This window comes from Nelumbo lutea, chromosome 1 (assembly GCF_056320005.1).
Source record: "Nelumbo lutea isolate HS-2025 chromosome 1, American lotus-T2T, whole genome shotgun sequence".
Classification (NCBI taxonomy): Eukaryota; Viridiplantae; Streptophyta; class Magnoliopsida; order Proteales; family Nelumbonaceae; genus Nelumbo; species Nelumbo lutea.
The window spans coordinates 201,194,226-201,266,314 of NC_142684.1; the positions used below are offsets into that span (position 1 = coordinate 201,194,226).

General features: G+C 38.7%; 4 protein-coding genes across 9 annotated transcripts; 2 read left to right on the forward strand and 2 right to left on the reverse strand.

Moving 5' to 3' along the window:
- Positions 1-5,563: 5,563 nt before the first annotated feature.
- Positions 5,564-19,898, forward strand: EYE (conserved oligomeric Golgi complex component-related / COG complex component-like protein). The gene is made up of 10 exons (XM_088962259.1): positions 5,564-6,134; positions 6,912-7,001; positions 7,121-7,240; positions 7,355-7,456; positions 7,584-7,864; positions 14,174-14,319; positions 14,750-14,948; positions 17,915-18,596; positions 18,944-19,276; positions 19,397-19,898. Exons 1-10 carry the CDS (start codon positions 5,850-5,852, stop codon positions 19,676-19,678), a joined length of 2,520 nt encoding a protein of 839 aa, XP_088818385.1. The 5' UTR covers positions 5,564-5,849; the 3' UTR covers positions 19,679-19,898.
- Positions 19,899-22,358: 2,460 nt separating this feature from the next.
- LOC148880377 (Sec14p-like phosphatidylinositol transfer family protein) lies at positions 22,359-59,901 on the reverse strand. 6 transcript variants are annotated; one of them, XM_088962261.1, is made up of 12 exons: positions 59,746-59,901; positions 59,129-59,564; positions 58,833-58,932; positions 54,147-54,413; positions 40,272-40,349; positions 25,338-25,439; positions 25,178-25,227; positions 24,986-25,094; positions 24,741-24,821; positions 24,355-24,492; positions 24,155-24,257; positions 23,503-23,703 (listed from the first exon to the last, which is right to left on the reverse strand). In XM_088962261.1, the coding sequence occupies exons 2-11, from the start codon at positions 59,506-59,508 to the stop codon at positions 24,171-24,173; spliced, it is 1,392 nt and encodes a 463-aa protein (XP_088818387.1). In that variant the 5' UTR covers positions 59,509-59,564; positions 59,746-59,901; the 3' UTR covers positions 23,503-23,703; positions 24,155-24,170. The 6 variants fall into 6 exon arrangements, with proteins under 6 accessions (XP_088818391.1, XP_088818390.1, XP_088818387.1 ...); XM_088962262.1 differs by having other exon boundaries at positions 59,129-59,604; positions 59,746-59,875; XM_088962265.1 differs by lacking the exon at positions 40,272-40,349 and having other exon boundaries at positions 22,359-23,703; positions 59,129-59,604; positions 59,746-59,875.
- Positions 22,636-23,542, forward strand: PEX11B (peroxin 11B). The gene has a single exon (XM_088962266.1). It carries the CDS (start codon positions 22,636-22,638, stop codon positions 23,332-23,334), a length of 699 nt encoding a protein of 232 aa, XP_088818392.1. The 3' UTR covers positions 23,335-23,542.
- Positions 59,902-65,912: 6,011 nt separating the features above from the next.
- LOC148880379 (polyubiquitin 11) lies at positions 65,913-66,788 on the reverse strand. The gene has a single exon (XM_088962268.1). The coding sequence runs from the start codon at positions 66,669-66,671 to the stop codon at positions 65,955-65,957; it is 717 nt and encodes a 238-aa protein (XP_088818394.1). The 5' UTR covers positions 66,672-66,788; the 3' UTR covers positions 65,913-65,954.
- Positions 66,789-72,089: the final 5,301 nt, after the last annotated feature.

Consider the following 72,089-nt stretch of genomic DNA (forward strand, 5'->3'; position numbering starts at 1 on the left):
AGACTAGAAAAAGACAGTGACAAGACTCGAACTAGTAGAGAACTGGAGCTCATCTCGGTAGACTAGCTTAGCTTGCAGACCCCCTAGACAGATCCCTTCCAGAAAACTCCAAGGAACAACAATGTACGTGTGGGGACCTCGACAGGGGACCCCATACTTATAACTCACCAAGAATGGAATCAACAACGCAAATGCAGGCTATAGCTAGCAAGGACACACAGGTTAGGAGTCCAATAATGCAGATGTGCAAAACAGTCAAGCTACAGTTGGCAAGGTGCCCGCAAACTCAAAATTTCAGGCGTGTGCAAATTTAAATGTTCAAATTCGCACGTACAACACACACTCATTTGAATTTAAATTTGCGCACCCACCAAAAATGCTCCCCGGCGTGCGCACCATTTTTTCCCCCTTTTTTTCAAGATTCAAAATTTTTGAATGCACAGCTCAAGTAGCGCGAGGCAAACTCAAGTGAGTTGGGCCACCCATGAGGCAATTGGACCAAACACCTAGAAGGACCTACTCTCTTCATCGAACTGACACCAGTTCAAGAGTGGAGGGAAATTGATGAAGGCTAATTTGGTCCTTCCAAACAAGTGACGACACATGGCCATTATCGACATCACAACGCCAAGTCAGCAGACCAACTCAATAGGTTAGCTTGGAGCACATCGCACAGGCCGATCTCGACCTCAATAAGGGCGGGCTAGTAGGGCCCCTAAAGGTTATTTTTACCTTAAATTTTAGCTTATTTTGTTTGATTGTAGTACAAATGAAGTAAATTAAGACCTGAAGCAAAATAAAGACAAAACCTAAAACAAAATTAAACAAGAATTATCATTTTTTTATTTGTACTTCCATGCATTTGTACTAGTGCAAATAAAATTGCACTGCAATCAAATACAGCCTAAGGTTTAGTTTGGAAGGAGTACAAATTAATACAAATATGTAAAGTGCAAAACCTTATATTTTGTATGTATTTGCATTGTACATATTTGTATTTATACTCTTTCTAAACTAAACCTAAAAATTTAAAAACCAGCAGGGAAGAATTAATGCAGATCAGCTTTGAATAGAGCTAAGAGCTTAGACTCGGTTTGGAAAGATAACAAATGCAAATGCAAATATGTACAGTATAAATACATACAAAATAATACAAATTATAAGGTTTTGCACTCTACATATTTGCATTTGTACTCCTTCCAAACCCAGCCTTAATAATTCAAATAACTGTGGAATTTGGGAGGAAAGGAGCAAAGACCTGAAAAATCTGTACTAGCAAGGTTTAAAATAACAATATGCAAGATACCAAAAATTGCACATGAGCATGTTGTTTTTAAAATCATTGAGGTAAGGGTGGAGAAATTAGAAGATGAATAGGAATAAATGGATATAGAGAGGTTCCCAAGGTGGCTAACTGTGTACAGAAGTTGATAAAGATTAGGGGCAGTTTGATAATGGTTGAAGCTGAATTGAAAGACTTATTGTTTAGTTGATAAAATAATTAAATAGTAAAGTTTCTCACATAATCTATCAACTTTAGCTTCAACCAATAAAGAGCCAAAAACCTCCTTAGAAACTTATTTATTGAGAAGACAAAGACAATTGGTTGTGGTGAAAAAGCCTAGTTGGGTAGCGCTTTTTAAGTTTAAAATTAAAAATTAAAAAGGAATAAGAAAAAAATCTAATAGAGGAGACCGGATCTGCTCCTCACACAGGGCACCTCCCACCGAATTTACACGCACACCCTACTATGCATTGAGAACATCTCTCATACTTATAAGTTATTGTTCATAGAAGATGTTCTCAATGCACAGCGGATGTGCTTGTGAGACGCCCCTATGTGAGGAGCAGATCCCGTTCCCTAATAAAGGATTTATGTCTTTTATTATTATTATTATATAGAGGATATACGTCTAAACCTAGTGATGTTAGGTGCAATGTGATTACTGCTTAGGGGTGATCATTCTTAGCATGCCCCCGCCCCTGATAAATGCCTGCACTAAGGCTGAAAATTTACAGGTCGGGCCTGGGCCCAATACTTCAAGCCCATATTATAAAATTTAATTAGTGACATAGCCCTAAAGATAGTGATGCTCATGGTACCAAACCGTAGGCCTTTTTTACCAACTGGTGGTATCGGTTTTTGAAAAATTGGTAACTAAAATCGAACTAAAGTAGATCGGTTTGATTAATCGTCGATTTGATTCATCAGTTTTTAGGTTTTTGATTTTCACAATATTATATATAATAAATATCAAATGTTATATTATATTATAAAAAGACTAGAAATACATATAACATACTATATTATAAATAATAAATAATATATTATATATATTATAAATATATGTATTTTTAATATATAATATATATTCATTTATAATATATAGATAGTATAAAATATATACATATATAATATACATATTAACTATCGATTTTTTACATTGGTTAACCAAAACCCAATTAATACTTTTTGTTTTTCCAAAATATCGAATTGATCAATTCAGTTAACGTAAATTTTCAGTTCGATTTCATCAATTCGATTAAGTTTTTTCGTTTTTTCTTGTTCACCCCTACCTAAAAGCCAGAGACTCGAGGTCAATGCTTATCAATTTATCATAAGTGTTAAATACTTAACCTAAAAAAAAAAAAGCAGAGCAAAAAAGAAGGAAGAAGGGTAAATTACAAGGACCCTTTGTATTTATGGGGTTAGTGATAAAGACCCCCTACACTTTAATTACTCTCTCTATTTTCTTTTGTTAAACAGTTTTGTATGCCCTTAGCTTCAATCCGTTTGATGTACTTTTGATATCTAGTGTAAATAAATAAAGTGCATGTTTGATTCATGTTGTTTGGTATAATTCTGTGTAAGACCCTAAAAATGGATACTTTTCGAGACACGTGTTAGTTTTAAATGTTCACAACCATTGGATAAGTCTGGGGAGATTTATCCTGCCAAGGCTGATACTGGTGTGTTGCCAAGTGTTGGGATGACCTGTCTCGGCCACCAAGGTAAGACCCAAGGCACATGTAGTATGGAATTACTCGAATCCTTGAACCGGACTAGATTTCCAATATTGCCCTGGACCTTGGAGACAGATGGGCAAAACTGGAAAGTTATACCTGACCCCGAGACTCGATTATGATATTTCATTAGGTGTCGGATTGGACTATCTTTGATATGCCAATCAATGAGATCTTTAGCGGGGGTCAAAACCTGGGCATATGGGGCAGTCTGAGAATTCATCTGAGTGGGTGATTATAGTGACAGGATCATCCCCTTTGTCGGACAAAGGTAATGATCGGGAATGCACTCTCTCTGATGAAAACCAAACTGCCGGCAATTGATTTCAATCGTTGGAATTTTGTATTTGCAAATATATATATATATACAGTTTCAAAATGTTTGCAAATGGTTTTAATTCCCGGGATCCACGTGAGTGGAGAGTGCAGCACTGTTCCTTGCAGCCGAGGGAGAGGTCCTCTTTTGTCGGGCAGTGTTTGATCATTATGGGCTGAGAGGTTAAGTGTAAGGCCATTTAGGATAATACCTAATGGGATAATCTTGCACCTGCCCACAGTCCCTAGGTTTTTATAAGATGTCTTGGCCCAAGGACCACTTAATGTAAGTGTTGGGCCCATAGGGTCCATGTGATGGGCTCAGGGGTTCATTAGGCTTCTTAGTGAATTCGGCTAGGCCTTGTAATAAAAGTTGGACCGAACCCATGTGGCTGGTGTGTAGATCAATGCTTGGGTGCCATGCCATACAAAGAAGCCCAACTAGGCAACAAATTGGAAACTAGTTAAGCACTGAACACTTAATGGGCCAAAAGCCCATTTCGAACTGGGCTGATATGATCACCCATTTATGAGGCGGATCTAAGATTAATGTTAGCAAAAGGATTGGGCCTTTAACCTTATCCACTTTGGGAGACCAAATTCAAATTAGATTTGAATCTGGTAACCTCTTGATAAGATCAGGAGTAAGGTAACTTAATCTGCAGATAGGATTAAGATCATCCCCTATCTAAATACTGATTTGGATTGGGATAACTCATAATTAGGAGGTTTCTTAATCAAGAAGAAAAGATGAGAAACCCTAAGAGAAAATAATCATATTTTGAACCTGAGGTTTTATGCAAGAAATCATCATACGAATTGAAATAGGATCTCATACACACTCCAGAGAGAAGAGAAGCACTTCAACCATCTTCACTTCAGGAGTTCTTCTCCAGCCGCTGCCATTCTCTCTTTCAAGATTGGATCTTTGAAGTAGAAAGAAATCAAGAAATTGGTTCTTGACATCAATTTTGCAGAAAAGACTGAAAAGATTTGGTGCTCAGAGTTTCCAGTGGATTCTTGCGAAGGATTCAGTGTGTAGGACGCACTCTGCTGGTTCCGTTCCACATACAGCTGTGTCATCTTCAGTAAGAGCGGATCTTGGTGTCCTCTTTGGGCGTGAGCACCAATTTTGGGAGATACTGCTTCTCTGGATCAGGTATAATTCCCTCCTTGTCTTTTGGTTTAGATCTGGTTCAATTATGGTTCAAGTAGGATCCTTGAATATTGTATTCTAAATTTAGGGAATATGATTCCTAGTTGGAAGAAGGTAGAAAAATTTTTGAAATTCGCCCATCCATTCCGCAACCTTTTTAGCGTCCATTCGATGGATCCTACCATTCTTTCATCTTTTTCTTACTCTTTTTTTTTCTCTTAAAACCTACCTGACCTAAAAATACCTTCATTGATTCTTGTCAAAAAATACTTCGACCATCTCGCCAATGGTTTCTCCATATGAAGGCAAGCAAAATGCAAAGCACATTGCCCTCTTCTTCAATGTTTCACAGTTAAAGTGTGTTTTTACTTGAGGGATGTTTGGAAGCATGGGCGTTTTTCTGAAAAAATGGTGCCATGTCAGATCCACTTTGGTGATTCCACAAATAACCGCCTACATGACTGTTTGGTTCAAGCTGAAAAACGAACATGCATCGTGAATCACATCCCAACCATTGCATGATCGGTGAACCATTGCCCCCGATGGTTGAATGATGTGGCACTTACATGTATGTGCATATACATGAAAAACGGTGATGAAAATCACCTTACCAATATTAGTGTTACTCACTGCCTATGTGGCAGAAACACTACCATGAACGTGTTTTTTTGTAAAAAACGGATCTGGCAAGCGTGGACATTTTTTTTTTATAATCGGTCCCAAAAAATGCTCATGTTTCCAAACACCTTAATGTTCCAACTTCCAAAACCGTGATTTTTACCATAGCCATTTTAATTAACTTCAATGGAAAAGACAATAGACAGAACAAACTGTAAAAAAAGTAAGATGGTTTCATGAATTAAAACAGGTAAAATAAATTAAAAAAAGATAATTTAGATATTTAAAAAATTTTAAATAATAGGATGAGAATCCTTTTTTAAGTTAACGAACGGAATGTTAACGAAGGGGTATTTGTCTAACTGTCAAAATTCATGGGGCCTTTGTCACTGATTCTATAGTATAAAAAATGTGTCTTCATAATTTACACAAAGAAATAAAAACAAGGTATCACGATTAATGAATAAATCTCACGATTACTCCCAAAAAATATACGGGGCGAAGTGTCACAGTCCTAAAGAACAGGGGGTTCTATGTAATTTAATTTTTTCTTCAGATATGTTCACACTTTTTTTTTTTTTTTTTTTTGGGTAGTAAGATTTGTTCACACTTCGTACTTCACACCGGTCACCGGGCAACTTCAGAGCTCCAGAGCCCTCTCCAAATTCCAACATGGAAGTCTTGAAACCAGGCGCGAACCAGAGATAGTTCGTGAAATCATATTGATCTAGGAAAGATGATGGTTGATTTGGGAGCGTTTTCTGACGAGAAATTCGATGCGAAGAAATGGATCAATGCGGTCTGCCAATCTCGGCACCCTCAAGACCCAGTGGAGAAGCACTTGGCGGATCTGGAAATGAAGTTGCAGATGATATCCGAAGAGATTGCTGCGTCTCTGGAGGAGCAGAGCAGTGCCTCTCTCCTTCGAGTCCCTCGTGCTAGCCGTGATGTCATTCGCCTCCGCGACGACGCCATCTCTCTCCGGAATTCTGTCACCGGCATCTTACTCAAGCTGAAAAAGGTACCCAGATCCATCCTCCATTCTACTAAATTCTTTATCCGAGTAGAATTTTAGTTCGTTTAAAATAGCAGATCCAAGGTGGAAATTTGGTGGCATTTCTCTTTGGTTACAGAGATATAATATGCTTGTCAAAATGCAGCCACTGATGGCGGGAATTCCAGGGTCTGTAGGCAAGTACATGTTAATGATCGGGGAGTAAATTATACAAGGATTCCAAACTTGATATGTCCAATTTTTGATGTATTTATTCACATGAACGTGGTATAATGCTGATTTGTGTTTTTAATATGAATGTCTTGCATCAGATAATAAATTCATAACGTGGTTATGAGAATCAGAAAATTGTAATTCAGAGATACATGATTATATTAATTGACATCCCTAAATTGCCTATGGTATGGTGACCCCAAACTATTGTATCAAAAATAAGTAAACAAGCAAAAAGCATATGAAGTGAGTGTTTACCAAATGTTATGCCTTGGTACCACATGCACTCTCTGGGGTCTGGCAAGTTCCCTGAGGACATAATAACCTGGTGATTGCCTTTGTTAGATGTGTTGTCACTTGTTCTTGTTTCTCGAGCTAGCAACCAGGTGGGCATCTTCGCTAGAATTTTCTGCAAACAAGTTTCATGTGGCATGGATGTGCCATGTGGATGGCTGATAGAATGTAGAAGAGAACTTCTGAATCATATTGGTACTTTGGTACCTTTGGTGCTACGTTTTCGAAGGAGCAAAAAACTATAAATATTTATAGAATTTGTCCTTTCAACTGCAGGCAGAGGGTTCATCAGCTGAATCTGTAGCTGCCCTTGCTAAAGTTGACACGGTCAAGCAGAGGATGGAAGCTGCATATAAGACATTGCAGGTAATAATAGTCTTGAATGTTGATTACTCATATTTATGTGCTTTACCAGTTGAGTGGAGGAAGTTTGTGTTTGTGTTATGCTATTTCAATATTCTAAAGCTATTTTCCATTGAAAAAAGGATGCTGCAGGATTGACACAATTGAGTGCAAGTGTTGAGGATGTTTTTGCCAGTGGTGATCTACCGCGGGCTGCAGAAACCTTAGCGAACATGAGACATTGTTTGTCTGCCGTTGGTGAGGTAATCTATTCTCTTCATTAGTTAATTTACGCACTAAATTTACTTTCCTAAGCATGGTCTTCTGGAACTTAATGTGTTTTTTGTAAGATTTATATTTTCCTTCCACATGTTCAGGTTGCAGAGTTTTCCAATGTTAGAAAGCAGCTTGAAGTCTTAGAGGATAGGTTAGAGGCAATGGTTCAACCTCGTCTTTCTGATGCTTTATCCAACCGCAAGGTTTACTTTGATCTCATATCTTGTACACTTACTGGCTGCTTTCTTTTCAAAGAGTTTTCTAACTTCATCTTGGCCTTGTAGTCTGCATGTCTAGATTTGCTAATTTATTCTCTATTTTCTATTATAGGTTGATGCTGTTCAAGATTTACGGAATATCCTGATTCGAATTGGAAGGTTCAAGTCTCTAGAGCTGCAGTACACAAAAGTCCACCTAAAGCCAATCAGGCAACTTTGGGAAGAATTTGAGTCCAGGCAGCGAACTGCTAAGCTTGCAAGTGAGTGGCATGATGGTGAACCACTATCAAATGTTACTGAGTCTCAATCAGCTTTGTCTGTACTTTCATTTTCCAGTTGGTTGCCAAGTTTCTATGACGAAGTGCTACTCTATCTTGAACAGGAATGGAAGTGGTATGGTTATATCCTCCCCTCTTCTCTCATTTGAATCTTCTGTCAATACTGTCAAGCAAGAATGCAGCAATTATATATGAAATAAGTATATATATGCTTTGGGAACACTTGTTACACAAACAATGTCTTTTATACCAGGGCTGTGTTTTTTGCTATTGTTAATGTGTAAATATTTGTCCAAGACAATAGACATAAATAATTTGATTTTTCCCTTTACTAGTCAAGTTGCAAATTGGCCACAAAGCTAAAGACAGCCCTTTTTTTTGGTACATTGCTTCCTTCAAGGCATTGAGGTGTACCCTCTTCTTGCATAGCAAGATGCTGGTCAAGGTTGATTTCAAAGGGCTTTACTTTGAAGACACGAGGAGAGATCTACCTAGATTCTTCAATCCTCTCTCAATGCCTATCAGGATAACCACTATTCCACTCATCCTTGATGGTGACTAGAGACTTTGATGGCTGCTTTGGGCTTAATTTTGCAGCTGCAGGCATTTAATGGTTTTTCCCCCAATCCTCTCCCAGTGCCTATTAGGAGAACCACTCTTCCACTCATCCACGATGGTGACTAGAGACTTCGATGGCTGCTTCAGGCTTAATTTTTGAGCTGTAGGCATTTATGGTTTTTTATATGGTTCTTCAGTGGCCTCTTAGGTGATGCTGATTCCACTGAAGCTGAGGTTAGATCCCTCCATATTGGGATCAGAATGACATAATAGTTACATGTGCCTCAATGGTTACTATTAACCGGAGCCAAACACTAGGTAGACCCATGTCACCTTATTCACTTCTTGAGTGAAATTATAGTACCTCATGCTGCCTGCTCTGGTGGATTTCTAGGGAGCAAAATTCTAAGGTTGATGGATTATCCAAGTCAAGGATTGAGAGAGCCTTTTTGTATATTGACAGGTTATTGCCTGATTAATTCTTGTTTTGAGGGGAGGGCTAATTGTCTAGATTGTTTGTAATTGTGTATGTTATGGTTCAGATCTGTACTTTTTCAGTTGTAAATAGCAAAGAAAAGAGTAGAGAAGAAAGAGAGAGAGAAGAGAAGAGAAAGGCTGGTTTGAACTAGAGAAGAATTCTATCTCTCTAGTTGGCTAGATGTTATTTATAGGTTTCTAATTAAAAGAAGAAAGACATTTATGCCCCTACTTAAGTATGGGACACAACACTTAAAACCAAAACAAACAGACGTTACACTTCAGTCTTAACATAAAACAAAATGACCACTACCCTGCTACAACTGACTCTAATACTCCCCCTCAAGCTGGTGAGTATATGTCATATAGTCCAAGCTTGTTACATATGTAATCCACTTTTCCCTAACTCAAACCTTTGGTGAACAAGTTTGCCCATTGACTTCCTACGTTTACATTTGCGTTACTTAATCACTCCACTGAGTACCTTCTCTCTCATAAAGTGACAATCAACTTCTATATGTTTTGTTCTTTCATGGAAAACTAAGTCGGAAGAAATGTGGATTGTAGCTTGGTTGTCACAATAGAGCTTCATAGGAGTATAAATCGAATACCCCATCTTTTGTAAGAGGTTCTTCAACCATACTAATTCAAATGTAGTGTATGCCATGGCTCTATATTCAGCTTAAACATTGTTTCTTGCTCTTCCATGTTACCAAATTGCCCCCAAGAAAGGTACAATACCCTGTAGCGGACCTCTTGTCAGATATTGAACCAGTCCAATCAACATTTGTGTATCCCTCTATCTCAAGACTTCCTCCACTCTTATATAACAAGCCATGACTTGGAAGTTGAAGATTCTGCATAAATTGACTCACCACACTAACTGCAAATGATATATCTAGCCGAGTGATGGTTAGGTAATTCAACTTACCTACAACCTCCTGAAACTTCCAAGATCTTCAAACTCTTCACTTGCATCACTACTTAACTTGACATTTGGTTCCATGGGTGTTTCAGTTCGTTTGGCACCTAACAATCTTGTCTCCTCTAACAAATCAAGAACATACTTCCTTTGGCACAGATTAATACCATGCTTAGACCTTACTATCTCTATCCCCAAAAATATTTTAATTTATCAAGATCCTTTTTCTGGAAGTGATCATGTAGAAAGATCTTTAGTGTATCAATCCCCAATCTGTCATTGCTAGTAATAACAATGTCATCTACATATACCATCAACAACATCTCCCTAGCATCTAAATCATAACTAACTATTGAGTGGTCAACCTGGCATTGTTTCATGCCAAATTCTTTCACCGCTTTATTGAATCTACCAAACCATACACGGGGAGACTGTTTAAGTCAATAAATGACCCCGCCTTGAGTTTGCACACCTTACCATCCTCCCCTTGAGCAACAAACCCTGGTGGTTGCTTCATATAGACCTCCTCAAGAAGGTCATCATGTAAAAAGGCATTCTTGATGTCAAGCTGAAACAAAGGCCAATATACATAGCAGTTAGGGATACCAAAACACCAATTGGGCCAATCTAGCAATAGGGGAGAAGATCTCAGTCAACACCATACAATTGTGAGTAGCCTTTTACAACCAACCAAGCTTTCAACCGCTCTACACTACTATTTGGTAAATACTTGATAGTGTATACTCACTTACAACCTACAACATGCTTGCCAGTAGGGAGAGTGGTGAGATCCCACGTATGATTATGAGTCAGAGCTGAGAGTTCTTCTTTCATTACATGGCACCACCTTGGAGTGGCAAGAGCTTCCTAGACATCCTTAGGAACAAAAACAGAAGACAATATAGAAACAAACTGGCGATGGGATGCAAAAAGGTGAGATACGAAAACATAATTTGAAATGGGATGAAGGGTGCAATTGTGTTTACCTTTCCGCAAGGCAATAAGAAGATCAAGGTCAGAGATAGGGGGTGGGGCTGATGCTGGTGCAGGAATAATTGCTAGATCTCTGTCAACGATGAAGAGGTTGGAGGAGGAGCCAGTACATGTTAATGTTTATACACTTGTCGGGTGGGTGGTCGTTCAAGAGGAAGCCGTACTGGAGGCAAAGACTTGGCCACAACTAGAACAAGAGGAATGGGATCCTCAACGGGAACTAGTAGTGGAGGTGGAGAAAGAGAAGAGACATTCGACTTAGAGAAAAATGGAATAGACTCGAAGAATGTAACATCGGGACACACAAAAGAACGTCGAGAACTAGGGCTATAACACATACCCTTTTCTAGTCCTAGAATAACCAAGAAAGATACACTTAGTGGATCATGCATCTAACTTGTCCATTCCAGGCCCAAGATTATGGACAAAACACACACCTAAAGACCTTGGGAGTAAGAGGAAAATGAGACATGGTAGGAAACAAAACAAAGAAGGGAGAATGACCTTCAAGGATAGACATGGGGGTCCAATTAATAAGGAACCAAGATGTAAGAACAACATCACTCCAAAAACGTCTGGGTACATTCATATGGTGCAAAAGGGACCGAATAGTCTCCAAAAGATGACAGTTCTTTCTCTCAGTCACCCCATTTATTTTGCTGAGGGTGTAGGTACATGAGGTTTGATGGATAATGCCATGTTGTTCCAAATATTCCTAAAACAGTATAAAAGTCTTCTTGGCCATTATCAGAATGAATAATCTTAATATCTATGCTAAATTGATTGCAAATTTCATAAAACTTTTGGAAAATATAAAACAATGCACTCCTTTCTTTCATAAGATAAAATCATGTCATCCTTTAATATTCATCAACAAAAATTACAAAGTACTTGTAACTAGTATATGACACTATTTTATTTGGACCCCAAATGCCCGAATGGACTAAAGAAAAAGGACTCAACATACGACTATCAACCTTAGGACTAAAGGAAACACGATGATGTTTCTCAAACTGACACGACTCACAGTCCAAAGTAGAAAGACGATTCAAGGACGGAACAAGTAACTTAAGTGCTTTAAGAGACAAATGGCAAAGTTTATAGTGCCATTGAAGAGGAGAAAGAGATGATTAAGGGCTGTTGATGAACCACCACCATCAAGATAATACAGTTCATTAGCTTCATGCCCTCCACCAATTTTCATCCCCATCTTGAGATCCTGAAAAACACAAGAAGGGTAAAATGTGATAGAGCAATTAAGAGACTTGATCAATTTACTAACAGACATAAGGGTAAATGGAAATTTGGGAACATACAAAACCAAGGACAGGGACAACGAATCTATGTCAACATTACCACTAGTCCACTACCACATATGGAAGATGTGGATGGCTGAGAAAGGGAGGAAAATACACATGGAGTCCCAGTCATATGATTGAAAGCTCTAGATCCAATAATCCAATGAGAGGGTTTGGATGCCAAACAAGCCATACCTGAATGTGAGAGGGTAGCCATATTCTTGAGAAGTAGCCTTGATGAACTTCTCATACTCATCATGTGGGACACTCATCATCTCTTTCTTGGAGACATTGGTAGATGTAGGTCTCTAATCAGTTTGCTGAATTTCCTGTCTTGAACTATTACTACCACTAGCCACTACATGATTTGCCCAAGTTGAAGGTGGGTTATGTACTTCATAACAAAAGTTGATAGCGTGTCCTTCCATACCACAATGTGTATACCTCATCGGACCATTACTACGTCCTCTGTCACGAGTTCCCCCTGAATTTCGACCTCCAATACGCTCACCACCATGACCTGATTGAACTCCCCGAGCTCCTCCTCTACCTCCATGACCTCCCCCTTTTGTCACTACAAAGGTAGACCTATCAGAGATGGTAGAGTTCTTTGTAGGTCGAATAGAAACCCTCCAAAGATGGGCAAACACCTCTTCAAGAGAGATGAGGGAAGACTCACCTAGTATCCGTGCTCTCACCGATTCATATTCAGACTTAAACCCTACTAAAAATCTGGTTACATCAAGTTGCTCTCTCTGTTGTTGCTGAATTTTGATATCAGAGGTAGGGGGATGATACACATTCAACTCATTTCGAAGGTTCCTCATACTAGTATGATATTCTTCCTAACTTTGATTACCTTGTTGTAGATTAAAATACTCGTGATAAAACTGGTATACTCTGGTATGATTATCTTGTCTAGAGTAAAGCTTCTTTGCATGGTCCCAAACCTCATTGTTTATATCTAAGAACATAAAGTTAACACTAATCTTGGGTTCCATGCTATTCCATAGCCATGTCATAATCTGTGCATCTTCTTGTTTACAATCACTATACCCTTGAGAATCAATGGGGTTTTTTCTTTTTTCACATGTTTCAATACTGTCTCCCATAGCTGCCATTTAAAAAAAAAAACTTCCCACTCACTAGTATATCACACCACTTCTCTTGCTGGTCACCACACTGTACCACTAATGGCTGATTATTGCTGAAAACATATGCTGTCACAGTTTTCAGCAATAACAGTCACTGCTGTCCTACACTTTCAGCACCACATAACCACTCGAACACACCACTAGGTGTGCAATTCATCAATACCAGTTTCACACTACAACACCCATGCAACCATCTATCTGAACCACACAAATCCGTCCTGCACCAATCTGTCCACTATACTACCTGAAAGAGCCCTCTGCAATCCATTGATTAGAGGGTTTTCTACCAACCACCTGAAACAAGCACTGCACCACCAACTGGAGGCATAAAAACTCCATAGGAAAAAAGAATGATCACTTCTGCAAATCTCCAAGTGATCTATGAGATATCTGCAGAGAATTAGGGTAAGGGGCAATGCAAAAATTCTGGGCAGATCCGAACTTGTTACATTTGCTCTATACCATGTTATGATGGTTCAGATCTGTACTTTTTTCAGTTGTAATTAACAGAGAAAAGAGTAGAGAAGAAAGAGAGGGAAGAGAAGAAGAAGTAGAAGAGAAAGGCTGGTTCGAACTAGAGAAGAATTCTATCTCTCTAGTCAGCCAGATGTTATTTATAGGTTTCTAATTAAAAGAACAAAGACATTTATGCCCCTACTTAAGTATGGGACACAACACTTACACCAAAACATAACAGACATTACACCCCACTCTTAACATAAAAAACCCCTCTACAGCCGACTCTAACAGTGTATATCCCCTTGTTTGCTCTCCTTTTCCTTACATTTAAAGCAAATGATATTTTTCCTTTTTTTCTTTTCCTTTCTTCATTGTTTTGAGAAAAGAAGTCCTATGGCTGCATGGTGTTTTATGAGTACCTGTGCATCTTTATTGATTAAAGAAAAAAGTAATATATGTACAAAGTGTTTACAAGTAGAAAGCCTTGTCATCTATTGACATGATTAAATATTTGTGCATTCAAGTTATGAAACTCAATATAACACGTTACACATTTTCTGCAGGTGTATGGTTGCTTTTCCTGATGACTATAAAGTTCTTGTTCCAAAGATACTGATTGAAACAATGGTGGCACTTAATGCAAGCTTTGTTTCTCGTATCAACCTTGCAACTGGAGATGTTGTTTCTGAAACAAGAACACTAGCTAAAGGTTAGTCATCCATTTGGATTTTTCCTCTTGATTGTCCAAGTATGTTTTTAGATATGAAGGTTATTTTGCATTTTCTTATTAGATTGTATATGGAATGGAGTGGGAGCAGAAATATACAACAGAAAATGATTAACGACATTCTTATTGATTGTATTTGTCCAAGTATGATCGTATCAACCTTGCATTTTGCATTTTCCAAACAGCAGATGTTTTAGCTGCATTTTTCACTGTTTAGTGGATTTTGGAACCTAAAGGACATTCATTTTGACTATCCTTGTTTCCCCTTCTATCTCTTGAATCCAACCACAGCCTTAGATAATACTAGAGCACATTTTGTGATTTTATGTATTTGATGCCAGTGTTCTAAAATTGTGGAAGGCAAGGTTAATTTTGTCTTTATCTCTGATTTCCTTCATCTGGAAAATGTCAGGTGTCCTGGATATCTTATCTGGAGATATGCCTAAAGGTACTAAGATACAGACTAAGCATCTTGAGGCACTGATAGAACTGCACAATATGACTGGTACTTTTGCGAGGAATATCCATCACTTGTTTTCAGAATCTGATCTCCAGGTTTTACTGGACACAGTGAAGGCCATCTATTCTCCTTATGAATTATATAAACAAAGGTGAACGCATAAACTGAACAATGCTGTGGTTTGTAGATTTCTAACTTGTATAGTCAAAGCACGGTCTATGTGTCAACTAGGCAACCACTTGGGCATTTTGGAGGCCTATCACCATACAACCATCTAGGTGGTTATTATTAGATGTAGACCTCTTAGTGGGGGAAATAAGAAATTGTTCTCCTTTTATATGTTGACATGACCATGGTTTTGGGTAATTATGAGTGTATAAAGAGCTAAAAATTAGGGCTCTTAATCCCTATTAGTTTATGCGCACTTCATGTCAAACCATGAAAGTTATTTTAAAAGCTTTTCATTTCTTTCTAAAATAAGGTATAAGTTGTCACTAGATCATTTATTTATGGTTTATAATGAGCATGCGATTACATAATGTTTATATATACATCATAATATGTGTTTGTGTTTATTGATTTATTTTTATTGCCTAGGTGTTGGCTTGTTTCTCCAGGCCATTACACTTAGGCTCCACTTGACTGCCTTAACTATATTATTTGTGACAATATCGTGGTTCAACTGCTTATGGACACTTCTGGTTAATGATTTTTAGTGAGTTTCATATGCTTTTGCTTTTCCTGCTCTGTATAGAGGTCTAAGTTATGCCTGTTACTCTTTAGTTTGTCTTTCAGTGTACAGTTTTTTTTCTAAGATCATTCTCAAAATGTGTAGGCATGCAAGTTAAAAACACATTTTATTATTTTTAACCTGATATTTTTAATGTCACTCCTAAAGAAAGTAGGAAAAGATTTTTCAATTCATTTTAATGTCCAGAAATTGTGATATGGTACACCAGCAGTTGGATTAAGAGGTTTTCATACGTGCAGATTGGAATTTAGGCATCATTACATGCATATGCTCAAATGTTGGGGGAGGGGGCCAAATAACCACACTTTGGCGAAGAACTTCCCCCTCTACAATCTCCTTTTTTTGTGAAACTCCATCCATGGATACAGAGCTAGAGGACTAAATCTGAATGATTTGTATCAGGATTTGCAAACCATTATTCATTCTTCTCCGTGACAGCTACAAATGGGTTGTATATATCCCTAGCATCAAACCATGACGTAAAGCTGAAATTTGATGGAAGTTGATCTAGAAAATTTGGAATAGCAGGTTTTGGTGACATCTTCACATGGTGGGGTAAAAGCACTTTGAGCCAGTGGCTATTGTTGCCTCTAATGAAGAGGAAGAGTTTGCATGGCTGTTGGGTCTCCCTATTGCCGAATGGAACTTAGATCAGCAGTGGCATCCTTGACTCACACTTTTTGGTGTAAGGGAAAGGGTGTTTGGTTTTTTTCTATTTATTGAAATTTCAGTTACAGTTACTAAATTTGTAGACTGCAATTTCAACTATGTAATTGACCAGAAATAACTTCCAATTGCTTTAGAACGAAGAATAAACCCATAGGTAATCCATAGGAACATTTTTTTTTATCAGTAACTGAAAACTTTTATTAATTAAGAGAAATATAAGTACAAGAAAGGGGGAGATAAAATGTCTTAGCTCCCCACCAATAGATTACAATCCATAGGAAGAATAAATAAGGTCCAAATTCTAAAACAACTGTAAATACCAACTAGTAATCCCACTAGAACTAAATAAATGAGAAGCAAGTCTCTAAAATAAGCCCCTTGTATAGAAACTTTCAATTCTTGTCAAAGACTTGCACTCTATTAGTAAAATGTCCATAGTTCCCCAAAGCACTTTGGATTCAAAGATCTTGGTTTCATTGGATAGATAACTGAAAAACCTACTTGTATCTGATCATACAAGATCAAGTCCAGAACATACGTTTTGACCCCTTAAACTTGGATTGCAAGAAAGGTGACATGATTGCAAGCAATCTCAACTTTTCAAAATTCTAAAAACTTTCTAATATAACTTTTTTAAACTGATATAACTCTTTAAGATGATTAACTCTATTCCTACAAGACCAAAATCTAGAGAATAGTTCTCAAAAGTTCAAATTGGCCAAAATTAGAATTACCCAAAACTATGAAACTGCTAATGCAGAAATATGGAGAAATTTGATTTCTTTTTCTATGGTTTCTTTCTCATTTTCTTTGTCTACTACATCATACACCGTCAGTTTTTTTCTGGAAGAGTATCTTGTGGTCACCCTACATAGATGTTAATTATCCCACGTCTTTGTTGTTTCAAAGGCAAAGGCTATAAAGATTCCTAACATGAATAAGCAATACTAGATAGAGAACTGAAAAAAAAGAACACGTTTACCTTCCTTTTCCAAGGGATTTCGATTATTATGTTCCATTTTAAAAGGGTCCATCACTTGGTGCATTGTGAAATCCGCTGACAAGTGTTGAAAAAACAGGTTTAAGTCTGAGGGCAGCCACTTCGTGTAAAATGTGTCAAAACTTAGGTCTATATCCTCTCCCAAGACTCCAGACAAGGACTAACATTGGGTAATGGCCCTTGGCCTTACACAGTCCAGTTTTAAAAGATGGATATCTGTATGAATATGAAAGCTTTTTTTTCTAGTAAAATGTAAACAAGGAAAAATTTATTTTGGCCTGCAAAAAGCAAGTGAAGTTTTCGTTTACATATGGATAGGGCAACACATATTTCTCTTTTGCTAAGTCTTGAGGAAAATCTGAATGCAATATTCTTTTGTTTTAAACAACTTCTCGTTTTTTTCTTTGATTTTCCCCCAAAAAGACATGATAAAATCATTTCTTTGGGAAGTGACATTAAACTTCACGTTCTATCTGCATGGTGTTCATAATAACAACTAAGGTACCTGCTTCTCTATAAATGCTTTCTGGTACTGTGAGGAAATTTTATTTTATCTTTTCCTTTTATGTTTATTTTATGTAGTGATTTTTTATTTTTTGCTAATTCAGCTTCTTGTTCTTCAATTTGAGTTTATATTCTCATGACATATTTTGATATTTTCCATTAGATGACTGACTACATGAACTTTATCTCCTAGATATGGACAGATGGAACGTGCCATCCTCTCTGCTGCAGTAATAGGTATAGATCTTAGAGGAGCAGTTGCTCGTGGTGTGGGTGCCCAGGGTATTGAACTCAGTGAAACAGTTCGGAGAATGGAGGAATCCATTCCGGTTGTCATTGTATTTCTTGAAGCAGCAGTAGAGAGATGCATCAACTTTACTGGAGGTTCTGAAGTGGATGAGCTTATTCTTGCACTTGATGATATTATGTTGCAGTATATTTCTACTCTGCAAGATACACTAAAATCCTTAAGAGCTGTGTGCGGAGTGGATATCCTTGGTGAAGGTTCTGGTGCAAAGAAGGATAGCTTGGATAGAAAAGAATCAATTCACAATGCACGCAAAATTGATACAGTCTCAGATGAGGAAGAGTGGGCTATTGTCCAAGGGGCATTACAAATACTTACAGTTGCAGATTGCCTAACTAGCAGATCCTCAGTTTTTGAAGCTTCGCTGAGAGCTACTCTTGCCAGGATCAGCACAAGTTTGTCACGTTCTAGATTTTGTTCAAGAGTAGACCAAAACCAATCTTCTGCAAATAATGATGGTGCAAATGGGGAATTATCCTTGGCTGGAAGGGCTGCTTTGGATGTAGCAGCTGTGCGCCTCATTGAAGCTCCTGAAAAATCTAGGAAACTCTTTAACCTTTTAGATCAGGTATGCTGGACCCTTTTATTGGATTTCTTATGCTATGAGCAATGTTTTGAAAGGGATGTGAGACTTGGGCCTTGAGCCTCACCTGAAAATGAGGCTCACCCGAAAAGCCAACTATTCAGCTTAATCTAACTGAAGCATATATAAAACAGAAATATGATGATCTAATTTTACCTTCTACTTCTTAATTTTATGTCTCTCTACTTTGAGGCATCTTTCTTATTTTCCTGTACAATTATTATCCAAGTCCTATTTTTCTTTGTCATGATAACCTTTTTTTGACATTCTGTTTTTACCTTTTCCTCCATTTCTTTTCATTACTTGAACACTATTTTTATGCCATCATGCAGTCAAAGGATCCTCGGTTTCATGCACTTCCACTTGCATCTCAGAGAGTAGCAGCCTTTGCAGAGACTGTTAATGAACTTGTCTATGATGTCCTCATATCCAAGGTACGGCAACGTTTGAGTGATGTGTCTCGGTTGCCAATCTGGTCTTCAGTGGAGGAGCCTAGTGCTTTCCCTCTCCCCAGCTTCAGTGCCTATCCTCAGACCTATGTGACTAGCGTTGGTGAATATCTTCTTACCCTACCTCAACAACTAGAGCCACTTGCAGAGGGCATCTCTAGCAGTGATGCAAATGCTGATGAAGCACAGTTCTTTGCAACTGAATGGATGTTCAAGGTACTTGACCTTCGATACCATTTTAACTTATGAAGAAGATCTTCATAAGAATTTCAATGCTTGTTTTTTTTGTTAAAGGTTACTACCACTCACCAATTTATGATTGATATTGTTTAAAAGGTTGCCGAAGGTGCTGTAGCAATTTACACAGAACAGTTGCGAGGAATTCAGTATATAACTGATCGAGGAGCACAGCAGCTTTCTGCTGATATCGAGTATTTGAGTAATGTGCTGTCAGCTTTGTCCATGCCAGTTCCTCAAGTCCTGTCTACGTTCCACACCTTCCTCTCAACTTCAAGAGACAAGATCCAGGATCTCTTGAAAACAGATGCTGTTAGTCAGCTTGATCTTCCAACTGCCCACCTTGTGTGTAAGATGCGGCGTGTGACTCTAGACCAATGATTCTTTTCTTCTCTTTAACAGTAAAACAAAGTTTTGCTTAAGGCCACTTGGATATGATTAATTTTCTTTCATAGGACAGTTCATGATATTTAGTATCTGCTGTCAGTTTGTGTAATGTATTCTTGCTTTACTTGTAGAATCAATGTTGTGAAGTGCTCAACACCTCTTCACTTTGAAGTAAATAGTAAAAATACAACTTTAATGCCGCTTTTCACCAACAGAATACAGTCGCCATTACTCCAGTGACGCCAGTGTCAAATTTTCAGTGAAGATCAAATCCAATAGTATGCCATCATTATATAGGCCAACAAAAACTGGCTAAAATCTAGCTTGATGGCAAATTATTTTGTGACAAGAATATATTTTTCTATTCTGTGCATAGTTTTAGGTATATATGTTTAGATACTTAGATACACATTGGTTTCCACCCGAATCCGGTTGTATCAACACTATTAGTTATGCTGGTCGATGTTCATATATCAACTAGAAATTTGAAAAAAAAAAGAAAACAATGAAACAAATTAATTGATAAAATAAAAGCCGATTTTAAATGATGATTTGAGTGTAAATTCTGATTTATTCTAGTGTCAAATTTCATCCTATTTTATCATAGATGAGGTAACGTAAAAACTGAAACAAAATAAGATAAAATCAAGTTTTAACTTTATGACCTACACCAAAGGCAAAGCAAGTATAGGTTCAGTTGCACTATACCTCAACCATACCTGATCGGCCGACCCAACTCTCAAGTCAATACGTGACCTTAATAACCGTAAAAACTCAAGTAACCTGATTTTCAAAATCGGGTGGAGGTAGTCCGCTAAATACATGAAGAACATTTCAAATTTTAAATGATTTTATGGTCACGTTAAAAACTCATGGTTTTTAAAACTGACCCGGTGACCAAACCGGTCAGGGGTCTGGTTACTGGGTCGAACGGTCCGACCATTCGAACTGATGCTTGGCCCATTCTGACAGAAAAATAAAAATAAAAAATAAAAAATTTTCAAAAAATAAAAAATGGTCAAAACCGTTTGAACGGTTTGAACGATTAATCGCCCGGTTTTTATTGTTTGGTCACCCTCAGAAATCTTTATACGTTCATACAAAATTACATAAAACATTCGATAATATTTAAAGATATAATAAAGTTAGGTATGCAACTTGGGTCGGCTCTTGTTGGGAATTTATTAACTTTTCAATGAACCTTAAACTTAATCCGAGCCTGACAGATTGGGTTGCCTAAGGCCTCTACCCTAACCCAACACAAAATTGGGTTAGTTCATATGAATTTGGCCCACACCAAGATGTACGGTTGGTATGTATTAGGATTATTGATACATATGATGATGCAAGGCAGATTGAGATGACTTTTGGACTAAGTTCTCTATTGATTTCAAGAGAATGAAAACAAGAAGCTTTCTAAAATAGGAATATAGGGGATGTAGCTTAGATGATAGAGCGCTCTTAGCATGCGAGAGGTACGGGATTGATTCCCCGCATCTCCATTTATTATAATTTTCTTTTTCGTAAATTATCCCCACATCATATAAGAAAAATCTATGATGCGAAAAAGATATGGTATGGGCCAGCGTTATTAGGAATGGTTAAGAAACATTTAGCCAAGCCCCTTTGAAGCAAAAGCCTCAGTAGTTGACATAGTCTGAAGCATAGTAAGAAGAGGAATAAAATAAACGAAGGATTTTATTTCAAAAAAATAAAAAATAAAAAAGCTTAGCCATCCGTAGGTTTTGGTAGTGGCTTCTCCATCTTCATGGCATGGCATGTGTCTGTTGGCTAGCTATGGAGCTATGCAGGCACCATAAATAAAATACATGGCGCCTTCCGAGTAGTTATTGTATCATGTATCGTGGTGAAGTCGGAAAAGGACTTCATCTGAGCAAGGCGATGACATCCTAATGCCATAGATTTAGTTCAAACTTCAGAGCTCCCAGAAAAGATTTATGGATGAAAATCAAAACCCATGCAGTAACTGTGAGCACTTTCTCAAGTTAGATAGCCACCTTCTCTGGCTCTGTTGCTCATGGTAGTCCCAAACTGCGAATCCCTTCAAATGAGATATGAGGATCGTTGCGACATGACTCATACTCTCAAGTCCAGACGTTCTCGGGTCGCGAGTCGCAACGCAAAACCTCTAGATGAAGGAAATTAGTGGAATGTGAGAATGCTAACCAATAACTATAGTGACATGTGGCTACGGGTGGGTAAGCTTGCTTTTCTTCATTGTCCAGCAGCATTTTATGGGTTATTTGATTTTTGGGGTTCCGCATTTGTCCAAGGAGACTGATGGTGATGGCCTAATCGCAGCCTTAATAACAGGAACTCTTATCATGAGACATATGGCGCAGATTCAAGGAACCATTTGGCTTCAGCAAACTAGTAGCTCTAACATCACATATTCACATTCCAGGATCGTTCATTCACCAAGTGTGTTTCCTTCTGGGTATTTGACGTGTAGGACCATGGGATCAACATGATATTTGAGGCCAATCGTATGTCATCTGAATGAGTACTAGTGGTCTATCAACTGTATGGTCCAGATTTGATGTCACACTGTTTTAAGAACATTGTAGACTAACGCCACCTATTTGTTTGATGCAATACCACCATATATTTTTATTCCATCCAAGAGTAAAGACAAAAAAACAGGATTATTGGATGATTTGAATTGCATGGTGGTCATTTATCCAGAAGAATTCTGTACAAACATTAGTTGCAAACAACGTTTATCTTTCTATTACAGAAAAACAAAACCCATCTGCAGTAAACCGAGCAAAGAAAATCCGACCAAAAGTTTTATAGCTTGGCGTGTTATCCAAAACCAGTTTTTGTGGTACTCCTTAGATTTAATGGACAACCCTTCTCCATTCATATCAAAATCAATAAGCTCTCCATCGTCACCAGCATCAACTACCAAGCTTTGCTTTGCTTGAGCCATGAATGACACAGTGGACAAGCTGGTTATCTTCCTAGCCAAAAGGGATGGCATAGACAAACTGGTCAAGACCTTCCAGTATGTCTCCAAGCTTGTTCATTGGCACGTCGAAACCACCCATCCTGATATTGCTCAAAGAGCCAAGCAATGGGAGGTGGCTTCTGGTCTCAGTCGTAAAGCTTTTCGATCAGGTAGGTTCCTCACTGGTTTCAATGCCCTCCGCCGAAACCCAGGCTCAACTTTGACTTTCCGCTTCCTTGCTGTTCTTGCTAATGCTGGAGAAATGGTCTACTTCTTCTTTGACCATTTTTTGTGGTTGTCAAGGATTGGAGTAATAGATGCTGGGCTAGCTAGAAGGATGAGCTTCATCTCTGCCTTTGGTGAAGCCTTCGGCTACGTTTTCTTTATCATATCAGACTTCATTATCATGAAAGAGGGACTAGAAGCACAGAGAAGGATCTCTCTGCAACTTAAAGCGGGCGACACTTCGAAAGAAAAATCCATGGAGATGGAGCAAAAAGTGAGGCAAATCAAAGCTGATAGGGTGATGAGATTGATGGCGGTGGCTGCCAATGTTGCCGACCTAATTATAGCGTTGGCTGACATCGAGCCCAACCCTTTCTGCAACCATGCAGTCATACTCGGAATTAGTGGATTGGTCTCTGCATGGGCTGGTTGGTATAGAAATTGGCCCTCATAAGCATTAGGTTTATAGAAAGTGGGTAGAGGTTGATGAAGTGAATATAGTAATATCATCTCTTGGATGTCACTGTGAAAAACAGTATCCTAGTGATGCCATGATTGTTCGTGGCTGCAAGCCTGCAACTTGTAAGCAACTATCTGTAATCGGAAAACTCGCGAGTGTTGATAGGAAAATTGATGGGTATTACATACTCCTTTTAGTTCAATTTATTTTACATAATTGCATTATGGTTCTAATTGGATTCCATAATAGGCAGATTTAATTATATTAATGCACATTTTCAGACATCTTTGTTCCATTTTCTCCTCCCCAAGAGAAAGCACAAAAAACCAGTAATAGCAACCACTCTCCCTTTTATTTTAAGGACTGCATCATCAAAAGCGCATATGTAAGGTACTGTTCATATCATAGAAGAAGAAAAGCCTGAACAGAAGGGTAAGCATTAGTAGAACTGAGATTCAGCAAGGGGGTTACTAATGAAACAAATACCGCTAACGTGCACCTAAAAGGAACACTCTGAAAGCACATTCTGAATTCTTGGTGACGAAAACAGCCCCAGGTTCTTCGTGATGGGATCTCCTGAAAGCAAAAGTTCTACACACTCTGGAAACACAGGCATCCAGCCTCACATTGGGAATTTAACATACATGTAGGGAGATATTCCCAATGTTCGGCTGGATGCTGTGTTTGCAGAGTTTTCGCTTTCAGGATTGGTGCAGAGTTTTTTTTTTTTTTTTTTTTTAATCTCTACAGACCTTTTCTGAATGAAATTATTGATAAACGACCAAATATTAGATGACAAGGTTTTTAGACGCACCACTAAGCTAATAGCTTCAGAGAGTCATTGATCTGACCAAATTCATCAGCTCTTCTACTTGTCTTACAAGTTCTTCCTGTTTCTCTGTAAGTCCAACCAAGACCTGTGGAAGTAGACAGGGGGTTTTATTAAAAAAGGGAACAACAATAAAGAAAGAATGATCACCCACAGGCCTAGACCATAAAGATTTTTGTCATCACCATCTTGACGTCCTTCACTGCAACATCAATTGCCAGAATTTTCTGGATAATATTGTCCAAGTATCCTCTCTCAGTGTGTTGCTCTGAACCTTCTTTCTGTGTGTCCGTCTTGTGGGTAGCACTGATTTCAACATCATCCTGCATTATATTTGTTTTAGCCTTTAATTGAATCCTAACCAGGGCATGAGAGAATAGCTCCTAATATCCAAAGCATTCCTCCAAAGGAAGCATATGAACATATAGTGATGATAGCTAATCCAGATTCCAGACAAAATACTTACCAGTTTGATCTAAATTATCTGTTTATTTATTTCATTTTCATTCTTGTGCCCAAATTATGATAAAAAGGTAAACCTGAAATCCTTGGAAGTGTTAAGAATTCTTACTGTAGCAGGCAGTGGAGTTTCTTCCAGAGCCATACTTGTATTTGTTTTATTTTCATTCTTTAGTTCTGCATCACAAACTGCCTGAAAGAAATAAAACTGACATTCAATTAGATATATAAAGATTATTTAGTAGGTATGAAATTGTGTCATCAGAAAAATTGTTTGAAAAACAGTCAACTCTTTGTGCTGCTTTGGGGAGAGGGGAGGGGGGGGAGTAGAGAATTCGTTGTCACCCAGCTGTTCACCTGCAATGCTTCAGTAATTTCAGTATTGTTCCCTGGTCCTTTATCACTTGACATGCAACCTCCATATTCTGAACATGTGCAATTTCCACCCAGAAAAGTTGGCAAATTACTGTTGAAAGTAATGATAAGAGAACATTGTCATATCATATGGTAAATATAAATGCACATGTACATATCTAATGGATAATGCACCTTGGGTCAACAACTTCAAGAAGGCTACTTTGATAGTTGCTTCCTAATACCTGTAAACAAGATATAAGAATTAGAGAAGTTGAACTGTTCTAATTGGAAATGCAAAATGAACTTCTACACAACCTACACACAAAGAAAGAAGACAGGAAAGAGTCCTTACTTGAATCTTTGCTACTGTATGTGAATCCATGAAAGCCTTGAGTGCTTTCCACAGTGCCCTAAACCCAGATCCAGCATTGACAATAAAAAGTTGATGCAGAGTCTGTAAGAATATCAAGATCAATATACAATGACAAAAAATATCTAAAGACATTTGCAAAGTCATGAACAGGAAAAAACATGATCTGCAGGAAGTTCCTCTATAGAGCATAAAAAAAGGAAAAAAAAAAAACTATTAAGCATAGCCTATACTTTTCACAAGCATTTGGAGCAACATACACTTGATCAGTCCAACCTAAATTGTAAAGATGGTTTATCCAAGTTCTACTGTAGACTGTAACTTGTAAGATCAGTTATAAAAAATCTCTTCCATCGTATCCATCACACACAAGTGTTTAGCAACAGTTAATTTCTACCATCAGGCACTGTAAGCCTGTTCATTCAAAGTTGATTAAGCCAGACGTTGATTCTTTAGCTTCAACATTGAAGGCAAGAAGAAACTTGAAAGATGTAGAGAAACTGACTGTGGGGCCACTCTGTCCGTAGGGTAGAATGTACCTAGTCTATTTGTTATGTTTTTTCTGTTATTCTAGTTGTTATTTACTTTTCAGTTTTATATTGTTAAGTGTTATGATGTAAACACCAAGGGCAGATGTGTCCTTTCATGTAACTAGCATAACATATAAATATTAAGTTGAAGTGGCGGCGGCAGATCAATTAGAATCTGTCCTTCCTTTCAAACCTGTGTTCTACTGCTCTCTCGCTAATCTTTCTCCTCTTTCTTCTTCACTTTCTCTTCTGTTCGAACCTGAAATTCCAAGACTGAGCAGTCTTGATCATCTTCATGGTATCAGAGCCAAGTTAGAGTTTCTTATGTGAGTCTAATACTGGCCGACCACATGAGAATCTCCTAGGACTAGAAGCTGAAAAGGTGGAGTTCGCAGACTGATTCTTGGAGATCGCCAGAAGTGCTAGCAGCTGTTGGAAGTTTTGTTATGGTTGCAGAGTATTGGTGGTCAGGAAGGATCAGAGAAGACTAGGGTTTGGGTAACCCTAGAAGGCAGCGAACAATTCTTTTCTTGTAAGTCATTTACTTTTCTAAGAAAAGATAGGTTGGACCTATCTGGAGAGGAAGGCTGAACCATTCTAGGTTTTCATCTCTTCGATTCACTAGGGTTTTATAGCAAACCCTACTGTTCTGCTGTGATTAAAACCCTACTGGTTTACACCGAACTGTCTCAACCTTGTTTCTTTCTGCACTAGAGTTTGAAAGTGATCTTGCGGCAAGTCCTAGTGCTGGACTGAACCTTGTGATCTACCTAGAGCTGTCATCAAGTTTATTGTTGGCATTGATCGGATTCTAGGGTTTCATACTAACCCTACTGCAAGTCTATCTATACAGTACTGATTAGATTGTGCAACTGAATTGATCACTTTAAGGATTGATTAAAACCCTAATTCTGCAAAGGCAAATCAGACCTCCTTTAAGCTGTTTTTCAGAGTATTTTGGGGTTTTTGAACTCTCTTAAAGGGGTTAGAGCTCTACGGGCAGCCATTGTTGTGTTTGTTAGTTGGTTTCATATAAGAGTTATCCCAGTTGTGCACATACACTATGAATACAAATCAGGCCTATACTGTTTTTAGTTGTGATTGGTAGTCCAAGTGCTGTTTTAAGACTTGACCGAGATGGAGTTTAAAAATCAGGCAGAAGGCAGCTTTGGGAGCATCAGTTATGGTAGTGTTTCTGAGATGGGTGGTCAGATTACAACCGTAAATTCAGGTACTCTAGCTTCAGCCTACCATGCCTCAACTCCAGGTACTACTGAACCTTGTTGGGTAATAGATTTAGGTGCATCCGACCACATGACTAGCTTGCCTTCACTGTTTACCTCTTACCATTTGTCATCTGGTAGGGATAGAGTATCTATTGCTGATGGCTCCTTGGTTCCTATTTCTGGGAAGGGGGACATTAAGTTATCAGATACGATCTCCTTGTCTTCTGTCTTACATGTTCCTAAGCTTGATACTAACCTCCTTTCAGTCAGTAGTATTACCAAACACATGAATTGCTCAGTAACTTTCTTCCCTGATCGGTGTGTTTTTCAGGACCTGGAGACGAAAAAGGTGATTGGGACCGGCCATGAGACGAATGGGATCTATCTGCTCGGGGAGAGTTCTCGTCGGGAAGAGTCAGTGGGTAAGAGGTCACTTGTTTCCCAAAGTGTGAGTTTGGTTATGCTTTGGCATAACCGATTGGGTCATTTGTCTTTTCGATCCTTAAAGAGTTTGTTTCCTACTTTGTTTGAGTCTGTTGAGTTGTCCCAGTAGTAATGTGAAAGTTGTGAGTTTGCTAAACATTGTAGAAACTCTTATTCATTGAGTAATAAAAGGAGTAATCGTCCTTTTGATCTTGTGCATACGGATGTTTGGGGGTCATATCACATTCCTTCTATGGGTGGGTACAGATATTTTTTGTTATTTGTTGATGACCATACCCGGTTTTCTTGGGTTTATCTTATGCGTTCACGAGATGAGGTTCCCGCCCTGACCCAAAACTTTCACCAAATGATCCTAACCCAGTTTGATGCCAAGATTAAAGTTCTTAGATTTGATAATGCAAATGAGTATTTTGCTAAGTCATTGGCATCTTACCTTCTTACTCATGGGGTTATCCATCAGAGCTCTTGCCCTCATACACCTTAGCAGAATGGGGTTGCAGAAAGGAAGAATAGGCACATCTTGGAGGTGGCTAGAAGTCTTATGTTTACCTCCAATGTCCCTATTCACTTCTGGGGTGATGCTATCCTCACGGCGATCTATCTTATTAATCGGATTCCTTCCCGGGTTCTTGATTTGCGATCTCCTTTTTCCCTTCTATACCCACATGAAGAGTTGTTTTCTATTCCCCTTAAGACATTCGGTTGTACCTGCTTTGTTCATTGATGCCAAGATTAAAGTTCTTAGATTTGATAATGCAAATGAGTATTTTGCTAAGTCATTGGCATCTTACCTTCTTACTCATGGGGTTATCCATCAGAGCTCTTGCCCTCATACACCTTAGCAGAATGGGGTTGCAGAAAGGAAGAATAGGCACATCTTGGAGGTGGCTAGAAGTCTTATGTTTACCTCCAATGTCCCTATTCACTTCTGGGGTGATGCTATCCTCACGGCGATCTATCTTATTAATCGGATTCCTTCCCGGGTTCTTGATTTGCGATCTCCTTTTTCCCTTCTATACCCACATGAAGAGTTGTTTTCTATTCCCCTTAAGACATTCGGTTGTACCTGCTTTGTTCAGCTTCTCGGACCCCATCACTCCAAGTTTGAACCCAAGGCCTCCAAATGCATTTTCCTTGGTTATGCACGAACTCAAAAGGGGTATTGCTGCTATGATCCTATCTCAGGGAGGAAGTTCGTCTCCATGGATGTCACTTTCTTTGAGGAGACACCCTATAATCCTCGGGTTTCTCCTCAGAGGGAGAGCAGTGAGAGTAGGGGTTTAAGTCCTTGTCTTCAGGGGGAGAGCAGTGAGAGTAGGGGTTTAGGTCCATGTCTTCAGGGGGAGAGCAGTGAGCGTGGAGTAGTTCCTTTACCTATTCCATTGGGTGATGGGAGCTGCAATGGTGAGGGTGGCCAGAGGGATCAGGAGTTGAGAGGGAGCTGCAATGGTGAGAGTGGTCAAAGGGATCAGGAGTTGAGAGTCTATCACAGGCGGTGCAGGCAGGTTGATCCCGATCATTAGCAGTCCAGGCCAGCTCCAATCTCATCTGCGGCTCCAAGTCCAGGCATTACAGTCCCAGGACCCACAAAGACTTCTTCTATTGTTGCCATTTCACCTCCTACAGATGACCTTGATCTTCCGATTGCAGTCCGTAAAGGGAAACGACATTGTACCACATCTACAGCCCACTGTATTTCCCATTTTTTATCCTATGATCGCCTATCTCCTACCTATAGGTCCTACCTTAGTTCCATTTCCAATGTCCCTATTCCAAGAACAGTGCAAGAGGCCCTATCAGTCCCGGAGTGGAGAGGTGCAATGCAAGTCGAAATGGATGCTCTGTTGAAAAATAATACCTGGGAGCTAGTTGACTTCCCCAAAGGAAAGAAACCAGTTGGATGCAGATGGATATTTACTGTAAAGCACAATGCGGATGGTTCCATTGAGAGGTACAAAGCTCGGCTAGTTGCAAAAAGGTTCACTTAGACTTATGGCATAGATTACTTGGAGACGTTTGCCCCGGTAGCCAAGATGACCACCATTCTGGTTCTATTATCTCTTGCAGCAAGCCACACTTGGCCTTTGTACCAAATGGATGTTAAAAATGCCTTCCTGAATGGGGACTTGCAGGAAGAGGTTTACATGCAGTTGCCTCTTGGATACTATGATACAGAGACAAGTAAGAAGGTCTGCCGGCTCAATAAGGCATTGTATGGTTTGAAGTAGTCACCTAGAGCTTGGTTCGACAGATCCAGACTAGCTCTTGGGAAGTTCGGTTATGTATAGGCCCAGTCAGATCATACACTGTTCATCAAGAGGGTGGAGTCTTCACTGACACTACTTGCAATATATGTTGATGATATTGTGGTGACAGGAAATGACAGCCATGAGATTGAGTCCCTCAAACAGCTCCTTCATCAAGAGTTTGAGGTGAAAGATCTGGATCCACTACGGTATTTTTTGGGTATTGAGGTTGCTAGATCTAAACAGGGGATCTTTGTCTCACAGAGGAAATATGTTTTAGATTTGTTGGTTGAAACTGCAAAGTTGGGTGTCAAACCTGCAGATACACCCATTGAACAGAACCACAGGATTAGTGCAGAGAGTGGAGAGCTGCTTGAAGACAAAGTTATGTTCCAGCGGTTAGTGGGAAAGCTCCTATATCTGTGCCTCACTCGGCCAGATATCAGTTATGCAGTTAGTGTTGTCAGTCAGTACATGCATTCTCCTAGAACCACGCACCTTCTAGCAGCAGAAAGAATACTAGCATACTTGAAGAGATGCCCGGGTAGAGGTATACTATTCAAGAACAATAACCACATGAAGGTGGAGGTCTATACGGATGCCGATTGGGCTGGGAGTGTTGATGACAGACGGTCTACCTCAGGATATTGTGCCCTTGTGGGAGGAAACCTTGTCTCCTGGAGAAGTAAGAAACAGAGTGTTGTCTCCCGGTCTAGTGCTAAAGCCGAATACAGGGCCATGGCCAACGGAGTGGCTAAAATCCTATGGCTAAGATCTCTATTTGAGGAGTTGGGTATTGAATATGAGAAGCCTCTGATGCTGTATTGTGATAATCAAGCAGCCATTAATATAGCACATAATCCAATGCAGCATGACAGAACCAAACACATTGAAGTTGACCGGCATTTTGTACGAGAGAGGGTCTCATCTCAAGAAGTATGCCTCCCTTACATCACTTCCAGTATGCAACTAGCAGATATCCTCACTAAAGCCGTATCAAGAAATAAGCTAGAAGCGGATCTATCCAAGTTGGGAATGATAAACATTTACTCCCAACTTGAGGGGGAGTGTAGAGAAACTGATGTGGGCTCCACAGCTGTGGGGCCACTCTGTCCATAGGGTAGAATGTACCTAGTCTATTTGTTATGTTTTTTCTGTTATTCTAGTTGTTATTTACTTTTCAGTTTTATATTGTTAAGTGTTATGATGTAAACACCAAGGGCAGATGTGTCCTTTCATGTAACTAGCATAACATATAAATATTAAGTTGAAGTGGCGGCGGCAGATCAATTAGAATCTGTCCTTCCTTTCAAACCTGTGTTCTACTGCTCTCTCACTAATTTTTCTCCAATTTCTTCTTCACTTTCTCTTCTGTTCGAACCTGAAATTCCAAGACTGATAGCAGTCTTGATCATCTTCAAAAGATATAAAAAGAAATAAAATTCCACAGTTACGAACAATGATCTAGAACTGGAACATCTCCATGTTTTTTCATATTTAATATATAATAGTAAATTTTCAACCAACAAAGAAGAAATTTGGATGCCTTACATTTTCACATTAGATCTTGTAACTCCATGATTTTAATTAAAGAAAAAGTTATCTTCTATCCAATACATACATTTCTTTCTCCTATCTATCACGATTCTCCACTAATAATGTCTGAAACTTCTCTAAAACTTCCTTTACACATGGGAATTTGGTTCCATGTAGTCAGAGTGTCATGCAAGCTTGGCCATGTATTTTCAAGGTGACCTAGACAACCAAGTGAGTGGGGAGTGTCTGTCTGTATGCATATATGTATATATAGTAGGTATAGGTAGGGATCTGCTACCAACAAAATGCTTCCAACACTGTCCCAATAGGCCACTGCAGCCACACATTGGGAGCATCTCCCTTGTTAACTCGTTCATGGGGAGACATTCCCGATGTGCGACTGTCAAGGCTAGTTGGGAGAGTGTTGTGAATATTTGTTGGTAGCAGATCTGAACTCGTAGACACCAGTAGGTAACCATATTACTTTCAAATATTGGTACAAGTGTGACTAATCCATTTTGGGTTGGTACAAATATATGCAAACGTAAAAGTTAGGACTCTTAACACCTCTTATTGTGTTACGTGACTGAAGTTGGGGAGGATCAGTTGCTAGACAATTCTAATCGTCTATCTTCTTCCTCCTCGAGTTCAGAAATCAGGGCAGAGTGCGCATTCTAGTAGCTCTTTTCGGTGGATCCCAACTAAGAGCTTGAATCTGTTGTCACCTAAGAGGTGGAATCCTAGATGCGTCAAGCGCATTGATTTAGAAAAACTAAATTCTGCAGTTTGGTTTGGAGATGAAAGCAGCAGCAACGATGACTATGAGTCAGATGGAGCCTCGATTTGCAAGCTAAACAATATCTGATTGAAACAGGGAGCCTGAATATGGAGGTGTTGTACTTAGAAGAAGAAGGGGCTACTGCAGATTTTCCCAAGGAAGAACAAAGGGTAGGAGGTGCTGCGTTTGCTGGACAGATCCCACTATCCCACAATGAGGGAGACAACAAAAAGTCTCAGGGCATGCAGGACTTAAATGTAAGAGAACAGCTCTCTTTTGTGAGCATGGATAAGGGTGTACTAGGAAGGGGAGTACTGGGATTGGGTTTTCAAGAGGGTAGGCTAGACAGTGGTGCTTGTTCTACCATGTCTACTCCACAGAAGCCTCCCTGTAAGGAAACAACACTTTCAGTCGGATTTGGCAAACAGTCTAGTCCTAGTGTTCCTTGTGCTATACGGATGTCAATTTGTTTTTGGTTACTAACCAGTGTATTATGCCTGAAACAGGGGTACCAACAACCCACCCAGGAGGTACAACAAGGGTTTGATTGGATGTGGAAGAGTTGGGGAAGAGTGTTTTGAAGGGAAGAGTGGGGAGGTAGATAAAATTTGGGGACTGATTTGTACAGAGTTTGAAAATCTCAAGCAAAAGGAAGGATATGTGGATGGGTTCAGTAAAATGGTAATGGATAGGGGAAAGGAAGGGTTGACTATGTTAAAGAAGGACTTCAGACTTCAGTTTTGGAAGCTATTGGTGAGGGAGGTCAGGTTGAAGAGAGGGCTGAAAGGAAAGGACAGGTGAAAACTTATAATAAAAAGAGTGAGGCAAAAAGGAACAAGGAAAAGAAGAAACGATCTGAAGTGGAAAGATAAATTGGTGACATCGAAGGGAATCTAGAATTTAGTGGTAGAGGTGATAGGAGAAAGGGTATGAAGGAGTGGTGGTTTATGATTGAGGGTGTTTGCATGATCTGTGCCCATGATAGTTAGCTGGAATATTAGGGGATTAGGGAGTGCAAGGAAAAGGAAGGTGATAAAGGATTTACTTAGAAGGGAAAGGACTGACATTGTCATGTTACAAGAAACAAAGTTGTTGGAGTTGGACACAAGATGGGTGAGGAGTGTGTGGAGGTCAAGAGTAAGGTGGACCTCAACCCCTTCTTGGGGAGCCTCGGGAGGGATTGTCACATTATGGAAGGATGATGTAGTAGTAGTGGAGGAGTTAATAGGGAGGTTCTCGGTTTCCATCAAATTCAAGAATGTAGAGGATGACTTTACTTGGGTGTTAACCAATATCTATGGTCCTAATAACTATAGAGAAAGGAATGACATGTGGAAGGAGTTGTATGAAATTCGGGGTCTATGGGAAGGTCCATGGTGCTTGGGAGGGGACTTCAATGTAATATGTTTTTCTGAAGAAACTAATAATTCCGAAACAAACCATCACAACTAGCATGAGAAAGTTTAATAGATTTATTGCTGATTGTGAGTTAAAGGAGATCCCACTGCTACAAGCTAGATTTACTTGGTCTAGCCTACAGGAAACTCCCTTGTGGTCGAAGTTGGACAGTTTATTTTTAATGTTGATTGGGAGAACTATTAGGGAAACTTGGTGTCTAGAGCTTTGCCTAGGGTAACCTCAGGTCACTGTCCTATAAGAATAGGTGTGGAAGATTTTGCAGGTGAAACTAGGCCTTTTAGGTTTGAGAACATGTGGCTAACCCACCTGGACTTTGTGAATAAAGTTAAATTATGGTGGAATGAGGAATTGAGGGGGATAAAGTGGAAAGGGGTAAGATTTCACAAGAAACTGCAGAGGCTGAGATCCAAAATAAAAGAATGGAATAGGGATCACTTTGGAAGAATTGAAGAGCAAAATGTGAATCTAATCTCTAGGATAGAAAAGCTGGATGAAAGAGAAGCTCAAGCTAGAATGGAGGAGGGTGAGAGAGACATGAGGAGACAATTGAAGAAGGATTTAGAAGAGGTCTTATTGAAAGAAGAAAAAAGTTTGAGGCAGAAATCGAGGCATAGGTGGATCAAGGAAGGTGATGGAAATACAAAGTTTTTTCATGATGTGGCAAATGGGAAGGGGAGAAAGAACTTTGTGTCTAAGCTAGAGGTAGGGCGGGGGGGAGGTTTTCACTAATCAACACTAATTAAGATGATATTACTAGGAAGTTTGTGGATCACTTCAAATCAATTTATAGAAGACCCTTGGATGAGAGGTTGGAATTGGAAGGGTTAGATTGGCCAAGTCTGGATGAAGATCAAGTTAGGTGGCTGGAAATAATCTTTGAGGAAGAAGAGATTAGGAAGGCGGTGTTCTTAATAGATAGATCCAAAGCTCCAGGCCCAGATGGTTTTACAATGGCCTTATACCAAGATTGTTGGGATGTGATAAAAAATGATCTTTGTGAGGTTTTTAATGAGTTTGCAGATAAGCATATAGTCAACTGAGGCATTAATGCTACTTTCTTGGCTCTAATTCCAAAGAAATTTGATGCCATCCATCCTAAAGACTTTAGGCCAATTAGTTTGGTGACTAGTATCTATAAAATCCTAGCAAAGGTGCTATCTTCAAGGATTAAAGAAATCCTTTCCTCCATTATTAGTCAGACCCAAGGGGCATTCATCCAAGAACGACTGATAATTGATAAGATCCTAGTTGCCAACAAATGTGTAGAGGAGATGAAGAGGTCTAAGGAAAGAGGCTTTGTTTGTAAGCTCGATCTTGAGAAATCCTATGATTTGGTGGGCTGGAAATTCCTAGTAGAGGTTTTGAGGAAGTGTTCGTTTGGGGAAAGATGGTGTGGTTGTGCTAGCTCTTGTCACTACTCCATCCTAGTAAATGGGGTGGTAAGGGATTTTTTTCCATCTAGTAAGGGTACTAGACAAGGGGATCCACTTTCACTTTTTCTCTTTACCTTGGTAGCTGATGTGTTCAATTGAATTATCACTAGGGCTGATAGGGAAAATGTGATAAACGGATGGGGAATAAGCACAAACCAAATTCCAATAACTCATTTGCAGTTTGTGGATGACTTGATGATCTTTTGTGGTGGTGGTTTTAGTGAGAAGGTGGGAAACTTGAAAGAAATGATTAAAGCCTTTTAAGGAGTATCCAATTTGAAAATCAATTTAGAAAAGAGCTGCATGGATGGAGTCAATTTGGACTCTGAGGAGGTTGAGGCTATTGCAAATTATCTTTAGTACTCCATTTCTACTTGTCCTTTGTCCTATTTAGGGCTGCCGTTAAGGGCAAACCCTAGGGAGAGTAGGTTCTGGACCCCAATTATAGATAAGTTTGAAAAGAGATTAGCTATGTGGAAGAAAAATTACATCTCTATGGGTGGGAGTATCACCTTGATAAGAGCTACCCTCATGAACCTGCGTACTTAGTACCTCTCTGTCTTTAGGATACCATCTAGGGAAGTGAAGAAACTGGAAAAATTGATGAAAGATTTTCTTTGGGAACCAGGAGAAGGTAAAAAAGACAACTTAATCAGTTGGGAGGTTGTGGGTAGAAGCAAAGAGGGAGGATTAGGGCTTGAAAATGTGCTTAAAAAGAATTCAGATTTGTTAGGGAAGTGGTTGTGGAGGTGGCCTATGAAGCGTGATAGCTTGTGGCATGAAGTGGTGAAGAGTATTCATGGATGCTCAAAGAGTGGACGGGATGCTAGTGCTTGAAGGAGGGCTAACCTAGCAACACCATGGAAAGCAATTCACAAAATTCTTCCACAGTTCCTCATTTGTATCAGGTATGATGCTTGTTCTGGTAATTCTATTCAGTTTTGGGAGGACATTTGGGCTGGAGATCTTCCCCTAAAAGACCTTTTTCCGTCATTGTACTCTATTTCTTTGTATAAAAAAAGAGGTGATTTCAAAATTCCTTCAATTTTAAATTTGTCGTCTTTGTCTTGGGGTTTTGGTTTCCGTAGAGGGTTAAGGGAGGATGAAGTTGATTGTTTGTCTGCTCTTCTTGGTCTCCTCGATAAGGTGGTTGGATCCTTTGAAGCCTGATAAGAGGATTTGGGCCATTCACCCTAATGGGTCTTTTTCTTGTGGTTCCTTCTTTAATTTCCTGTGCCAAACCTCCTCTCAACAAACTTTCCTTTCTGAAGAAGTCTGGTGTAGGCCGGTTCCCCCTAAGGTTATGGCTTTGTGTTGGGAAGCGTGGCATGGAAAAGTAAGCACGGTGGATAACCTACAAAAGAGAAGACCCTTCCTATGCATTTCTCCAAACTGGTGCACTCTTTGCAGATCTCATGGTGAGGACTGTTATCACTTATTTTTATCTTGTAGTATCACTGCAGAGCTTTGGGTTTGGCTTCTATCATTGTTTGGGTGTAGATGGGATATGCCAACAGAAGTAAGTACAATCTTTAACCCTTCTATGTTCTATTGGCCCCATAAAAGAGGATGGAAAATGAGGAGGTGTGCACGAGCAGCCTTGTTATGGACAGTTTGGAAAGAAAGGAATGCCAAGATCTTCCAGGAAAAGGGGAGGAGCAGTCAGGCCTTGAAGGAGCAGCTTCTGGTTGAAGGGGACTCTAAGACTGGTGAATTGGTTAAATAATCCGGAGGATGTCACGTGGGACTACAAGAATGAGATAAAGAAATTCAAATGGCTGACAAGGAATATGTCTGTAACAGTACAGTGGGTTGGGAGATCAGCTAATGCATTTGCTGATGCCTTGGCAAAAGAGGGACAAACAAGGAAACATTGTTCTGGGCGCAATTGTAATTTGTGTCTTTTTAACAGTCATGCATTTTTTGATGTAGTTTTGTGTTTTCTGTATGGAGAGGCAGCACCTTATGCCTCTCTTAGGGGATTTTCATGTAATGTAACCGATCTTTGAATTAATGGAATATGACTCTTTACTTTAAAAAAAAAAGTTTGAACCATGGAGGTTATGTTAATTTTTATCATAGAAGTTAGGTTCCTTTTTCTAGTGTTCCCACTCATCCATCTCAACATCTACCTAATGGTATCCCCAAAAGGTGATAAATGAGGGGAAATAGAGTAAGATGGTTTGGTCACATGCAAAGAATACCATCTACAGCACCAGTATGAAGAAACGATCTATTGCAAGTTGAAGGGTCTAGAATAGCTAGGGGTAGGCCAAAAAGGACATGGGTTGAAGAAGTGAGACACAATTTGAGGACCAATAATAACAATGGAGGTTGAGATCACTATGACATGAGATAGTGAGTCCTACTCAAATGGTGTTTGTAGAAAGGACACAAATTCTGGATAGTGTGGTGATAGCAAGTGAATGTGTGGATGCAAGATTAAGAAGTAAATGAGATGGGCTAATTTCAAGGTTCATATTGAGAAGGCTTATGATCATGGGGAGTGGGGATTCTTGGAGGAAGTTTAGAAAGAATGGGTTTTGAGAAAAGGAAGGGTCGTATGTTTGCTTGTGTCTCTATCAATGTTCAGAGAACCGGATCAAACATAAAACAAGGGAGAGGTTCACAGGTCAGAAGTTCAACTGTGGTCAAACCGGAGGTCGAACCGTGATGACATGGCATATACATATATATTTTGCAGGTCATATAATATTATGTATAATATATTTACAAATACTACTATGCTTGTATGTGGTGGGTAGGTAGCTAGCTTTTAAGTTTTTAAAATAAATGACTAGGGTTCAAGTCCCTTAACTCATATTTTCTTTAAAATACGTGTGTATAAAGAAATATATACATTAAAGAGACAAATAAATGCAAATAAAGAGATGGATTAATGGTAACAAGACAATACACATAAGTAAGAGGTCTTGGGTTCAAGTCTTGTCATTACCATTTTGAAGTATCTATTCATGTTGTGACTCGGGTATTTTCATAAAACCAGGATCAGTTCACCAAATTTCCACTTAAACCGGCCGGTCAGCCAATTTTGGCTAGATTTTTTATGAATTGCAGTTTTCAAGGCACGACTGAACAGGAAAGGGGCTTGGGTCATTGTTCAATCGGTCCAACCAGCTCATCTGGTCCAGTTTCCTAAACTATGGTCTCTATAGTTCCTTATTTGTGTTGGTAAATGGTGTATCCACAGGATTTTTCCAAGTTTTGAGGCGTTTAAGTCAAGATGACCCCCTCTCTCCACTACTATTTGTGTTAGTTGCAGAGTTGTTGAGCAAACTTGTTAATAAAGAAGCAGAAATGGGAATGATAGAAGGCTTCATAGTCAGCAGGTAAGGAGTCTCCATCATTCATCTCTAGTTTGTTGATGACACTAATTCTTTTTGGATGCTTCAGTGGTTCAAGTGTTGAGGTTGAGCCGTTGAGAGCCATTCTCAAATATTTTGAAGTTTTGGCATGTCAAAAAATCAACTTAAATAAGAGTGTGATGATTGGAGTTGGAAATGTTTCTTAGGCATTATTAGAAGTGTGCAACATCCTTTGGTCAGAAAGCTTAGTAAAGACTGATGGCTTATTTGACCCTCAACTTCAACTCAAATACATGTCTTCAAGTTGCAAGAAATACCAAAGGCTTCATCTCCTTCGTATGAGAGTTCAAAAGGAGAAGAGTTTGTGTCCCATTTATTTCAAATATATAAAAAATCAATTTATTTGAATTTGTCTTCACTATTTCTTGTGTTTAGATCTATACATGACATTTATGTCAATAGGGGTGTATGTGTGGAAAGGAGTAATGACTTTTCAGTCAACTTTCTAAAATTATGTTTCATTTAAGGTTAGGGATGGTACAATAAGTTTTGGGAGGATGGTTGGGCAGGTATTGGTAGGTTCTGTGAGTTGCGTCCAAGGCTATACAATTTAAATATGAAGGATGTGTTTATTGTGGATTGTTATGAAGTAATACAAGGAAGAGTGGTGTGGTGTGCAAAATGCAGACGAGCCCTTCCAGATTGGGAAGTTGAGGATGTGTGAGACTGTTATCAAAATTGCAGTCAGTGGAGTTGCAAGTTGAAAGAAAGGATGTAAGGTGCCAAAGGAAAGAAGGAATATGTCTTCTCGATAAAATCATTTTATAGTGTTAGCAAAGAACCAAATGGAGAAATCAGAGTTTAGTGGAATCCCATGCCTCCTAGGTGGAGGTTTTTACATGGCTAGTTGCTCTAAATAGCATTCTTACTCAGTATCATATCAAAAACTATGGAATTCAGATGGCAAGGAACTAAGGAAGTGCTACTTATGTTATACTGAAGAAGAGAATGTGATGCATCTCATCTATTTTTTGGTTGCTGCTTTTTGAAGTACATTTGGGGATACTTTTTTAGCCTCTTTAATATTGACATTTGGGAGCCAAGATTTTCGGGATAAGTTTTTGCTTGTTGGCCTATGCTGAGAGGATATACAAAGGCAAAGATAGCATGGAGATGTTTTCCTTTTGATATTTGTTGGGAAATCTAGACAGAGAAATAGAAGAATCTTTGAGGACAACTCAAGATGTAGGGATCAAATTGTAATATCTTGTGGAAAAAAGGATTATAAATGGGATTTTAATTTTACCAGAATTTGAGGGGGTTTCAGAGGAACCTCTTGGGAATGGGTTTGGTCATTACTCAAATTGGGCTCAGTAGGCTGATCTATTGTACTTTTGATGCTTTTTGATGTTCTACTCTCAATTATGTTTGTTGTGGTTGGTGATCTTTTATCACCCCCCATAGTTGGGACAAGGCTTCGTTGAGTTAAGTTGAGTTGAGGTTATTCAATAATTTTGTTGCTTTCTGAAGATCTGGTGTACTATAGTTGTCATTTAATCATTTTATAATTAAATTTGTAGTTTGATAATTTACAATTAGCATGGAATTACTTCATATTATGCATAAATTACAGATATAGGTTATATAGTATAGATATAATTATTTGTTTATTGTTGCCTATACATCAATTCCCTTGCTAGAATGATGCCCAAATATGGATATTGACAAAGAAATAGGAAATGGGGATATGTCTCTCCATTTACTAAAACCAAGAAATGGCAACTCCAACATTTGAGTACCTTATTTAATATCATCCTAGCATCGCAAAAAGATGAAATCAAGACTAACATGCTATTTTTTTTCTAAGAAATGATAATTCCCACATTTAAGCTTTATTTATATCAATCAACGATATATCTATTCAATAATATTCAATAAACATTCTTGCAAAGGGGGGAAAAGACGACATTCCACATACTTCAGGGTAATAATTGCTGTCAATCTTTTGAATCTCCATAAAAATATCCCTAGCTGGCTTTGTGAAGCTGTTCATACCCTACAGTAGGAAGATGACTTTGTTTAATAATTTGCAAGTTAATTATGCAATAATCTAAAAGTAATGAAGGTTGTAAAATCCCTATTCGATTCTAGGTTAAAGTAGAGAAGAAGAAGAGAAAAAAGAAGAAGAGAAGGAGGAGAAGAAGGGTTCAGCCAAATTAGGAAAAAATCAGTCCACCTCTAGCCGACCCATTTGTATTTATCTCCAATAACATAGTTACAAGAAAGACCATATTGTCCCTCATAAGTGACAAGACACATAACTTAAATAAAATAGACATTTCACTCTCAAATAGATAAACCCAAATGACCAAAATACCCCTGATTTGTGTATTCTAACACTCCCCCTCAAACTGGAGAGTATATGTCATATAGTCCCAGTTTGTCACAAATATAATCTACTCTGCCCCGAGACAATCCCTTTGTAAAGAGATCTGCCCACTGATTTCCTGAGCTCACATGAGATGTGGTTATCACTCCACTTATCACTTTCTCTCTCACAAAGTGACAATCAACCTCAATATGCTTGGTTCTCTTATGGAAGACTGGGTTGGGAGAGATGTGAACAGCAACTTGGTTATCACAGTATAGTCTCATGGGTTTGTCAACCGAGAACCCCATCTCTTGTAGCAAGTTCTTCAACCATACTAGCTCACATGTGGTATGAGCCATAGCTCTGTACTCAGCTTCTGGACTACTCCTTGCCACCATTGTTTGTTTCTTGCTCTTCCAAGTTGCAAGATTGCCACCAAGGAAGGTACAATACCCTGTAGTTGATCTCCTGTCTGATATAGAACCAGCCCAATCAGCATTTGTATACCCTACTATTTCAAGAGTCCCTCCACTTTGGTATAGCAAACCACGACCTGGAGCACCCTTCAGGTACCTAACAATCCTTAGAACTGCTTCCCAATGAGGAATCCGAGGATGTTGCATAAACTGACTCACCATACTCACAGCAAATGATATATCTGGTCGGGTAATAGTCAGATAATTGAACTTTCCCACCAACCTCCTGTATCTTCCAAGATCATCAAACTCTTCACCTGCATCAACACTCAACTTGACATCAAGTTCCATAGAAGTCTCTGCTGGTTTAGCACCCAACAGTCTTGTTTCTTCAAGCAGGTCAAGAACATATTTTCTTTGACATAAGTTAATTCCATGCCTTGACCTTGCAACTTCTATTACCAGGAAGTACTTCAGCTTACCCAAATCTTTCGTATTGAAGTGGTCCTGTAGGAATTTCTTCAACTTGTCAATCCCGTTACTGTCACTCCCAGTTATGACAATATCATCCACATACACCACTAGCAAGATTTTCCCATCTTTCGAGTCATGGCTGAACACAGAATGGTTTACCTAACACTGTTTCATCCCAAAGTCCTTCACTACTCCACTGAACCTGCCAAACCATGCACGTGGAGATTGTTTTAGTCCATAAATTGCCTTTTTGAGTCTATAAACCTTACCATCCTCCCCCTGAGCAACAAACCCTGGCGGTTGCTCCATATACACTTCCCCAATGAGATCACCATGTAGGAAAGCATTTTTTATGTCAAGTTGCACAAGAGGCCAATCATACAGAGTAGCTAATGAAATCAACACCCGAACTAAACCAATTTTAGCCATAGGAGAAAATGTCTCCATATAGTCCACACCATACAACTGAGAATAGCCCTTGGCCACTAGCCTGGCCTTCAATCGCTCCACACTGCCATCTGGAAGATACATCACTGTGTAGACCCACTTACACCCAATAGCATGCTTACCAGGAGGAAGAGCAGTGAGTTCCCACGTGTGATTGTGTTGTAGAGCAGAGAGTTCCTCTTCCATGGCTTGCCACCACCCTGGGGAGGTAAGGGCTTCCTTGACAGTCTTGGGAATGGAAACAGATGATAGCAATGATATAAAGTTGCGATGAGAAGCAAAAAGGTGAGCAACTGAAACATAGTATGAAATAGGATGAGAAGTACAAGTGCGTTTACCTTTCCGCAGGGCAATAGGAAGATCAAGGTCTAAGGGAGAAGAAGCAATGATAGGATCTGTCGACGAGGGCTGAATTGGAGGAGGGGCCGGTGCTCTTCTGTGAGTATACACTTGTTTGATTGGTGGCCTCTCAGTAGTAACTGGCATGGGAGGTGAATCTGCAACTGGAATGGGAATCACGGGAAGGGGATCCGCGACAGGGATGGGAAGAGGAACTACGGAGGAAGGAGAAGAAACCACAGTATCTGAGAAAAAAGGAATTGACTTATGGAAGTTAGGGTTATAGCACTTATACCCTTTCTGAGTCCTTGAGTATCCAAGGAAGATACACTTAGTAGCTCGTGCATCTAACTTGTCTAAACCAGGCCCCAAGTTTTGAACAAAACAAACACATCCAAAGACTCTTGGGGTGAGAGGAAATGGAGACAAAGCAGGAAACAACACCGAGAAGGGGGATTGACTTCCAAGGATGGACATGGGCATCTGATTGATGAGAAAACAGGATGTGAGGACGACATCACTCCAAAAATGCTTTGGGACATTCATATTAAGCATCAAACACCGAGCAGTTTCAAGGAGATGTCGATTTTTCCGTTCAGCTACATCGTTCTGTTGTGGGGTGTAGGCACAAGAAGTTTGATGAATTATCCCATGGTGCTCTAAGTATTGCTGAAATGGTATTGAGGTGTACTCTTTGGCATTATCGGAGCGAAGAATTTTAATATGAACACCAAATTGGGTATGTATTTCAGCATAAAATTTGTGAAAAATAGAAAACAACTCACTGCGATCTTTCATAAGATAAATCCATGTCATCCTTGAAAAGTCATCAACAAAAATTACAAAATACTTATAGCCATTGTATGACATCATTTTGATCGGACCCCAGACATCAGAGTGAACTAAAGAAAAAGGACTCGAGACACGACTATCAACTCTTGGACTAAAAGTGACTCAATGAAGGAACCAACAACTTCAGAGCCTTGAGAGAAGAATGACCAAGTCTGCAGTGCCATTGAAGAGGAGTAAGAGACGACTGAAAAGCTACTGGAGGGCCACCACCATCAAGGTAATACAATCCACCTGCCTCATGCCCTCCACCAATCTTCATCCCCGTCTTGAGATCCTGAAACACACAAAGAAGAGGGATAAAAGGTTATGGAACAATTAAGTGACTTGGTTAATCTACTAACAGACATAAGGCTAAAAGGGAACTTGGGAACATATAAAACAGATGATAAAGACAAGGAGAAGAGATCAACATCACCAACACCACAGATGAGAGATGTAGAACCATTAGCAAGAGTAATTGTTTGAGATGTGGAGGCCCGAGAAAGAGAAGAAAATACATTAGGAGTCCCAGACATATGGTCCGAGGCTCCGGAGTCAATGATCTAGTGTGAGGGCTTGGAAGCCAAGCAAGCCATACTTGAATGGGCAAGGGTAGTTGTGTTCTGCTGAGATGTCTGAAGGAACTGCTCATATACTACACGGGGTACACTCACCACCTCCTTCCCAGAAGCACCAGTAGATGTGGAGGGGATCGGGTCAGTATGCTGACTATCAGTAATTGTACCACTACCCTTAGTCACAGCATGGTTAGCCCAAGTGTTGGGTGGACCATGTAAATCATAGCAGAAATTAACCATGTGCCCCTCTAATCCACAGTGTGTACACTTCCTAGGGGCATTACTTCTTCTTTTACTACGACCTCCCCTGAGTCCCGACCTCCACTCCGGCCACCAACACGATTAAACATGGGACCACCACAGTTACCTGGAAGTCCACGACCACCACCACCACCTCTATTTCCACGGCCTCCCCCTCTAGTCACCACAAAACCAGATCTGTCTGAGAGAGAAGAATGCTCTATAGACTCAATTGATGTCCTCCTAAGATGGGCAAAAACTTCTTCAAGTTAGGGAAGAGCAGACCTCCAGTATTTGTACTCAAACAGGCTCATATTCAGCCTTCAAACCCACTAGAAACCTTGTCACATCAAGTTGCTCACGTTGTTGTTGTTGAATCTAAACAACCTGTGTTAGAGGATGATACACATTGAGCTCATTTCGAATATTCCTCAGACTTGCATAGTATTCCTCCAAGCTTTGACTACCTTGCTTCAGATTAAAGTACTCTTTGTACAACTGATACACCCTAATTGTATTGTCTTGTCCGGAGTACAATTTCTTAGCATGATCCCAGATTTCTTTAGTTGTATCTAGGAACATAAAGTTCACGCTAATTTTTTGTTCCATGCTATTCCACAGCCATGTCATTATTTGTGCATCTTCCTGTTCCCAGTCATTAAACCCCGGAGAATCAGATGAGGGTTTCTCCTCTCACATGTTTTACATTTTTCTTGGCCTTTAAAAACACCTCCACAGATTTTGCCCACGACACATAATTCTCACCATTCAACTTAATAGATGTCGTTTGAACATTTAGGTAATCTGGAGAAATCATAATGCCTGTTTTATTGTCATTCCCATCTCCAATCGATGCCATCTTTAACTAATTCACCTTCAAATATTCAGCACAACCTCACGCACTTCCACAAAACTTATATCACTTTCAGCACCACCAACTTCTTCAAATACACATTGCACATCAAATACAAAAGTTGAAATCACTCAATCATTAAATCAAACACAGAAATCAGTATAAACACCACCACACGACACAAGGTTTCACTTTCAACTATTCAGAAGTATCCACACACCATTCAACACAGTACAACCACCACCACACCATTCAACACAGTACAACCACCACCACATCATTGCTGTCGTGAACTTCAGTGGTCGAAAAAGCCTACTTTCAGTACACATATGAGGTAAAAACAGAGGAGAACAAGGCTGATATGCATACCAGTCACTTCAAACCTCCACAAAAAAATATTTTGAACCAAAACACAGCATTTACAGTCAACTATTTGGGCAAAAAAACAGAACTATTCGTACCTGTCCACAAACATCCCTCTTCGTATCACAAAATAGAGGGCATCTAGTACACAACCTCAAAGACCACCACCATAGTAACTGGAGGCATACTCACCTCCAAAACCACAAAACGACTACTCCTTTTTGACCTCTTGTCGAGCTTCCACTCAGGCTAGAAGAAAATCGAAGAAAGCTGAAATGGCTGGCGGCGAACCCAGGAAGAAGACAAACAGTGAGGAAAGAAGAAAAAAAGGGAAAAGAGAACTAGGTTTTATTGCTCTGATACCATGTAAAATTCCTATTCAATTCTAGGTTAAAGTAGAGAAGAAGAAGAGAAAGAAGAAGAGAAGAAGAAGAGTTCGACCAGATTAGGAAAAAATCAGACCACCTCTAGCCGACCCACTTGTATTTATCTCCAATAACATAGTTACAAGAAAGATCATATTGTCCCTCATAAGTGATGGGACACATAACTTAAACTTAAATAAAATAGACCTTTCACTCCCAAATAGATAAACCCAAATGACCAAAATACCCCTGATTTGTGTATTCTAACAAAGGTTATATTGCATTTCGTAGCTCTTGTTCATATACAGTTGTAAGTATAAAGACTAGCTTTTGAGAAAACTGAAATTTCTCAAATAAATGTTAATGCAGAAAGAAATAGTTGAGATATTTTTTTTAAGAAAATCCACCAGCGGATATTGTACCTTTGTTGGTGGAAACCTTGTGACTTGGAGAAGCAAAAAACAGAGTGTGGTGGCCAGAATACAGGGCTATGTCACATGGAGTTGTCGAGTTATTGTGGATCAAGAACATATTGAGTGAATTAGGATTTCCTTCTGATGATCCTATGTCACTCTATTGTGATAACAAAGCTGCCATCAACATCGCAAACAATCTAGTTCTTCATGATAGAACCAAGCATATTAAAGTGGACAACATTTCATCAGAGAGAAAATTGAGAAAGGGCAAGTATGCACTCCCTACATTAGGTTTGATGAACAACTTGCAGATGTTCTACTAAAGGATTATGCTCACTACGACATTATGATCTTTGTAACAAGTTGGGGATGATTGACATCTATGCCCCAACTTGAGGGGGAGTGATGAAATCTGTACTATATGCCGTAGAAGGGCGTTTTTGTCTTTTCCTACTTTTTTTTGTCTTGTTCGCCATAACATATAAATGGCAATGTTGGGCACCACCAACAGGGGTTCTTTTTGGCTCTCACGTCATTCTTCTCCTCCTCTTCCTCTTCTTCCTCTTTTTCTTGCTGAAAACAAAAAACAAGCACAAGATAATAATAATGAAACCTCTAGAGCTTGCTTCGACAGAGGAGTCTCCAACTTGACAATATTTTCTTGACCTCATAATTTAGAGGAGGAAAATGCAATGAAATATGCATAATCAAGAAAAAAGGCCTAATTTTCCCTATTTATGTACACTTTGATAATTAACTTCAGTTACATCACTAATATATATCTATATTATATAGAGGAAAGAGGGAGGTCAGGAGTCCTCACTAATAGTTGATGCTTGTAAGTTGTAACCCCCTCTCTCCCCCTCCAATAGTCGATGTTCATAACCCCCTTCCCTATTAAATCTCCTTTCTTCTCTATCTTAAAGTCCCTCTTAAACATTCTATAATGAGCTGAATCTGGTTAAGGGCCAATCCAAGCCCAACCCTAAGACATAGACCTTGGGCCTAGACTTAAACCAAGGTCAAAGACCAAGTTTCCAACCCAAACCCCACCTTAGCTAAACTAGTAAACTCAACACAACTTGGAATGGGCTCCAATGGATTTGGTTGAGCTTGAACAGGTTTGTGACTTTGTTTGTTCATCTATCTTTTATTTTTGCTTTTAATTGCAAAGCTATCAATGTAGAATGATGTTTTGTTTTTTCTACTTCTTTGGTTTTTTTGTTTATTTCAATATAAATATTATTTATATCATCATTTTTCACTTATTATATCTCATAGTTACTTAATACGTATAAACAATCGTAATGATATTCATGACATTTCCTAAAGTCTGTATGCACATAACATCTTTTTCAAGAGTCCCTTAGCAAGTTTCTATTCAACCCTGTTGTAATATGTTATGTGTATTGCCACAGAGGTATTTTAGTATTTTTCTATTCTTTTTATTGTAAGCCGTTGCCCTAAGTATAAATACTAACTTAGGTGCCACCAGCTATAAACTTTTCGAAGGAATTCTTCTTTTCTTCTTTTTCCTTCGCTTCTCTTCTCTCTTCTTCTCTTTTCCTACTTTATTTTCTTTTCTTCTTTGCTGGACTACATGGTCTCAGAGCACTGATCTGGGATTAATCTTTCTCAGATCGAGTCTTTCATCTGGAACTTACCTTTTTGATTAGGAGAAGAGGCAAAACTCCATTGAACTGAACTAGATACTTGTTCTATCCTCCTTTTTTCTTTTCTCTCTTGGTCGTTGTACCAAGAAGAGGTTCTGTGGTGTTGTGGTGACAGCCAAATGCAGTGAGTAGCATTCTTTGGGGTTTGCCCTTCTCTTATGGACTGTGGATTGTGGGATCCTTGTTGTATTCCAGGTATGTGCTGTTACATTCATATCGAAGTGTGTAGTATCTGTGAATGTCATAGTTTGGAGTTGTAGGGGCTTGTTTGTCTATTCAACTAGGGTTTACAGACCTTCAGTCCTGCTGTACTTGCTTTTTTGAAGCCTTTTTTTATTCAAAGTTGTTTGAAGTACTACTTTTCCCTTGTTTGGTGTGCTGTCCACTGTCTGTGTGGTTGGTTGGACTATTATTTTTTGAGTAACCGTGTTGTAGAAGTACAAAACCTAAGTTTCTCAGTTCTTTCTTTGAGAAATCAGCAGTGGAATTGTGGGTCCAATGGCTACTGAAGATTTAGCATCCTTCAATATTACTTCTCAAGGAAACCTTAATGGAGGGATGGACAGCATAAAATTTTCTATGACTATCACCCCCTTTGATGGACTGAACTACCTGGAATGGTCCAAGTGAATTAAACTGTATGCCACAGTTAAGGGAAACGCTGATTACATAAATGGAAAAGTTAAAGAACCAAAATTTAGTACAGCTGAACATGATAGATGGGATCAAGAGAACAATATGGTTATGTCATGGCTTTTGATTTTCATGCTCTCCATGTAATGAAAAAATTCATATGGGCTGATACAACTTGTGGGATGGACAGCATAAATTTTTCTATGACTATCACCCCTTTGATGGGCTGAACTAGCTGGAATGGTCCAAGGGAATTAAACTGTATGCCACGGCTAGGGGAAAAGCTGATTACATAAATGGAAAAGTTAAAGAACCAAAATCTAGTACACCCGAACATGATAGATGGGATCAAAAGAACAATATGGTTATGTCATGGCTTTTGGGTTTCATGCTCCCCATGTAATGAAAAAAAATCATATGGGCTGATACAACTTGTGGGATTTGGGAACAAGCCAAGGCAACATACTTAGAATAGAGACACTATGCTAAGATCTACCAACTTCAAGCGGAATTATCTACTTGTAAGCAAGGAAACTGTAGCAACTTCAAGCAGATTTGGGATTTGTAGAAGGAGCTGGACCCTGGACTGTTGTCAGACTATTGAATGAAAGAATGACGAGGATGCTAAAGCCTATAAAAAACTCGTCTCTCAAAAACAAGTGTTTGCTTTATTGTTGGGGCTGAACCCAGTTTATGAGCCACTTCAGATGCAGATGTTGGGAAGTAGTGAACTTCTCTCAGTACAGGAGGTATATGCCTTAGTTCAATCTGAAAAAAGTAGTAGAAATCTGATTAGTGCTTCTAAGGGGGAGTAGCCAGTTGCCTTAGCTGCAAGAGGGGGCAATAATGGAATGAAAAAGGGTGGATCAAGGAAAAATGATGGCAAGGATAAACTATATTATACTCATTGCCAAAGGTATAGACACACCCGGGAGACCTATTGGGAGTTGGGTAGGAAGGCTAAGTGAGCAACCAAAAATCAAGATACTTCAAAAAAACCCACTAAGAAGAAATTTACCTTTGCAAATCGGGCTACTCAAAATTCTCAATCAAATAACTCGACTACCGATACTTTCCAAGAGCATTTTATTGGTTCTAACCCTAAGGGAGAAATCATTAATTCCTTCAGAGGTCACTTGGAATTGTATAGTAGGACTCTTTGGACAAATGAGTAGGTCGGCTCATATCCCTTATTCCTCCTTTGCGTCTACATCAGGTGAAAGTGCTTCTGCATTTCATGTGTCCACCTCTGTTCAAGATTCCCCTTGGATCATTGACACAGGAGTATCTAATCATATGACTGATAAGTCAAATTTATTTCAGACCTACACTCTTCTCTTTGCTAGGGACAATGTGAGACTAGTTGATGGGTCCTTCTCCACCATTGCTAGTCAAGGATTTGTATCCCTTCTAGATGGATTTGTTTTACCCCATGCCCTTCACGTTCCCAAACTTCCTATTAACTTGTCCATTAGTAGTATTACTCAATCCTGAAATCGTTGTGCAGTCTTTTTTCCTCATTCTTGACTTCTTGTGTTTTTCAGGATTTGGCCTCGGGGAGGATGATTGGTAATGGAGACATGGTTGATGGCCTCTACATCTTAAAGAATAAAGCTAGTCCTATGGCATCAGCTCTTGTGAGTCTAATGAGTCAATTTGTGGGTCACTCTACTAAAATTCAAGTATGGTTATTGCATAATCGCCTTAGTCATTTGTCCTTTGAGTCTTTGAAAGTTATGTTTCCTGAACTATTTAAGTTTGTATATGTTTTTACTCAGTTCCATACTTTCACCATGTTTCCTGAACTATTTAAGTCAATTTGCAATTTTTTGCAATAATATAATGCAAAAGAATAATTGCTAAATGTCATTGTGACTATTATTAAGCTTAATGGACTGAATATTCCAATTAAGGCCCCGTTTGACAACTTCAGTTGTAGAGTTGTGAAAATCATAAAATAAAAAGCGAAACAAAAAAGAAAAAAAAAACTATAGAGTAGTGGCCTACTATATGCTATCCACCTAAGTACCTTCGAGTAAGGGTGATCATGGACCGGACCGGGCTGGGCCCGGGCTCCGGGCCTGAAATATAAGCATGGGCCCAGGCCTATGTTTTCTATATATAAAATTTTACTATAAATAACATGTTATATTAAATAGAACATAATATGCATATAATTTCATTTTATACATTATATAATATAATATATTATATATAAGACATATTATAATATTTATACACAATATTATAATATATTATAAAAAAGGAAGTCTAGGAATTTTCTCCTTTTTTGAATTTATATTTTTTTTTAATTCCATGTCATTTTTGAAACAACCAATGAGATGCTCTCCTTCCCCATACCCCTCCAAACGTTCCCAATACCCTAAATAGTCTCCTCTCCTAAAATTTCTCCTAAACTACCTACCCCACTATTCCCCACTTTCTCCTAAATTATCTCTAATTCCTATTTATCTCCTAAATTATTTCTAATTTAGTATAGAGTTTCTCTCCTAAATTATAACTAATTCCTATTTATCCTCTCCCCCAATTTTTATCTTTATCCATCTAAAGAAAGTTTGAATTAAAAAAATTAAGAACTATTTAAATATTCTAACAAAATTATATAATAACTTTAAAAAACACAAAAAATATTTCTAATAGATTTAATAATATTCATATTATTAATAATTTTAAGTTTTTACAAAATTCATCACGAAATTATGTATTAAGAATATCAATTATGATTTTTTGGAGTACTCAATTTAAATGTTATTCAAATAATAAAAATTTAACATTCAAAAATATTATTTAAATAGCTAAATATCTTGAAAAATATTATTTAACATTGAGAAATATTATTTAAATATTCAATAACAAAATATCTTAAATAAAAAAAATTATTGAAAATAGCTAAATAATTATATAAAAAATATTTAATATTATGTCAGCTTTAAAAAATATAAAATTCAAATAACAACAAATTTTAAATATTTTAAATATGTAAATAACGAAATATATAACATAAACTAGATTTTAAATAGTTAAAATAACGAAGTTATGTAATAAATTTACAATTTTTCCTAAAAGTAGAAAAATAATTATAACATAATATTGAATTTAATAATAATGTAATATTTTACATAATTAATAATTAAATTATGTCATAATAGTATAAATTATAATTTTACAGATTATTAAATTCAATAAATAATTAATATTATAAAATTTAAATAATGATATTATTTAAATAATAAATAATATTGTAAATAACTAATATAACTTATACCAACTAATAATTCGAGAAAGTAACTTTCAAAAAATTAATATTTATTAATAATAATTTTAAACTCTTAATCTATATTTATTATATAATTATATATACTAAAATTAATATTTATTGTATTTTAGTAATTATTTATTATTTTTTGTGATAAATATATTTCCAATAATTATTGGAGATTAAACTATTATTATTTATTAAAGATTAGACTATTAATTTAGTTGAAATTAGGAGTGTTCACGGGTTGGTTTGGTTCAGTTGTAGGCTGTTTGGCAAACTAAATCGACCTGGTTTGGTTGGGGAGTTGGTCACCTGAAACCAACCAACCATTTGCGAAAACCAACCCACTCAGGTTGTATCAGTTTGGGCTGATCTTTTGTTTGGTCAATCGGTTCAAAAGATTTAAAATTAAAAAGTGGCGTTATTAAAAAAATAAATTTAAAAATTAAATAGATGATATAAAATACTTTAGACTAAGAAATATGGGAACTTTTTTGCTTTCCCGTACTAAAAAATTATATTTAAAATATAAAATATTAATATATATCTATAATCAGGTCGTTCAATTTTGGTCGATTTAGAAATGACCAAAGTGAACTGATCCAACTTGGTCGGGTTGGGAAATTATTGAACCAAATTCGACCGGAAATATTAGAAAATCAACCAACTTGAGTCGAGTTAATCAGGTTGGTCGGTATCACCAGTTTGATGAATAACCCTAGCTGAAATTAATTATTGTTAATTTTGTATTGTAAAAATATTATTAAAAGTAGTATATGAAACATAAATAATTATTAATTATTTAAAAAGTTAAAAATATAAAACAATTGTATACTCTTACGTGTTTCTATTGTTTAGCTTTCGCTTAACAAATCCTGTGCAACGCATAAATCCGTGCTAGTACAACATAAAATAGAGAAAATCTATGATGTGGGAAAGACATGGTATAGGAAGAGCTTTGACCAATCAAAACTCACCCATGAATTTTGATAAATAACACCTGATTGGCTACCACGTTTATGATTCCAGTTGATTGATCAGAAGTTTTTTAGGTATCATATCTTTTCGATATCATAGTTGAACCCCATAAAATAACATATATGCGTATGTATATTGTTATGTATAAAATACATATATTTGAATATTGCAAACTGGGCTAGGTTTGAAGTAGTAGGCCCAGGCCCAACCCTAAAATTTGTGGGCCAGATGCGGGCCTGGCCTAAGCCGAGCGTGAACACAAAACCTAGGCCCAAGCCCAGAAGTTTGGGCTAGGAAGAAATGATCACCCCTACCTTCGAGGGATTCTTAACTGAATTTCAGTGAAAGTACAACTATTTCCAACTTTCAGCAAGTCTCACCAAACACAACTTTTTAGGAGTCTGCATAGCCAATGTTAAGTGCCTATAAGCTTCACCCAAGGTTTCAAATGTTGATGTCGATGGAAATGTCGCTTACCAAAATATAGGTCGGAAATGTCGGAAATGTTGAGGGGAAATATTGTAAAAATTAGAGACATTGTGGAAATATTATGAAATATGTGGAAATATGCAAAGATATTTTGTAAAATGATAAAAGAAGCATTAATACATATTTCTAGACTATTATCTTATTACCAACCATTATATAAAGCTAAGAAACTAAGATCAATAACAAATTAGTAAATGACAATTTACTGATTTATTATGCATTTTGATGTTTTTACAAGGTTATCTGATATTTTCTTTTCATATTTTCAGTTCTGATTTATTATAAATTCTAATATATTTATTTCACACTAGTAAATAGAAATACATTTATTCTGATTTTTTAAATATTAAAGTTATAATACATTATGTTTTATTATAAATTTAATAAACTGATTCTCTTTTTTGTAGTATTAAGATTATGATAAATTCTGATTTCTTATAAAACTTAATGAATTTATTATGATTTTTAATACTAAATTTATAATAAACTATGATTTAGTATAAAATTTATTAAATTTATTCTGATTTTTTATATTAAATGTAGAATATGGTTTATTATAAAATTTAATAAACATTTCTGATTTTAATAAATATTTTAAAAAAAACTAACTAGTTAATATTTTATTACTTGAAAAATGTTTTATGTTTTATATTATAAAGTAATTAATTTATTCTTTTGTTTTTATATTTTGTTAATTCTTTTTATAAAAATTTTATTTGAAATATTAAATAGAATTATTAATGGAATAATCTATATTAATATAATATACTAATATATTATATTTTTAATGTACATTAGTCGACATCCTGTCGACATTATTTGACATCTTGTCGACATAATAGGAAAAACTGTATTTTTTTTTTGTTATTTGGACTGATTTGGTCGACATTTCCGAAATATAGGAAATGTTGACCGACATAATGTAATTTTTATATTACCATCCATTTTCATGTCGGTGAGCCTCAGCATCGACATATGTCGGGCGACATTTGAAACCATGGCTTCACCTTTAAGCCTCTCAAAAGGGTACAAAAAACAATAAAAAGTTCAGCTTATGATAGTAAATTTTTGTGTGATGGGCAAATGAAAATATGTAAATATACTCACCACGCCCTTCACATCTAGGATACTTGTTATGGATGATATATGTTTCTTTGCTGCAATTGAACATGTGGGATATCTCAAATTTAATGTTTTCTCCTGCTCAGCAATGTGGTGCTTCAGGATTCGGTCAATTGTAGTCACTTTTAGCAGCACGTTGAGATCTATCATCCCTAGCCTTTCAATGTATAATGGTCTACCATATCTATCGACCCCATGAAATCCATGAGGATAGCATTTCTTAACTTCTTCATACTCCTCAAACTTAAATTCCTGCAGACAAAAAAGCTTTTTGAATAGTTACAAACAATCAAATGAAATAAAATAGCTTAATAAAATCCATACCTAGGGCTAACATCATAACCCACTTGAGACAGTGTTAAATAGGCTAAACCCGGTCCATTAGTTTCTTTTTAAATAGCCAAAGTTGCTCCTAATTGTACTATTGTTATACCTATCAAAGAGTAAAAATAATCTTACTTAGAAACTTCACCGACAATCAATAGGGAGAGAATAAAGACCTCTTCTGGTTTGAAATACCTCTTGTTTCTTCTTGATCATAAACAATAGAATCATCCATCACAAGATGCAAAAAAAAATTACTTGGAAAATGATATAAAAACTTAAATGCCACAAAACTATTTCTATACATTCCAAAATGATGGAAAACAAAACAATATATTTTACATATTCACTTAGTTTGTCATCATTTAGGGAAATGATACATAAAGCATCTCTTTGTGCACTAACAGGAAAAAATTCTTCAGAGAATAACTGTATCACAAAGTTCTATACCAATAAATATAACTAGCAAAATGAAACCCAGTGTAAACTGAAATAATTCTGAGTGGATACCACGTGCAAATGAAGGAAAAATGTGGTGGTTCAACAGTAATATGAATCCAATGAGACAGATAATTTGGCAATCAAAATTAGGTGGAACTCGAATGATTGGGGAGTTGATGAACTTTCTTCTTTCTTGGCTTTGCTTCATAAGAAATAGATTGATCTAATTACTTATAATAAAAGATAATGGAGTGGGAATGCTTTAGAGGTATTCCTGGTTGGATCATTCCTCCATTCACCCCTGGTTTTCCATGCAAGGCCATATGGGACTGGTCTGTTCTCAGGTCTCGGTGCTTAAGAACTTCAGGGGAGTAATATCTTCCTTATTTGTTTGAACCTGATTCCTTATTAAGACCTAGCTAAACACCTTTCATACTTTGTAAAAGATTTTTTTCGTCCTTTGCTTTGTTCCATGTATAGCACTTGATGTACATAGCCGAAGGTTTTGCATGTGACCTTGATTGACTAATATCCTTATATTTTGAATATAATTTTTCCTTATCTTCAAAAAAGAGGGAGAAAATACATAGGCTTCAAAATTTAAGTGGATTGGTAAATGTTTCAGTCTTGTTGGTGGGTCATGGACACAAAATTAAAATCTATATGGGAATCAAGAGGAGAACTGAAAAGTACAAGCAAAGAAAGAAAGAGAGATGTAACTTATGACATGTCATAAGGTGTACAATTTCCTCAAAGCTTCTGCATCAACTTTTAGGATTTGAAATATCACCTAGAGGGTGCAGCATTAAGATGTGTGTATGTTAGAAAGGTAAAAGAATTAGTCATGAGGACAGACACAGATAAGTGGCTGCATCTTCCTGGGTAAAAAAACTATATTTAATTTAGAATTGACATAGTAGAGAAACCCCTTGTCCTGTGCATTAGAACAATAAATCCTGTTGTACTCTAGATAAGGCAACATGTTGAATGATCAAAAGCTTTTCAATAGTCAGTTCAAATCTGATGTGAAGCCTCACAGCCCAAGACTGGCCTACTGTGAGATGGGTTTAACAAACAGTTTATGTATGGATTACCTTGTGATTTTCTGGATACCTATGTAATGACCCAAAAGCATGACATGTTTGCCACATCACCCTCCAGTCATGTAGCAGGTTTCAGACAAATTTTCATGGTTAAAAGGAAAAACATAATAAGGACTTTCATCTATAACTTTTGCAACCCAAAAATTAAAACTTGAACAACAGGCATTACTTAATCTAAAGATGATGCCAGTCCAAAGAGCAACTTGTCAAATGTGCAATCTGGATAGAATTCGATGGTGATGATGATGATAAAAGTTGGGGAGGGGGGTGAATTCCTCGATACAACAAAAGGAAATGTTTAGATACTGGTGGGCAATGCTTAGTGCTTATTGCAAGTGTTATCTTAGTGTGGCTTTTGGCCTTTCATGCATACCAAGACATGAGAAACCAAAAAAAAATCATATTTGAAGAGAAATAAAAAACGCCAAGTAAGCTACACAGATTCCAGAGACCTTTCAAGGATGTTTAAGCTAAACTGCTTAAAAATGGCCTACCCAACAGTCCCTTAATTCCTGTACCCATTTTTCATCTATAACTTTTGCAATCCAAAAATTAAAACTTGAACAACAGGCATTACTTAATGAGGAATCTAGAAAACATAGAGTGTGTATCTAAAGATGATACCAATCCAAAGAGCATCTTGTCCAATGTGCAGTCTGGAAAGAATTCGATGATGATGAAGATAAAAGTTGGGGTTCCTTTCCGGCTAAGGAAATTTGGAGCAAGCCTATTCCTCCTCGGGTTGCCTTTTTTTGTTGGGAAATTTTTCTGGAAAGAATAAACACAATTGATTTACTTCAGAGAAGGAGCCCCAACTATTGTCTACTTCCTAATAGATGTTCTCTTTGTAAAGCTGATGGGGAATCCGGTTACCACCTCATGGTCTCTTCTAAGGTTACTAAAACTGTATGGGAGTGGGTTTTTCCCACTTTGGGTGTTCTTAGAATCCTCCCGAGAGTGTCCAAAGTTTGTTCTCTCCTTCATTTTTCAGATGGCCTAAGAAGTGAGGGAAGATTATGTGGAGGAGTATTAGGGCAGCTGTGTGCTGATCACTGTGGGAAGAAAGAAATTCACGTATTTTTTTAGACAAGGAAAGAACCCTAGAAGAACTGTTATACCTAATTCTATTAAGGGCTGCCCACTGGCTAAAATCTATGGAATTGTTTTCAAACTTTCCTGTGGCTGACTTGTTAAGAAATTGGAAAGAGGTAGCTACCACTGCTCATTGCAAGAGGACTCTTAGTCCCTCTTGGTCCCCTCCTCCCTCGGGATTTATAAAATTGAATATTGATGGCAGTAGTGTAAGGAATCCAAGGCCCTCTGGAATTGGAGGAGTTTTCAGGAATGAGGAAGGGATTGTTATTGCTTTGTTCCCATGCCCTATTGGAGAAGGTGACTCTCTTAGGGCTGAGATCCTTGCAGCTCTGGAAGGAATTTGAAGAGCAAAGGAATTAAATATCAGCCGGTTGATCCTGGAAGGTGATTCTAAGGTGGTGGTTAGTTGGTTGAAGAAAGAGGACAGTGGATTGAGATACAATACAGCTGGGTAAAGAGGAATGCCAACTCATTTGCGGATGGGTTGGCCAAGCAAGGGGTGAATAGGGAGTCGATCTTTTGGGCTAATTTTTAATTTTCTTTCATTGTATTCTGTTATTGGGGAGCTAAGACATTTTATCTCCCCTCTTGTATCTATAGTTTCACAATTTTCTTATTATTAATGAAGCTGTTGTTATTGATAAAAAAAAATTATAAAAGTTGGGGAGAGGGTGAGTTCCTCAGTACAACAAAAGGAAATGTTTAGATACTAGCGAGCAATGCTTAGTACTTATTTGCAAGTGCTATCTTAACATGGCTTTTGGGCTTTCATGCATACCAAGACATGAGAAACCAAAATATCATATTTGAAGAGAAATGTAAAAAGCCAAGTAAGCTACACACAGATTCCAGAGACCTTTCAAGGATGTTCAAGCTAAACTGCTTATAAATGGCCTACCCAACAGTCCCATAATTCCTGTACCCGTTTTCTCCTGTAGCCTTAATATATATCAAAAGCCTAAGTATTAGGCATATTATTTTGCCCGTCTTCACCAGTAACTAGTCAGCTTGGCGCTTGAGACCACTAAAATTACTATGATACTTTTTATAAAACTCAACGAAAGCATATTAGGGAGCTCCTGGCCTTTGCCTAGTTTTGCGGGGAAGTTCGGTTCTTTCGTGCCTCTGGCCTTTGCCTAATCTGGGTCTCGGATTAGGCTCTGTTGGTTTTTTGTAGCGTCTTGTTGTGACGAGGCTGGCTTCAGTTATTTGTTCTGTTTGGGTTAGGGAGCCCATTTATCTGGTTTGTTGTGTCTGGGTGCTCTCTCTTGTTGAGGCGCTTTAAGTGCCTCCACCTGTATACACCTTGTATATTTTTTTGTTTCTTGTTTCTATTAATAAATTCTACCTTACCTTTCTCCAAAACAAAAAACAAAAAAACAAAGCCTATTAGGAATTTTTTTAGAAAGATCAATGTGGTCATGTCACATGTGTAAAGTATAATCATGTTAAACATATAGCCAAATCATATATAACACTATAACATGACCAAATTAACTAGTCTGCTTTTGTCTTATCACATTGGCCACTGGTCTTAACACATTCACCTTTTGTAAAATTTCATGGCCATCATATGCACAATATCCTGTACTTGAAAATTATCATTCTCATTCCAAAGGCTTAAGGACCAAACTAGGATTTCCTATCTGCCCATGAATCAATGATATTTTATGATTTTGAGAACAAACAGAAGAGAGTTTAGACTAACCTTAGCAATTGCATCAACCCCAAAATCATCACGCCACTTGAGCATTTTTAGATATAAATCTTTTGCCTTTAGCTTATCAAAATTCTTCACCCGCAGAAATCTGCACAATACTTTAAACATAATATTAGAATGTTACAGATACACCACTAGAAATTCTTGGAACAGAAAAATATATTTTTTTGGCATCTTCAAATTAAAAAAGCTATTGGTGGTTACATATAAACATCTGAAGAAAGAAGAACATTGTCCTAAAAGATTGGTAAGAGAATTTCTCTACTTCAAAAGTTACAAGTTACCTTAGAAGCGTATGATAGTCATCATGTTTCCTTGGAAATTGACTATCTGATGAAAGCAATTCACGGAAGCACTCGACATGTTTTTCATCTGCGGGACAACAGGGCCCTTCCAGAACCATTTGCATGCTCTTGGTCCTTCCAGTTCTCTTCAAAAACTCCCCAATTTTTAACGGATAAGACATCATAGACTTAAGGTTCGACCTTAACAAGGGCAATTTCCTTCTTTCTTCAGAGAAATGCGAATGTTCCTCAAGGAGTGGGTTGAGAGATGAACTCCTTCCATTCGTAAAATGAGGATCACAATGATCTGCAGGTTGTTCCTCTCTTCCAGTACCTCCCAATATAACTATCTCGTTTAAGCTTTCCCTCTGAGTAGGCATATATACCCGTTGGAAAGGAAATTGAGATGGGTTGAGCAAAATAGTTCACTCCAACTCTAGAAAACAGAAATTTGAACGGCCAATAACAAACATAAGCTGTCCAAACAAAAATTAATAAAAATAACAAGCAATCATGCTTCGAATATGGAGAAAAATCGTCCGAGGAAAATAAATTGAAAATGCCACAGAAGACGTGGTTAGTGAAACTGTTACGACCTCTAAAGGTTAAAGGGCTACCTGCGGCCGAGCTATCGTGGAAAGGGATATGGACTAGCCGCTAAAGCGAAAACTATACAGATGACGGAACGAACTGTTTTGTTTGATGCGTTTCAACAGTCTTAAGGCCAAAGACTTTGGCGTATTGATCAAGTAGATCACAGAAACCATTGATGCAAATGGGGGTGGGGGGGGGGAAAGCAAAATTGCTCCGGCGGATAAGGTACCAATTAATGAAACCAAGAGGAGTGGGAGGGAGATGAGAATGATCGACATTCAACATTGCGCAAAACGTGTTGATAATAAAGTGGAGTATCGGATTCCCCCTGTTGTCTCCCATCAAATGATTCGAATTTCTGAATATTTTAGAACGAAGAAACGCAAAAAAAGTTGCCGGATCGCTGCACAGAGAAGTTGTAAAGGTGAGAGAGCATGAAGCGCCGAAGGGAATAGAGTCCTCTCAAAGAAAGACGCGCCAAAAATATCCTGCCAATTAGTTAACCATGACATTGGTTGTGATTGGCGAACGTACAACTGTATCTACTGATACCCAACGAACGGCTAAAGATAGTTACGTTGCTACGAGTACGAGTTGCAAACATCGTTCATAAGAGCTGCTGCAGCGATTCACCGCCCTAATTGACTAGCTCTCTCTCCACCCGGTGCCAAGAGCCGTGAGGCGACAGTCGATTGCATGCCCTACTGTTACGGTTCAAAGCAGGCTTAGCCTTGCCTATGCTTGGCAGGCTTACGTTAAGGACATGCCTGTCATTTTTGCCTGTAAGATTTTTGGGAGAACTGATGTCATCTTCAGCCAGACCACCAAAAGCTTAACGTACTCTTTGAGGAGGGGTGGTCGACCTCCTTGGGTGCCTAACCTTGGCACTCCTAGACCTTCATCCCCTTGCGGGGCGGCCCTGGTTAACGACTAGCATGGCTATCAGGGTTCCTCATGGGCGCACACTTGCTCATGGGGACAGTGTTGGACCGGCACTGCGCTACCGATACTCAAGGGAGGCTTGGCATGCAGGCCTGGCTCAAGCATGTCCCTTCACCTCGCCAGCCCCTTGCCCAAGCTGATTGAGCTATCCCGTTGCCCCTAGCGCACGGGTGTGTTCCAGCCCAAGCGGTTGCCTATCATCATGGCACACAGGTGTCTGTCATCATCGGCATACAGGAGACCCTACACATCGGTGCCAAGTCACCTCATCGGCACATGGTCGCCTTCCATTATGGTTGTCCCCCTTTAGCACGTAAGTGGCGCCTCCCATGGACCGGTCTGAGCCAGGAGAGTGCCCCGGCCATTGGACTTGAGGTCATGATCCAGTGCTACTGACGTTGGTGGAGCCATCCCATCGGGCAACTCCTAGCCCCTAAGCGCACAAAGGCTTGTCCTGGCCTACCTTGGCTAGGACGCCGCACGGGTTTCTTCCGCTATAGAATTACCCCCGTGACAGTTGGTATCAGAGCGAGTTGCCCAGTTGCAGCCGCAGTTGGTTTTCAGCAGATTAGCCCAGAGCCAATTGAAGCGGTCATTTCGACAAGCAGCATTTTGTGGGGTGCGGTCCCTAGTCACCTCCACCCAGGATCGAGCAGATTTCAAATCAGGCCTGGCAAGAGGCCATTTCATAGTTCGTGTCCCCATTCCAATGACACTAAAACAGCTTCCCTTGCGGTTGCAGACGCTTTGGTTGCTGTCCTCATGCGGTGGCAGATGCGTGAGCCTTGATAGGATTGTGGGTACACTGCCCGAGCAGATTGTTTATCAGGCCTATCAAGAGGCCATTCAATGTTCGCGTTCCCATTCCAATGACCCTAAAACAGCTTCCCTTGCGGGTGCAGACGCATTGGTTGTTGTCCCCATGCGGGGGCAGACGCGTGGGCCTTGTTAGGAATGTAGTTACGCTAGCCGTTGGAGCATGGCGGCCCTACACTGGCAAAATTTCAGGTGGACATGCTCAGTTTTCAGGTTGAACACTTGCAGCAGCAGAAGCTTATCACCAGGCGAGTGCATGTTCGGCAACTCATGGGTAAAAGTTGCCACACTCGCGTTTGAAGCGGTCAGGTCTCCTTGAGGCAGCAGCAGTGGGGCCCCCTCGGAGTGAAGATGTAGCCCGAGTCGGCGAGGCGAAGCATAGTTTCGAGGGCTCAAAGAGCATAAGCCATGGCTAGGTTTGAGTAACCCGCACAGGGCGAGGTGAAGTCTGCAAGCCAACATGGTGAAAGGGTACCCAGGTCATCGCCAACAGCAGGAGTAGACCTATCAACGTGTTCGGTAGCATCACTGAAAAGCTACCAAGAAGACGGTTGAGCCTTGAGGTAAGATGATACATGGGGCGGACCTCCGCGAAGCACCACACACATTTCTTCAAGGGCCCTTCTTTCACATTCAACGGCATAGCCATTGCGCGGTTTGAGTAACCTCGACACTGGGGGTGAAGTCCAGGTAGGCCGGCATGGTGAAATGGTTCTGTCCCCATAAATGGACACCAATATAGGCAAGACCCGGGCTAGCCAGACGAGCCCTGGAATTGGCAAGGAAGTGGATGGCGCGGGACACAGACGCCCATTCACGAGGAAGACCCATTGTCGAGGACGATAATGGATTGAGTGGGGGAGCCTGTTACGGTTCAAAGCAGGCTTAGCCTTGCCTACGCTTGGCAGGCTTACGTTAGGGACATGCCCGTCATTTTCGCCTGTAAGATTTTTGGGAGAACTGATGTCATCTTCAGCCAGACCACCAAAAGCTTAACGTACTCTTTGAGGAGGGGTGGTCGACCTCCTTGGGTGCCTAACCTTGGCACTCCTAGACCTTCATCCCCTTGCGGGGCGGCCCTGGTTAACGGCTAGCATGGCTATCAGGGTTCCTCATGGGCGCACACTTGCTCATGGGGACAATGTTGGACCGGCACTGCGCTACCGATACTCAAGGGAGGCTTGGCATGCGGGCCTGGCTCAAGCATGTCCCTTCACCTCGCCAGCCCCTTGCCCAAGCTGATTGAGCTATCCCGTTGCCCCTAGCGCACGAGTGTGTTCCGGCCCAAGCGGTTGCCTATCATCATGGCACACAGGTGCCTGTCATCATCGGCATACAGGAGACCCTACACATCGGTGCCAAGTCACCTCATCGGCACATGGTCGCCTTCCATTATGGTTGTCCCCCTTTAGCACGTAAGCGGCGCCTCCCATGGACCGGTCCGAGCCAGGAGAGTGCCCTGGCCATTGGACTTGAGGTCATGATCCAGTGCTACTGACATTGGTGGAGCCATCCCATCGGGCAACTCCTAGCCCCTAAGCACACAAAGGCTTGTCCTGGCCTGCCTTGGCCAGGACGCCGCACGAGTTTCTTCCGCTGTAGAATTACCCCCGTGACACTACGGTGTGCATTGTCAACCAGGTTCATAGTTTGACGTGAAAGGGGACAAGGCTTGTGTGTGTATAACCCTATCCTTGTAATTTCATTGTTTTCTCCTTTTCCATACTTATTTTTAGGAATTTATTCAAAGCAAACTAATATATGCACTTCTCTTTATCAAAATCAATATCATTTAGACCTTCAGCAAGTTATAGATTTATTTTTCCACGTTAGTATCCTGAACTGTGTTTGCAGTATCCAAACTTTTTTAAGTGTCAAGTTGGTCTCTGAATGTTAATTATCTATTAAAAATGTCAATACTGTCCTTCAAAAGAAGACATTGTTCATTGTCTTCTACCTTGAGATTAAACAGTTGAAGTGTTTGAGATTCTAGACTAATGAAGTCATTGCTTATATCTTTAGACCGGAAAAACATTCTTATCAAAAAGACTAGATCTGTTCTTCACAAAGGATGTCTCACACCGACCTCACACACACACCCTTCCATGCATTGGAAACATCTCCTGTACTTGTAAGTTATTATTCATGGGAGATGTTCCCAATGCACGGTGGATATGAGGCGCCCATGTGTGAGGAACAGATCCTGTCTCTTTATCTAGTTATTTCTTTGCTTTCAATTATTGTTTGTTTTTTCTCTCTTTTTCTTCGAAGATAATCGATTCAGTTTCAAAATAAAAGACAATGAACAGTATCTTGTTTTGGAGGATAGTTTTGACATTTTCAAGATGATTTATGGTAAGAACCAATTTGACACTTTTTGAAAGTTTAAGTACTGTACAAGTTTGAAAACACTACCCAAAATTCAGGATACTAAAGTGAAATTTTCCCTTATTTTTAAAACATTGAAATCCTAAAATGGAGGTCGCCAAGGTGGTGGTCTTTCAAGAAACAGGGCTTACAGAGTTCTACCTTTTCGATTTCCCTTCCCCCACCAGATGGTTCCGGAATCCTATTCTGAGGCCCTTCTGCCAATGGTGACTCGATAACCTACCTATTAATCTCTTGAACGCATTTTGAAGAAATTTTAACTATTCTGCGTTGTAATTACCTGAAACTCCCAAACAAACCCTAACCATCAAATTTCCTACTTCAATTCAGATGATGAATTGTAAAAGCAGAGTTGGACTTTATTTTTTGCTGCAAGGCAAAGTTAGAACTCTTGATCGTAGAACTCTTCTTTGGTAGGGAAAAGACACGGAAATCATTCTCCTGAAATACCACATATCTATATAGTTGTGACATCCTTGAGTCAATGCACTGGAGGAGAATTCTCCAATACCTTCTACCATGGATTTTCTCCATGGAACTGTGATTGAATTCCTTCCAAAAGATTATGCTGGTTAAAAAAAAAAAGAAAAAGTTTTATATAACTAAACTGATTGCAAAAATAAAAATCTGGCAATAATTTGGACAAATAAGGGATAGAGGATCCCAAAAACTAAATTTTATGGTCACTGTAATCTTCTTTCTTGACAACCAGTAACCATGCAACTACACCTGTAGTTCCACAGGCATTAAGCTTCAAGTTATCAGGTCAAGTTGCCTTTTTTTTTCCTAGCAGATGCAGAAGAAGTGAAAAATCAAATATACAAGGATTATAATGCTAAAATGAGAACACACTATCTATCATGATCCAGTTTCCTCCTGGATGAAATTTTCAGCATATTAACTCATGTTGCTTGGAACTCTAATAATATAATTCCGCCACCCAAATGCAAGATTAGGCCTCCCAACTTCTCAGGCAGGGATGAACAACCAACTTTTAAGCATTATAATGGAATGTCATGTTATCAGTCAGGATCCAACTTGAAATGAATTTTTCCATATATACCACACTGCACATAAACCTCATGTCCTTGGAATTCCGGTAATTAAGCCAAAATCTTTGCGACACTCTAAATGCAAAAAGCCTGCAAATCATTGAAGATGGAAGGAGAAGTGGAAAGCTACCGTCTACAAACTACTTTTAAATGATGGGCTGCTTATTACAACAGCTTCCAAACAAAACCAAGTACAGGCGATTACAAGGAACATAGTCTCACACAAATCAATCATAGAGGTTTCTCATTCTCCATACACATAAAATACATATATATGATGCATTTGAGTCAAATGCTTCAACTTTGAGTGAAAATTTCATATCCGATACTTTATCCAGCCATGTCCTTGCCATATCTGGATACATATTCCATACTTTTTTTATCAATGTAAATAGTTCCATACTCTCTAAGGTAACAATTTCTAACCACACAGGTTGTTCAAATGTGAATGTTAAAGCTTATATCTAATGGAGTGAACCTGGTAGCACCCAACTAAGCACAAGCAATTTCTGCAGCTCTCTTACCTTCAACACGTTTAATGGGGAGCTCTCCCCGAAATGAGCCACTGAACACATTAAAGGCAGTAGCAGAGCTAGACAGAAGATCTAACTAGTGCAAGCTGCATTTTTATGGGCTTGTTGGAACCCTTTGCCCTCAATTAAGTCTTTCTTCTCTAATTTTGGGCTGGTAGTTTGCAAGGTCACCTAGAAACCCATATGGTTAGATTGGTCGCACTTGCACAACACTGCATACAGAGATTTTTGAACTTTGAAGCAGAAATAGTTTGCTCTAATTTTCACTGAAGTCTTTTTGCTCTAATTTTATCTATCAAAACAAGGTGCCCCCCCCTCCCCCCCAAATAAGTAAAATAAGGAAAGCAAAAGAAAAAAAGCAGACATAAAGGCAAGATAGCATCAAGCACATTATCAAAGGAAATCACATATATTTGCATTACAATGTGAGATAAACTGAGCTGGAGCTCCCATCAAATATCATGCTTCATTGTAAAAGTGTGAAGTAAACCCAACCATACACTAAAAGGCGGCTGAAACACAAAACATATTATAGACACCACCACAAAGACGAAGCGACAAGTTCAGAGTTGACTCTTTCTGAATGTTATAGTCTGCCAGAGTTCTCCCATCCTCAAGCAGTTTCCTTGCAAAGATGAGCCACTGATGGTCCGGAGGGATCCCCTCTTTGTCTTGTATCTTGGCCTTCACATTGTCTATCGTGTCTGAGCTCTCCACTTCAAGGGTGATGGTCCGATCTATCCACTTCACCAAGATCTGCATGCCACCACGGAGACGGAGGACCAAGTGGAGGGTGGATTCTTTCTGAATATTATAATCAGCCAGTGTTCTTCCATCTTCTAGTTGCTTCCCAGCAAAGATGAGTCGCTGCTGATCAGGAGGAATTCCCTCCTTATTTGGGATCTTTGCTTTTACATTGTCAATAGTATCAGAACTCTCCACTTCTAAAGTAATGGTTTTCCCAGTCAGTGTTTTGACAAAAATCTGCATGCCTCCATGAAGTCGAAGAAGGAGGTGGAGGGTGGACTCCTTCTGAATGTTGTAATTTGCCAAGGTACGGCCATCCTCTAATTGTTTTCCAGCAAATATGAGCCTCTGTTGGTCAGGTGGGATGCCTTCCTTGCCCTGAATCTTAGCCTTAACATTGTCTATGGTGTCTGAGCTTTCTACTTCAAGCGTGATAGTTTTCCCGGTAAGCGTCTTAACAAAGATTTGCATGCCACCCCTCAGACGGAGAACAAGGTGGAGAGTAGACTCCTTCTGAATGTTTAATCAGCTAATGTCCGGCCATCTTCAAGTTGTTTTCCAGCAAAGTAAGCCTCTGCTGGTCAGGAGGGATCCCCTCCTTGTCCTGGATCTTGGCCTTGACATTATCAATTGTATCAGAACTCTCTACCTCCAGGGTGATTGTTTTTCCAGTTAACATCTTAACAAATATCTGCATTCCACCTCTCAAACGAAGAACCATATGCAATGTGGATTCCTTCTGAATAATGTAGTCTGCCAAGGTTCGACCGTCCTCTAGTTGCTTACCAGCGAAGATAAGTCTCTGCTGGTCAGGGGGATTCCTTCTTTATCTTGGATTTTGGCCTTGACATTGTCAATAGTGTCAGAGCTTTCGACCTCCAGAGTGATGGTCTTTCCAGTGAGAGTCTTGACAAAGATCTGCATCTGTAACAACAGGAATACAAGTTTAGAAATACTGATAAATCAAGAGAGTAAAAATTAAAAAAAATATATGCAATATAGGGAAGAAAGCTGAGGAGAATCATCCAGGGTTTCTTAGCTACACAGAAAGTACCAATAAAAGTTGTACAAACATCGCATTATATATCAGAATTAGACGAGAGAAGATGGACTGTTAAAACAAGCAGCGGAAGGCTCTAATTGAAAAAAAAAACATATTTAATAGAAATACAATCAAATAAAAAAATTAATATTAGAAAGATATAGCAATCAACTTTTTTCTTGGATAAACATCATCCTAAATTCCAAATCTAAAGAAATGGATGCAAAAGTTGTTATGGATAAAAACTTATCAGTAAAAAACAAATAAAGAAAAGTTTACAAGGTGAGCCCAGAAAGGCGGAAATAGAAAGAAGGAACCAGAAAACAGAAGAAAACAAAAACCCTAAGGCCGTGTTCAGTTTAAAAGAAATGGTAGGGAAAGGTAGGGAAACCAATACAACCCTTGTATAGGTTTCCTACCATTTCTTTAAAACCAAACAGAGTTTAAGTATTCGAAAACAGCTGAAATCAAAACTACAGAGAATAAAATCCACTATACCTAGATCAAGCAAAATAACAAGAAACATGCCAGAGATCAGGAAAAAAGATAATCAAGTAATACATAACAGAAACATCAGAGGAAAAAAAGAAAATAGCACATGAAAAGAAAGAGACTGCATACCTTAACTATAGATTCTGAACGATAGAACAAAGATGAAGGGCGATATAGCGAAATTCCTCAGAAATCGAGAAAATAAAAGTTAGTCAGATGATCTTGGGCACAGATGAGAAGAATATTTATAGGTTCTCCCTTGGAGATCGGTGGTTCTTTTGCTCGTATGATTCAAACACGTGGCACCATCAAAATGGTCTAACGTTTTTAGTTTTCTCCACCTCATCCACGGTCATACCATCACAGAAGACCCGACTTTTCCTGGAAGCGTTTTTAGTATCGAGGCGCATAGTCCAACGCTTCTGGTATAGGCGAGAAACAGGATGCATGAACCCGCGAATAGGATTCGACCACGTCGACCATTTCAATGTTAACGGTCAAATGCACGTTAATGTGGTTTGATCGATTCAATCAAACATGAACCAGTTCTAACTTAACCCACTGGTCGTGACGAAAGGGGTGTAAAAGCTCATACTGCAATTTTCTTCATTGATTTTCCCCTGGAGCTTTTCTCCTTCTACCGAACCCTTCCTCCATTAGCGGAAAAAAGGAGAGTTCCGGTGGTTCATCGATGGCAACAAGAACCCTCCCTCCTCTAGTCCTCCTCTTCTTCTCCTCATCGTTTTTCTTCTCTTCTTCTTCAACAAGTAGCTCCGGTGGTAGGTTTCCTCTTTCATTCTTCTTCTTCTTCTTCTTCTTATAAATGTCCATTCCGATCTATTTTCAATAGAAATGACCCACCTAGAAGGACTGGCGACCACAACATCCACCGACTTGGACAACCACCGGTGGGAACAGGTCTGATCTGAAGTCTGAATAGGTATGACCTTGTTCCTCATGCTATTAGAAGGTGATAAATTAGGGCAATATTGTACCCATCTGTGTTCATTTCCAAGTTATCCTTGGCTCAGCAAGAGTTTAAAACAGAATGTAATTAACTAATTTTTGTATTCATCTTGAATGGTTAAGGCCTAAATGTTATCTAGGCAAGAAACTTCGAGTCCCCGTTCTGTGCACCCGTGGGTGCACGTGCACAGGACGCATGAACCCGCGAATAGGATTCGACCACGTCGACCATATCAATGTCAACGATTAAATGCACGTTAATGTGGTTTGATCGGTTCAATCAAACATGAACCGGTTCTAATTTAACCCACTGCTCGTGACGAAAGGGGTGTAAAACCTCATATTGCAATTTTCTTCATTGATTTTCCCCTAGAGCTTTCCTCCTTCCATCGAACCCTACCTACACACCGAGCCCTTCCTCCATTAGCGGCGACAAGAAAAGCTCCGGTGGTTCATCGATGGAAGCAAGAACTCTCCCTCCTCTAGTCCTCTTCTCTTCTTCTTCTCCTCTTCATTTTTCTTCGACAAGTAGCTCCGGTGGTAGGTTTCCTCCTTCCATTCTTCTTCTTCTTCTTCTTCTTCTTCTTCTTCTTCTTCTTCTTCTTACAGATGTCCACTCCGTTCTGTTTTCAACAGAAATGACCCACCTAGAAGGAGGACCAGCAACCACAACATCCATCGACTTGGACAACCACCGGTGGGAACAGGTCCAATCTGAAGTCTGAACAGGTATGACTATGTTCCTCATGCTATTTGAAGGTGATAAATTTAGGGCAATATTGTACCCATCTGTGTTCATTTCCAAGTTATCCTTGGCTCAGCAAGAGTTTAAAAACAAAATGTAATTTTTGTATTCATCTTAAATGGTTAAGGCCTAAATGTTATCTAACAACTGAGTTTTTTTTTCCAGACACTTTATAAGTGAATTTCTGTATTTATCTTTCATTTTGAGTTTTATATGGGAAAATCCTAGTCCATCTCATGAGTTGCTGATGTGAATGAATAATTCATTAGAAAGAGTAGACTTGTTTTTAACTGATGTGAACGATTAACATGTCATTTAGCCAAATGTGTGGACTTGTTTTTATTGATAACATGGGCATTGTAACTTTTGGATTATCATAGGGCCCTTTTGGCTTCAAATTTGGCTAACAAAAGCTAGTATATAATATCATAAAATATTATTAGCTAAATGGCATGTGAATCTATAACTTGTCCTAAGGGTAGGTAACTTAAGGGGTGTTCTGCAACCTGTCTTTAGATTTATATGGGATTTACATTATTTTGAATATGAAACTAGCACTTCAAGGAGCATGCTTAAATGCCCATGTACAGAACCATTCTAACATTATACTTGTTGATGGAGCATTGATGCAAATTCAAGCAACAAACATAATAAATATTCTGCTAAGGTGGCATTTGATAAATCTGAAAATTCAGATTTTAAAAGTTAAAAAGATATTAAGTGTCTTAAATCTAAAAAGGGGCATAGGTGCTTTTCTACTTTTTAGAGGATCTGAATCTATAAGTTTGTTTGTGTTGGATCAACCTTTTACCATATGAAATTTATTGATTTTACTATTTTACTCCTTATACTATTTGTAAATGTTGAGTTCAATTTGCATTATCCCATAAAAAATATTTTTCAACCTGAAAATAATATTGAAACGATACAAATAAAAGATAGTAAATTAATAACTACTAATTAATAAATGAAAAGATTAAAATTAAAAAAAAATAATGACTATAAAAATATTAAAATAATTAGTAATTTACACAAATAACAATTAAAATAATTTTTAAAAATTAATGAAATAATTAGAAATTACTAGTTAATAAAAATAATTAATAAATAACACAAGTAAATTTAATAAAAAGTATTAAAATAATTAATAATTAATAAAAATAATTTATAATTAAACAGTTTTACTCACCGAACCACTATTGTTGCATGTTGCAGCGGCGATGGTGGTGGTGAAAACACAAGGGAGGGAAGAGAGAGAGAGAGAGAGAGAGAGAGAGAGAGAGAGAGAGAGAGAGAGAGAGAGAGAGAGCTGCCACTGCAACTTGCAGCAGCAGTGGCGGTGGTGGGAACACATGGGAGGGAGGGAGAGAGAGAGAGGGAGAGAGAGCAAGAGAGAAGACATGGGGAGAGAGAGCCACCGCTGCAACTTGCAGCGACGATGGTGGTGGCGGGAACACAAGGGAGGGAGGGAGGGAGAGAGAGAGAGAGAGAGAGAGAGAGGTGTTCTTCCTCCTTGAGCAAGAGTGAGAGCGAGAGAGGTGTTCTTCCTCCTTGCGAAATGATAGCTTTTTTGGATTTAGGGGTAATCAAGGGTAGCATGCATCATTTCTAAAAAATAGAAGGGTAGATTCAACCATGCACCTGCTCTGAAATGTGTCTGAGCGTGTTAAGAACCAGCCAAGGTCTATTATTTTCATATCTAAATACAATATTCAAACCATGTTTAAGAGGTAAAACCAAACAAGGGGTGAGGTCTGAAAAGTAGCATTTTCAAATTCAAACCTCTAAAAAGTGCAATCAAATGACCCCATCTTTTAAGACTTCAATATTCTGTTATTCTTAATCTCTTTAAGCCTTCAATAATTAGTACAAAACCATGAATATTTGAATGCTTGATTACTTGAATAATACTATTTAGTAATATTATTGAGCTATACCCGGTTAATTTTGTCATCTTATATGATTTTCCTCCTCTTTTTTAAATTCTTAGAATGGGTACTTAAGATAAAGATTGTAGTAGGCTTTGCAATGAACATGAAATTCTTTCATATATTGATTGCCATGTTGCACGTAAGTTGGTGTTTGATGATGGAAATGATGGGAGGCAGACAACACAATAGAAGGAACCAAGGTTGGGAATGATGTTTGAAAACTTGGACGATGCATTTTTTTACAATGAATATGCTAGAAGAGTAGGGTTTAGAACTCGAAAGGGCAAGGAACATAAAACAAAGAGTGGGGTAATGAAAGATAAGATATTCTGTTGTTCTGCCAGGGTTTTCGCAATCCCAAACCACGAGATCGTGTGAAAATACTATTGTGACAATACAAGAATCGGGTGCCAAGCACCCATGCTTGTTAGATTGAAAGAAAATGGTTGGCATAACATTATTCATTTTGAGAAACAATACAATCATGAGGTTGTAAGTCCAAGCAAAACACACATGTTAAGGTCACATAGGAGAATGACAGTGGCCCAAACTTCTCAGGTTGTTCTTGAGCTATATGGCCACTATGGAGTATATGGCCACTATGGTGAGGGTTTCGCGAGACATATCTAATTGAGCTACAGAAAATGAAGAAGCGTACCATTTTGCATTGAATGGGTTTGAAAAGACCCGTATAGGAGTTGAGAAAATAATAA

What these genes read in the sequence shown, in the direction of transcription:
- EYE (XM_088962259.1), top strand. Translation starts at nt 5,850, where the DNA reads ATGATGGTTGATTTGGGAGCGTTTTCTGACGAGAAATTCGATGCGAAG. An exon ending in TCTTACTCAAGCTGAAAAAG is followed by an intron (nt 6,135 to 6,911) that starts GTACCCAGATCC and finishes TTTCAACTGCAG; the next exon opens with GCAGAGGGTTCATCAGCTGA. An exon ending in TCTTTAACCTTTTAGATCAG is followed by an intron (nt 18,597 to 18,943) that starts GTATGCTGGACC and finishes GCCATCATGCAG; the next exon opens with TCAAAGGATCCTCGGTTTCA.
- PEX11B (XM_088962266.1), top strand. Translation starts at nt 22,636, where the DNA reads ATGAATGACACAGTGGACAAGCTGGTTATCTTCCTAGCCAAAAGGGAT.
- LOC148880377 (XM_088962261.1), bottom strand. Translation starts at nt 59,508, where the DNA reads ATGCCTACTCAGAGGGAAAGCTTAAACGAGATAGTTATATTGGGAGGT. An exon ending in TCCTAGATGTGAAGGGCGTG is followed by an intron (nt 40,350 to 54,146) that starts GTGAGTATATTT and finishes TTCCTACTGTAG; the next exon opens with GGTATGAACAGCTTCACAAA. An exon ending in AAATTACTGAAGCATTGCAG is followed by an intron (nt 24,822 to 24,985) that starts GTGAACAGCTGG and finishes TATTTCTTTCAG; the next exon opens with GCAGTTTGTGATGCAGAACT.
- LOC148880379 (XM_088962268.1), bottom strand. Translation starts at nt 66,671, where the DNA reads ATGCAAATCTTTGTTAAGACGCTTACCGGGAAAACTATCACGCTTGAA.